Source organism: Callorhinus ursinus, unplaced genomic scaffold (genome assembly GCF_003265705.2).
Source record: "Callorhinus ursinus isolate GAN/ISIS: 27379988/994484 unplaced genomic scaffold, GSC_fseal_2.0 scaffold32, whole genome shotgun sequence".
NCBI classification, from domain to species: Eukaryota; Metazoa; Chordata; class Mammalia; order Carnivora; family Otariidae; genus Callorhinus; species Callorhinus ursinus.
This window is the reverse complement of record NW_027397094.1, coordinates 16,180,714-16,252,802: the sequence shown is the minus strand read 5'-3', so window position 1 is coordinate 16,252,802 and position 72,089 is coordinate 16,180,714. Positions and strand designations below refer to the sequence as shown.

Sequence of the window (72,089 nt, the reverse complement as noted above, 5' to 3'; positions counted from 1 at the left end):
TCAAGAATCATACGCTTAACCCACTGAGCCACACAGGTGCTCCAGGAAACACTTCTTAAAAGAGAAATAAAAAACGCTAGCAATAAAGGAATAGATTTTTAAATTTAACTGCAATAAAAATAAGGACTTCTATTCTTCAAAAGATACCACTGAAAGAATAAAAATGTAGCCCAAAAAGTTGAAGCAGATACTTTCAATACATATAAGGGGCAAAGAACTTGTGTACAGAATATGCAAAAAAAAAAAAATCTACAGAGCAATTTTTAAAAACATTGAAGAGGATTTAAAAATGGGCAGGAGACTTCAACAAGCCCTTCACACGAGAAAATAGCCAAATGACTACTGAACATATGAAAACATACTTCATCAACAATCAGAAAAATGCAGATTAAAGTCACAATGAAATGGAAGATGTATTAATTATAAAATAAATCTCAACAAATTTTAGAATTGGTTTCAGAAAGACCACCTTTCCTGATCAGAATTCAATTAAACTTATAAAATAATAATAAAATATAGATAAAACAAACAAAAAATAGCATACTTTTGGAAATTTAAAACCACATTTAAAATAATATGTCAAAGAAGAAATTGTATTGGAAATTTAAAAATACTTAAACAGAACGAAATGAAAAAAATACATGAAAACTTGGGGGAACACAGCTAAAATGATGCTTAGAAGGATATTTGTGTCACTGAATTCAATCATTGTAAGAGAAGCAAGGTTGAATTTTTGTGAGTTAAGCAGGTGGTTTCTTTAAAGAAAAATAGACCTCTGTGAAGAGGTTTGATCTTGTTTCAAAATCTTCAGGCCCTACACTGTGATCGTCCTGTTGGGACTTGCAACAAACTTCTTAGAGCATCCAAGTTAGCTCAGATTCTTTGAGAAGTATTAGATCTGCTGGGGCACAAGGACCAAGTACCAGAACTGTATGTACTGTAGTCTGAACCAGCTAGACACAAAACAAATCTGGCAGCTTTCTCAGTCACTTGGCAAATGTATTGGAGCAGGAAAATAGGAAATTAAAAATGCTGCCTCCAGAATTCAAAGACCCAGCAACTACTGTCCCATCTTCTCTGAGGTTGTGGGCAAAAGATGAAATAACTTTTCTGTGACACAGGTGAAAATATCATGACACAGTCTCTTCCACTAAAGGCATAACTTCTGGAATGTGGCAGGGTCTTGTATTTTCACAGATTTTTATTTTCGGATGCTGGAAATTTGTGTCATACATGGCATCTTGGGGGCCTGCTAGCTCTGGATCCCACTGGCCTGCCATTATGAATGTAGTAAGTTAGGGTGGTGCCCTGAAGAATAACGAGCCAGTCAATTACATGTAGCAAAGAACAAGAGCTAAATATCCTGAGCCAGGAGAGTAAATGTGTACTGCTGTCCCTATCGAATGCAAGCAAATGCATCGACAGTGCAATTCTACTATTTTCTTCAATTATTTTTATTAAAAACAACAATATTACCCTTCATAACTCACATTTTCTACATTTCCTTTAAAATGGCTTTTTGTTGGGATGCCTGGTTAGCTCAGTCCATTGAGTGTCTGCCTTTGGCTCAGGTCATGATCCCAGGGTCCTGGGATCAAGTCCCATGTCCGGCTCCCTGCTCAGCCAGGAGCCTGCTGCTCCCCCTGCTTGTGCTCTCTCTCCTTCTCTCTCTGTGTCAAATAAATATAAATCTTAAAAAAAACAAAATCTTAAAAAAAACAAAATAAAAAATAAACAGCAACGTCTTTAAAAAATAAAATCAAATAAAATGGCTTGTTGCATGGGCCTCTCTGGCTCAGTTGGTAGAGCATGTGACTCTTTTTTTTTTTTTTTTAAAGATTTTATTTATTTATTTGAGAGAGAGAATGAGAGAGAGAGAGCACATGAGAGGAGGGAGGGTCAGAGGGAGAAGCAGACTCCCCCCCGAGCAGGGAGCCCAATGCGGGACTCGATCCCGGGACTCCAGGATCATGACCTGAGCCGAAGGCAGTCGCTCAACCAACTGAGCCACCCAGGCGCCCGAGCATGTGACTCTTGATCTCACGGTCATGAGTTTGAGCCCCATGTTGGGTGTAAAGATGACTTAAAAATGAAAAAACAAAATTGCTTGTGGCACTATCTACTGTTTCCCCTAGAACAACTCTCAGAGTGCTCATGGGCCCAGATGGCCATAAGTAATAACATTTTGCCATGATGTCCTATGGGCTGCTACCTTCCCATCCTGGAATATAAAATGATCTCTTTTGCTTCTTACTCTTATTACCAATACTGTGTCCTCCACAAATCCTGCAATCCACTCTGTGGTTATGATTTCTAAATCCAAGTTGTTTATGTGGCAAGCAATAGAAACTAATTTAAGCAATATTAAAGAATCTATGCGAGATTCTGGAGAGCAGCCAGCATCAAAATAAAGTTGGACAATGGGCTGCCTGGCTGGCTCAGTTGGCAGAGCATGTTTGCCGGAAATTTTATTGTCTCAATCCGGCGGTTGAGAGTTCGAGCCCCACATTGGGCATAGGGTTACTTAAAAAAAAAAAAAAAAAAGGATGAACAATGAATCCCTGGGGAGGATAGGAACCAGTGAAGTTTCAGGGAAGTCACGGATCTGCAAATGACTCAAGCTAAAACTACCTTTCCTCTCAGGGCGTGTCTGTTTTAGAGTCCAGTTCTAGGACAGCAAATAGATTGATTTGGGATCATACACATAAGAACAAGTGCCTAGGGGTGCCTGGGTGGCTCAGTCGTTAAGCATCTGCCTTCGGCTCAGGTCATGATCCCAGGGTCCTGGGATCTAGCCCTGCATCGGGCTCCCTGCTCAGCGGGAAGCCTGCTTCTCCTTCTCCCACTCTCCCTGCTTGTGTTCCTGCTCTCGCTATCTCTCTCTCTGTGTCAAATAAATAAATAAAATCTTAAAAAAAAAAAGAACAAGTGCCTAAAGGAAGTAATATTAGGCAGGGCAAAACAACATATTATGTAACACAATAATAACATAATAATACAATAACATAGTAATACATTCAGGTACAAGTCCAGTTTTGGACATATGCAAAATTAAAAAAAATTATTTTGAGAGAGAGAATGTGTGTGTGCATGTGCCTGGGGGAGGGTCAGAGGGGGAAAGAGAGAGAGAGAGAGAGAGACTTTTAAGCAGACTCCACGCCCAGCATGGAGCCCCACATGGGGCTCCATCTCACAACCCTGAGATCATGACCTGAGCTGAAATCGAGAGTCAGATGCTTAACCCACTGAGACCCCCAGTCGCCCCTGAACATACGAAAAATTTAGAAAACGGAGGGATGGGAACATGCCATGTTCCACTACCCAAGATATTCACTGTTATTCTTTTTCTAAGTAATATTTTCCTCAGTAGATTCGGAAAAATATTGTAGATACTTTGAAACCATCCAAATGCATATAATAGATTAAAATTGCCAAATAAACATGCAAATAGACATATACAACCTCATGTTTTGGTGGTATTCATACTTCCATTAAAACTTTTAAAGTTAAAAGTTTTTTTCTCACTACAAACATATACATGTGGGTTACAGTACAGAAATACATGCAACATAAAGCAAATGTTTCCTATAATTCTGACTAGCATCTGATCATGGATACTCAGCTGAAGCTTCTATTTGCTAGGAAATTAGTGGGCAGTTTGGTCCTAGGGTCTATGTGATCCAGAACCATTCTGATTATTACTCCTATCCTACTGTCATAAGAATCATGCCCGGTTTGGTTTTTAGGTGTTTCCTCTGGCTACTGCCTAGGATCCTATTAATCTCATTAAAACTAAGGAGCCCATTTCAATGGCAAAATCACCTACCTGCATCCCCTGACTACTGAAAACAGTCACTATAGCACTTGGAAAATTCTGATCCATCTCTCACCATTGTAGTTTTCTTTTTTTTTTTTAAGATTTTATTTATTTATTTATTTAGAGAGCAAGTTGGGGGAGGGGCAGAGGGAGGGAGAGAATCTTAAGCAGGCTCCGTCCCTGAGATCATGACCAGAGCCGAAACCAAGTCGGATGTTTAACCGACTGAGCCACCCAGGCGCCCCCATTGTACTTTCCAATGCTGTAACGGGGAAAATGTATTTAGAGTTCTCCTACTGAATATTATTAAAGGATGAGTGAGTAGATGGATTTGATAAATCCAATCTAGCATTCCTATCTCCGTTTCTTTATTTTATAAAAAGGAATTATTGCAACTTCATTCCATTTAGTGTTGGTCACCACTGAGTCAGGTTTCAGGTAACTGAGTAAGCAAAATATTAAAATCACTCCCAACTGCTTGAGCACCTATTAGCAAATTTGGTTCTATCTAAAATTCTTCCCCCTTCCCTAGTCTAACACTCTCACAATGCATTACTTGGCTATTCTGTAGGGGTTTGGCATAGAAATGAACAGAAGTCTTGTTTTGTGAGCTTTCTCCTTTAGGGAGCCTTCTCCCATTAGGGTTGGACTTTGTAATTGACTCCAGGTGCCTGCTGGGATGTAACCATAATTGTAGACATAGAGGCAAAGGGAAGTGATGGGAAAGAGGCATGAGGCAATTTGGCCACCTCTTACGAGGTCACTGTCCAAGGCAAGGTCGTTATAAGATCTCCAAGCAAAGCAGGAACAACTTCATCAGATGTGTGGAGTGAGAAATTACACTTCTGCTCGCAAGGAATGCTCAGTGGAATGTGGAGCAGTCTAAATCATCCAAATTCTCCTCTATGTCAATTCTTGGGGTCTTCCATTCTATTCCAATTAGCGTCCTAATTTTGCATCAGGTCTGGTGATGCTTTTTTTTGTTTTAAAGATTTATTTATTCATTTTTTGGGGGGGAGAGAGAGCACATGTGTGTGCAGTGGGGAGGGGCAGATGGAGAGGGAGAGAGAGAATCTCAGGCAGACTCCCCACTGAGCATGGAGCCTGATGTGGGGCTCAGTCTCATGACCATGAGATCATGACTTGAGCCAAAACCAAGAGTTGGATGCTTAACCGATTGAGCCATCCAGGTGCCCCTGTAAAGAGCAACTTAACCTTGCAATTTTGCAATCCACAGGATCAAAATTTGAGTTTGGTCTTCTGCGACTTCAGTTCTGGGGTGAGTAACCTAAAAGTTCTTTTAGCACAGTTAAAGACAGCTCCTGATTCTTTATGCTGAGCCAAGAACTGTTATCTTAAGTCTGTTACTAGCTTTCTTTAAAGTTCTTCAGCACCAGAAGAAGGAATGAGACCCCTGTCACTCAGTCTTCCTTCAGCAGGCACCTCATTACAGTGGGCCTAGGCAACAAATTGAGCAACTCTTGACTCTGCACACCACCGTCTACCCAAGAAACACTCTCACTAATCCTCGTGCCTTCAGATCCCACTAAGCTCAATAATCACTTCCTTGAGGATCGGTGCCCTGCAACTGTCCCTCGTAGCAATTTCTGTACCAATCTTTGTACCTATACAATGCACTCTAACTAGTTTATCAGAAAAGGAATTGTTAAGGGGCTTTGGATTGGTCTCCTAATTTTATTTTATTTTATTTTTTTAAAGATTTTATTTATTTATTTGAGAGAGAGAATGAGATAGAGAGAGAGCATGAGAGGGGAGAGGGTCAGAGGGAGAAGGAGACTCCCCGCTGAGCAGGGAGCCCGATGCGGGACTCGATCCCTGGACTCCAGGATCATGACCTGAGCCGAAGGCAGTCGCCCAACCAACTGAGCCACCCAGGCGCCCTGGTCTCCTAATTTTAATAAGAGGAAGATGATTTTAACCCGAGCACAACCCTTGAAATCTAGTCATATGATCTCATACTTAGAGATTATCCTGAAAATGCAGCTGTTAGGTCTCCCCACTCCCTCAAACACTGGAAAACACATTTAAGAAATAAACTCTGGTCTTCACTGATAATTTCCTAAAAGGGTAGCATACTCCCAACTGCCTCTGATTACATTCACATTTATATATATATGACATATATATATTTGAGTATAGTTGACACACAATGTTACATTAGTTTCAGGTGTACAACATAGTGATTCAAGTTTATACATTATGCTGTGCTCACTGTTAAGTTTAGCTCCCATCTGTTACCATACAAGGCTATTACAATATCACTGACTATATTCCTTATGCTGTGCCTTTTATTACCATGACTTATTCATTCCATCACTGGAAGCCTGTATCACCCACTCCCATTCACCCATTTTGGTTTCATTAACATTTAAAAAATGTTTTCTGTGATAGCCATCAGTGAGATCAATCAATCCTTCCTTCCTTCCTTCCTTCCTTCCTTCCTTCCTTCCTTCCTTCCTTTCCTTCTTTTTAGAAAGGGAGAGGAAGTGGGGTGAGGGGCAGAGGGAGAGGGAGAGAGAGAATCTTGAGCCCCAATGTGGGGCTCCATCTCATTACCTGAGATCATGACCTGAGCCAAACAAGAGTCTGATGCTTAACTGACTGAGCCACCCAGGCACCCCCACCAGTGAGATTCTTAATTCTCTGAGTAAATTAGTTACATACAAGCAGATACCTTTTTTGGGGTCGTCTGTGCTACCCAAAGTTTGTGATTTCTACTCTTAGGCATTCAGAAAAGTTTGATTTCTCAAGAAATTCTTATTTTGAATTTAATCTCTGTGCCACTTGATAGACTTGGAAGAAAAAAATATTCCAAGTGATACCATGGGCCACTGTTCCCTGAATTCAAGATCCTCTTAGTTCTCTTCTAACCCTAATTTATGGCCAGTACCATCTCCATACATATGGACATATGAATGCAACAAATGTTATTATACCATAGGTTGATACAATGACATGTGTAAAGAAAAAGAAAGAAAAAATTTTTATGTGAGGTACAACAGCAAGAAAATAGGGGTAGAGCACATAGTTCTTGTTTCTGCAGCTGGTCTTGAGGCTATAACTGGCATTTCCCTCCCTTACTACATATTTCATGTTTTGTCTATCTTTGGCTAACACTGGCTAGTTGAAGTGTTTTGCTTAACAGGGCGACTTATATCTTTATTTCCATGGGGCTTAAATCCTTAAATCCTGGGGCGCCTGGGTGGCTCAGATGGTTAAGCATCTGCCTTCGGCTCAGGTCATGATCCCAGGGTCCTGGGATCGAGCCCCGCATCGGGCTCCTGGCTCAGCAAGGAGCCTGCTTCTCCCTCTCCCTCTGCCTCTCTCCCTGCTCATGCTTTCTCTTCTCTCTCTCTGTATCTCTGTGTCTCAAATGAATAAATAAAATCCTTAAAAAAAAAAAGTCCTTAAATCCTTAGTGGTCCTGTCTGCAAAGGGCTGCAATAGTCTGCTGATAATTTTGATCACTGCACACAGTCTACAACAAAGGAGCCCTGGGAATACTATTCTAGCTGTACTTCTCCCAGCACCTACTGTGAAACAACAATCCTATTTCCTTTTTTTTTTTAAGATTTTTTAAAAAATTGTTTTAGAAAGAGAGAGTGGGGGAGGGGAGGAGCAGAGGGAGAGGGAATTTTTTATTTTTGATCGAGGTGGGGCTCGATCTCACGACCCTGAGATCATGACCTGAGCCAAAAATCAAGAATTAGATGCTTAACCAACTGAGCCCCCCAGGTGCCCCAATCATATTTCCTTTTGATAGTCAAGTTTGGTTAGTAGATTTGCCCTTACCCCCTATTCCCTACCTGTTTACTGCTGGATTGCTCAGCCTCTGTGCTACTGACATTTTGGATAGTTCTGTGTTGTGGCGTTGTTCTCTGCATTATAAAATGTTTAGCAGTATCCTTAGCATCTATCCACTAGACGCTAGTAAGAACCCTGGCATCCCTAATTGTGACACCCAGAAAGGTCTCCAGCCATTGCCAAATGTTCCCTGAGAGGAAAATCACCTTTTCTTGGGTTTAGTCGTTTGAAGAGCTCCAAAGGCACAGGTGAGATTTTCTGTCCAGTTTTCCCAGTGAATGCTTCTTCTCTCGTTACTGTCACTTCTTGACCAGTGAAACCTATGCTTAGAATGCTGAAGATCCTCCAAATGTTGAAGGGCAATTTACCACTAGAGTGTGAAGGGCTAATTCATGCAAGGAAGGGATGCTGGGCAGAACAAAGGAATAAAAATTCACTGCATCTATTTTACAGTAATAGAAAATTTGAGTTATATGGAGAGGAGGGGGAAAAAAATCCCCATATCCAGACATTCAAAGACAAACAATATTTTTCTAAATAACATTTTCTCCCTTATCATAAATATAATGCATACTTATAAACAATTTGGGAAATGAAAATAAAACTTCCCATAACCGCATCATTTAGGAAAAAAACACATTTTAACACTGAGACATATTTACTTCCATCTTTACAACAAAATTTAAAGCCTGTATTTTCAATTATAAAAGTAATACTTGGTCATTATAATATTTGAGCCTTATAGGAATTTATATTTTAGGAAATAAAAATTCTTGCTATTTCTGACTCCAGATACAATTCTTGCCCACACTTCTTTCTATATTTATAATCCTACATTACATTTTTAAAAATTTATGAAATAAGATCTCATTCTAAATGCTGTTTTGCAAATTGTGTTTTTCTTCTGCTGATATATCTTGGGTATCTTTTAACATAAATGCATTAATCTAGCTTATTCTTCTAAAAGTCAATATAGTATTCCAGTGTATGAGTACATCCAAATTTAGTTAACGCAATATGGCAGACATTAAAATAACTGAAATAATTTCCAATTTTTAAATATGATAAACAGATGGCAGGAATATTGTGTGTGTGTACATACATTTGCACAAACCATGGTGTTTTTAAACTATTCTTTATAAATATACAAACATATTTTACATCAGTGGTCCATTTCTCAAGGTTGTATGTGCAGTGAGCAATCTTGAGAGGTAACATCTCTCTCTAGGAAGAAGCAAGCTTGCTTACTGATTATCTATAAAAGCAGTGGATTCTCCAATTCAGTGTTCTTCGGCTGTGATACAAATACACTATGTGCACAGAATCCATCTGGGGCTTCTCTGCATTGCTCTGTGGAACTTGGGGAGCAAGGGCAATAAATAGAACACGATATATTGCTTGTCGTAAATAACAAAGTTCTTTATCTCTGACCCAGGAGTCTCACATCCTCTGCCAGCATCCTTGAATTATGAATAGGCTAACTTATTAGCTTCTAGGTAGGGTAAACTTTCAGACCCTGACAAAAGTAATATATTGTAACTCTGTGAAATGAACACTAAAATACTTTTGTAAAACATGTTTATAATGGTTACACAATTATCCTTCAGATGGGCGCATTGTAATTTATATAACCTAACTTTACCTATTAATATACGTTAAATTGTTTCCAAAATTTTGCTAGTCTTACGTTGAATTTGTATTTAAGTCTTTGCCTACATTTCTAAAAGCTGCCTAGGATAAATTTCAAAAAGTGGGCGCCTGGGTGGCTCAGATGGTTAAGCGTCTGCCTTCGGCTCAGGTCATGATCCCAGGGTCCTGGGATCGAGTCCCGCATCGGGTTCCCTGCTCCTTGGGAGCCTGCTTCTCCCTCTGCCTCTCTCTCTCTCTCTCTGTCTCTCATGAATAAATAAATAAAATCTTTAAAAAAAAAAGTACAATTGCTACTAGGTCAACTAGTATAAACATTTTAAAAAGTCTTAATACAAGCTGCCAAACTGCTTTCTAGAAGAGTTGCTCTATTAACTTTATTGTCCCCAATTCACTGCACACATGTGAACAATATGTTAAAAATGTTTTTCTGTGTATTTTTCTATACCTAGTTGTGATCAAACTATATTCACCTTTTTTCACTTAGTCATATACTTCTGTGTGACAATATCTCATTTCCAAATACTTTAGTCATTCATTTATTGTTCAAATATTATTCACATTTTTCCTTCTTATAATGCAGCCCTAAACATCTTAAATATCTTAAAAGTGAATCTTTGTACATAACATTATCCTTGACCCAGACTTAGTATTCAGGCTTTTCTGGCTCAAAATAATATTATCTATCTACTAGTTAGATACCCAATTTGATACATAAAAAATAAAGATTCCACTCACACTATTTACAAAAAGTGTAAAGTTCATACTGTAAAGCTAACAAAAACTATAAGGAACCTAGGAATGAATCTAACCAAAGTTAAGTAAAATTCTATTCATGGAGAACATAAAAAAAGTAATAAATCAAGAGATACAGTATATCCGTAGTTTATAGAATGAATAGAAAACTCACTGCCATAAATTCTTCCCCAATTAATATATATATTCAGTGCTCTTTAATAGATGAAAAAAGTTTTTCATAGAACTTAATAAGCCAATTAAAAATGGAGAGGCTAACCCATCCCCCCACACCCCTCCCCTCTAGAACCCTCAGTTTGTTTCTCAGAGTCCATCATCTCTCATGGCTCGTCTCCCCCTCCGATTTACCCCCCTTCATTCTTCCCCTCCTGCTATCTTTTTTTTTTTTCTTAACATATATTGCATTATTTGTTTCAGAAGTACAGATCTGTGATTCAACAGTCTTGTACAATTCACAGCGCTCACCATAGCGCATACCCTACCCAATGTCTATCACCCAGCCACCCCATCCCTCCCACCCGCCCCCCCCACTCCACAACCCTCAGTTTGTTTCCTGAGATTAAGAATTCCTCATATCAGTGAGGTCATATGATACATGTCTTTCTCTGATTGACTTATTTCGCTGAGCATAACACCCTCCAGTTCCATCCACGTCGTTGCAAATGGCAAGATCTCATTCCTTTTGATGGCTGCATAATATTCCATTGTGTATATATACCACTTCTTCTTTATCTGTTCATCTGTCGATGGACATCTTGGCTCTTTCCACAGTTTGGCTATTGTGAACATTGCTGCTATAAACATCGGGGTGCACGTACCCCTTCGGATCCCTACATTTGTATCTTTGTGGTAAATACCCAGTAGTGCAATTGCTGGATCTTATGGTATCTCTATTTTCAACTTTTTGAGGACTCTCCATACTATTTTCCAGAGTGGTTGCACCAGCTTGCATTCCAACCAACAGTGTAGGAGGGTTCCCCTTTCTCCACATCCTCGCCAACATCTGTCATTTCTTGACTTGTTAATTTTAGCCATTCTGACTGGTGTGAGGTGGTATCTCATTGAGGTTTTGATTTGGATTTCCCTGATGCCGAGCGATGTTGAGCACTTTTTCATGTGGTTAGCCCAGTGACGGGTATTAAAGAGGGCATGTTCTGCATAGAGCACTGGATGTTATGCACAAACAATGAATCATGGAACACTACATCAAAAACTAATGATGTAATGTATGGTGATTAACATAACAATAAAAAATTTAAAGAAAAAAATAAAAAAATAAAATAAAAATAAAAATGGAGAGGAACCATATGACCTAGCCATTCTGCTCCTAGGTATATACACCCAAGAAAGCTGAAAGTATATATTCACACAGAGACTTGTGGGCAAAGGTTAATTATTCATAATAGCCCAAAGCAGAAACCCAAATGTCCATCAACTGATGAGTAAATCTACAAAACATAGTGTACCTTTATAATGGAATATTATTCAGCCATGTAAAGGAATGAAGTACTGATAGGTGCTCTGAGGTAGATGAACTGTGAAAACATTATGCTATGTGAAAGAAACTAGACACAAAAGACCACACACTGCATGATTCCATTTGTAAGAAATATCTAGAATAGGCAAATTCATAGAGGCATAAAATAGATTAGTGGTTGCCAGGATCTGAGGAGGGAGGATGGGAAGTGACTGCTAATGGGCATGGGTTTCTTTTGGGGGTGATGAAAATATTGTGGAATTAGGTAGTGATGATGGTGTACCATCTTGTGAATACACGAAAAATCACCGAGTGACACACTTTTATTATTTTTTTAAGAAGTCTTTTTTTTAAAGATTTTATTTATTTATTCATGAGAGATAGAGAGAGGCAGAGGCAGAGGGAGAAGTAGGCTCCGTGCGGAGCAGGGAGCCCGATGCGGGACTCGATCCCAGGATCCTGGGATCACAACCTGAGCTGAAGACAGACGCTCAACCGACTGAGTCACCCAGGTGCCCTGAGTTACACACTTTTAAATGATGAATTTTATAGTGTGTGAATTATATCTCAATTAAAAAAATTGTTAAAAATGATATGAGATATATATATAGATGTAAATGTATATAAAAGGGATAGAGGAAGGATATAGGGATATTGAAGGGATATAGGAAGTGCCAGGAAGGACATGGTTGCCATTTTAGATAGAATTGCTAAGAATTTATGTTTCTAGATAGATTCTATTGCTGCTATAACAAATAATCATAAACTCGTGGCTTAATGCAACACAGATTTATTACATTTCTAGAGGTCAAACGTCAGAAACATTTTATTGGTTAAAATCTAGTGTTTGCAGTGCTGCATTCCTTCTTGAAGCTCTAGGGAAGAATCGGCTTCCTGGCTGTTTTCCAGCTTCTTGAGACTTCTGCATTCATTGCATCATGGCCTCCAGCCAACAATGTCATCATTGTTACTTCTTCTATCATCATTATCTCCTTTTCTGACTCTCCTGCTTCCACCATTCACTTATAAGTATGTTTGTGATTACACTGGGCCCACTTGGATAATCCAGGATAATTTCCCTATCTCAAGATCCTTCATTTAATTACACTTACAAAGTCACTTTTGCCATTAAGGTAACATATTTATATGTCCTGGTGATCAGGATGTGGGCATCTTTGATTTTTTTTAATTTAAATTTTAGTTAACATACAGTTCAATACTGATTTCTGGAGTAGAATTCAGTGATTCATCACTTACATACAAGACCCAGTGCTCGGCCCCCTTAATATCCATCCTCCATCTAGCCCATCCCCCACCTCCCTCCCTCCACCAACCCTCCCTTCTAAGAGTTTCCTAGGCTTTGTTTCCCCCTCTCCTTTTTCTCTCCTTTCCCATATGTTCTTCTGTTTTCTTTCTTAACTTCCACATATGAGTGAGATCATATGGTATTTGTCTTTCCCTGACTGATTCCACTTAGCATAATACATTCTAGCTCCATGTCTTTGCAAATGGCAAGATTTCATTCATTTTGGTGGAGTAATATTCTGTTGTATGTATGTATATGTATATATGTATATGTATATATATATCTATATATCTATATATATATCTCACATCTTTTTTTTCCATTCATCAGTTGATGGACATTTGGGCTCCTTCCATAGTTTGGCTATTGTTGATAATGCTGCTATCAACACTGGGGTGCATGTAACCTTTTGGATCTGTATTTTTCTATCCTTTGGGTAAATACCTAGTAGTGCAATTGCTGGGTCATGGGGTAGTTCTACTTTTAACTTTTTGAGGAACCTCTATATTGTTCTCCAGAGTGGTTGCACCAGTTTGCATTCCTACCAACAGTACAAGAGGTTTCCCCTTTCTAGGATGTGGATGTCTTTGGAAGGCCATTATTTGGGTTACCACAGAAGGCCTCAATGAGAAGGTGCCATTTTCAGTGAGGATATGAAGGAAGAACAAGTCTTGAAGAAATCTTTGGAAAGAGCCATCCATGCTAAGAGAACAGTAGGTGCTAAGGCTTTGATGCAGGACCATGTCTAGCCTGTTTGAGAACAAAAGGTCAAAGAGGAAGGAGCAGAGGTAGCAAATAGTAGATGAGAACAACGTAATGAGGTGGTGGTTAGGGCCAACTATGTAGGCTCTTGTAAAAACTTTGACTTTTTCTCTGAGGGAGAGGGGATCCTTGCAGTTTTAAGCAGAGGAGTAACATCATCTATATTTTAATGGAATCATTGACTGCTGTGTGGAAAACTTACTGAAAGTTGGGCAAAATTGAAAACAGGACACCAGTGTGTATTGGTTATCTATTGCTGCATAACAAACTACCCTAAAACTTAAGGGCTTTAAAATGATTGGTTTTCATGATTTTGTAGGTTGGATGGATGGTTCTTTTGCTCCATGGTGGTGATTGCTGGCATCATCTTCCTGTTGCGTTCAGAAGGGAGTTCAGCTGGGACTGGAATGTCCAAGATAGCTTCACTCACATGGCTGGCCCCTCAGCTGGGTTGGTTGTAAGGAATGGGGTCTGATCAGGCCTCTCTCCCCAATAGAATAGTCAGACATCTTACATGGTGGCTTACGGATCCAAGAGAGCTAAAACAGAAGCTGTTGGGTCTTTTAAGGTCTAGGCTTGGAATTGATGCAGTACCACTTCCTCCATATTCTATTAGTCAAAACAAGTCAAAAGGCCAACTCAGTTTTAAGGGGAAAGAAAATTGACTCCACCTGTTGATGAGGAAGACTGACATCTATATTCAGTTAGGAGAGTACTACAGTATTTCAGGTGAGAGATGATGGTAATTTGGGTAATGGGAAAACAGAATTTGGGGAGATTGATTGTAATATGAATATATGTGGAAGGTAGAGCCAATAGGATATAGTAATGAATAGTGGCTTAATCTGCTTGGGCTGCCATTAAAAAATACCATAAACTGGGTTGCTTAAATAACAGAAATTTATTTTCTCACACTCTGGAGGCTGGAGGTCCAAGATGGTCAGGCGGTGATGAGACTTCTCTTCCTGGCTTGCAGATGGCCACCTTCTTGCTGTGTCCTCATATGGTCTTTCCTTGGTGTATGCACATGGAGAAAGAGAGCACTCCCTCCCATTTTTTTGTAAGGTTGCCAGTCCTTTCAGATTAGGACCCCCATCCCGTGAACTTACTTAACCTTAATTACCTCCTAAAAGCCCTATCTCCAAAGATAGTCATATTGAGGGTTAGGGCTCTCACAAAGCCATTTTGGGGGATGCAATTCAGTCCATAGCAAACAGGAGGTAGAATGTGAAAGAAAGAGGAGTCAAGGATGACTCTAGTTTTTCAGTCTGATCAATTGGAAAAAGAGATTTACATTAACTTAAATAGGGAATAATACCGAAGATAAGGAAGATAATAATGCTGTCTGGGGGGGGACTGGGATGTTCAATTTTGGACATGTTAATTTTGAGATAAATATTAGACACTCAAGAGATATGTGAATAAGGTAATGGGATATGGGTTTTGACTGGATATGAATTTTCTAGACCGGACACATAAAGCGGGGTTTTATTAGATTATTGATGGCATTTAAAACCATCAGAATGAGGGGCAACAGGGTGGCTCAGTCAGTTAAGCATCTGCCTTCGGCTGGGGTCATGATCCCAGTCTTGGGATAGAGCGCCACATCAGGGCTCTCTGCTCAGTGGGGAGTCTGCTTCTCCCTCTTCCTCTGCCACTCTCCCAGCTCATTCTTTCTCTCAAATAAAGAAAATCTTTTAAAAAAATCAGAATGAGGTCAACATGAGACTAAGTGTAATAGAGAAGAAGTCTTTTGAGAAATTGATTTTTGAGTTTGGGGAGATGAGGATGAACAACAAAGGATTGAGAATTGGCTAGCGAGGGAGAAGGAGGGCCAAGAGAATGTGGTGTCTGGAAGTGGCACTGAGAAGAACTGTGTTAAATGCTGCTTATAGGTCAAGTGAGATGAGGAGTAAGTATTGATCACCAGATTTGGCATTGTGGAAGTCATTACTGATATTGGCAGCAGGAATTTCTGAGCAGTGATAGCCTGATTAGAGATGAGCCAGGAGGAATGGGAATAGAGGTAGTATAAAGGTTTTATTGCAAAGAGGAGAGAGAAATGGTGGGTAGGTTGAGGTAGAAGTGGTCAGGAGACTCTTTTAAGATGATGTGATGACAGCAAGTTTGTATGGTGATGGGAATGATGCAGTAGAGAGCAGAAGAAAAAAAGAATAATATAGGAGAGAAAGGGGAGAATTACTAGCACACAGGGAAGAGAAAATACCCCAGCTATTTGCATGGCCCACTTGTTCACTTCCATTAGATCTATGCCCACATGTCCCCTTCTCAATGAGGTATTTTCCAGTTAGCCTATTTCAATTGCAACTCACCCTCACCCCTGGCAACTCTATCCTTCATCTTTTTCTTTCCTTCACTTTATTTTTCTCTATACCAGTGATCAATTTCTAATGCTACATACTTATTTTGTCCTTGTCTGTCTCTTGTGAACAGGGATCTACAATCCTTAGAACCATACCTGTGACATGGTAGGTGCTCAAAAAATATTTGTTGAATCGTTAAGAAAATGGTTGTATCCTCTATGGCACAAATCATATTGCCAGGCATAAATTAGGCATGGAAATATTTGTGAAGATTATTAGATCTGTAAGGTTAAAGTATTTCACATCTTTTTAATTATAGATTATTAAAAATAAATTTAAGCCACATTGTTTAATGCTCTTCCTTAATAACACTTAAGTATGTCTATATATCTACATGTATATACCTATAGGATTTTAAATGTTTCCATCACTCTTTCAAAAAAATTTTTTAACAACTTTGAGATACAATTCACTTATTTATAATTCATTCATCTAAAGTGACAAATTCAATAGTTTTAAATATATTCACAGATATGTGCAACCATCATCACAATTTTAGAACAATTTATCACCTAATGAAGAAACCCCATATACTTTAGCTATCCTTCTGTTTCCCCCCCTCCATCTCATGCCTCTCAACCCGAGGAACTGTAAATCTACTTTTTATAGATCTGTGTATTCTAAACATTTCAAATAAATGGAATCATATAATAGGTGATCTTTTGTGATGGACTTATTTCACTTAGTATGTTTTCAAGTTTCATTCATATTGTAGCATGGATAGTATCTCATTCCTTTCTATTGCTAAACAGTTTTCTATTAAAGAGATGTTTCACATTTTGTTTACCTATTCATTTGTTGCTGGACATTTGGCTGGTTTCCACCTTTTCATTATTGCGAATAGTGCTGCTGTGAACTTTCATGTACAAGGTATACACTTAGCAGTGGAATTATTGGGTCATATGATAAGTCCATGTTTAACTTTTTGAGACTGCCAACTGTTTTCTTACAGTGGCTTCACCGTTTTACATTCCTACCAGCAATGAGAGTTCCAATTTCTTCATATTTCCACTAACACTTGTTATTTATTAAAAAAATTTTTTTTTATTATAGCCATCCTCCTGATTGTGAAGTGGTCTCTCATTGTGATTTTGCCCATCCCTTTTTATTCCCCAAATACCAGCTTCCCCTCCAGTAAAGAACTGGAAGGAAAATAATTTTCTCCTACTACGTCCTAGAATTGCTTGAAAAATAAATCTGTGAATTGGTATGTGTACACTTTACAATACCACGTCAGACCCTATAGATAGCTTTTAAATATTATGGTTATTTTAAAAATGGTCACTCGAAATTCTGGCAATTTCCCATTACCCCCCCCCCCCAGAATTTATTTAACTGCTACGTAATAAGGTAAAAGCTAAAATAGAAAATATCTTGGGAACCTGTATTTCTTCTCTCAGTTGATTATATGCTTTTTAAAAACCTCTATCCAATTTTGATATCAGATTTTTTTTTCCTATAAAGGTAACAAATGTGAGGATTTATAAAAACAGGTGCGCTGGAAAGCTTACAGTTTTATTCAGAGTCAAATGTGGGCAATTAAAATGCAACAAGAGGAGGAGGAGGAGGAAGGAAAACCTTTCCAAAAAGTAAGGTCTTACCGAAAATGTTTACCTTTTGCTTCCCAACTTGGGGTGGTAGTTTTCCTTTAAAAACAAACAAAAATATGTTTTGCCAAATACCAAAACTATGTGTATGCATCTGAAGCAACAAAACAAGGAGACAAGGTGGAGATGCCTTCTGCAGGTTACCAGAGGTTGAAAGGTATTTCCTGACAAAGGAGCAGCTTCAGATGGGACACCTGGCAAAACCGCATATGCAAATAAGTGCTGGGAAAGTGTCCCTGAGATTCACCTCCTTTGGTTACTTTGAGAAGTCGTTACAGGTTATGAAACTTTGTTTTCTAATCCAAACAGGTATGGGAAGCAGTGAAAAGCAGTTCAAGTAACACAGCTGTAGTTAAAAACTTGAACAGTAGTGGTGGCTGGAGAACGAAATATGGCTGATCGAGGTTTTGGACAGTTGAGGTCTTCAGAGCTGCTATTCCAGTAGAATTAGGAAAAAAATACCCTTTTCTCAGACTGCGGTATAATAAATATTGACCCTAAAAATGTTCATAAGTTTCTGGCTTCCTTGGACGTAGAGGGAGTCACATGAAAATGATTGTATTTATATCAGATGACCCCCCCCACACCCCACCCCCGTGGTCAAGTTTTCTCTAATCAGAAAAGGGGGAGGGATACTGGTGGATGTCAGCAGGCTCAGACCTCCCACAAACTCGGAATTATTCTCCCCCAATCTACAAAGCAAGAGTCCTGAGTAGCCTATTTTACCCGCAAGGAAATTGTTTTATCAATTCATATATTTGAAGAGCTGCAAAGAAATGGATGGGTGGTGGCTACCTTCTTGCTTCAGAGTTGGGAGAGAGTCTAGAGATAAGCCAGAGCAGAAAACCTTCCTACTACACACTCTTGTCTTGGGTTTGAAAATACCACCAGAGTCTAGCCAAATTGTTTCATTTACTATTCCTTTATTCCTAAATTAACAAGGACTGTGTGTACAATACGTGCCCACAATATGGTGATTATTAAGAGACAGCGTAATAAAATATACTTGTGTGTGGGGACACTAGGCCTAAGCCACCCAATTTACCAAGTCTTACCCTGAGTTTATATCTAGAAGATGCTGGATTGCTACTTCGTTACCCACCCTGATGACGGGAAGCGCATTCTTCAACAAACACACTGGCTTACAAGCGATATGGGTTCCGGGGGTTCCGGGTGGGGGCTTATAAAATGCAGAAAGTCTAGTAAGATACGGCAGTACCTGCCCCAACTAAAAAGCTCACAACTTGGTGGTGCACACCTGTTATTACCAACCTCCCTCTCTTCTTTTTTGGAGCACGACGTTGGAAATGGGTATGAAGGCTCATATTTAACTGAGCATTTACTATGCGAAAGGACAATCTTCAGGAAGCCTTCGTATTAACTCCATTTGGTTCTCAAATAAGCCTACGACGCAGGGACTATTCTATCCCTATTGCACAGATAAACAGGACAGAGATTAATTACCCGCAAGTTCACACGCCCATGAAACGGAGTAAAGCGAGACCCCGCGGACGGGGGAGGCGCAGAAGGGAGGGGAGGGGGCAAGGGGAGGAGCATAGAGGGCGGGCTTTACCTTCGTCAGGACGCCGCTAACGCCGTCCGCTCACTGATTTGCATATCCCCATCTCTTTACCTGCTAGCGTCACCGGCAGGGATGGAAAGTTTAAACTCCCACCTCCGTAGGGTTCGGCCTCGATCCTGAGAAAACCTTCCCATAGGCGATCGAGGGTTCGCTTCTTCCTCACAGCCTGGTCGGGAGAGCCGGAGGGCCGGCTCCCGCAGGCGAACTACAACCCCCATTACTCCCCGCGCGGAAGGCTGGGTCCACGCGGAGGGAACGTGGGGGTGTTCCAAGGCTGCCTTGAGGGGGGGGATGAAAATCACGTACATCTTCCGCCGCTTTTCTACCTTCACACAGGCCTCTCCTCCATCATCTGTTTTATCAACAGAGCGTGCAATGAAGCGTGTAGAGTCGCTCTGTCTTCAGGCGCAGCAGAGGGCAGGCACGACGACGGCGCGGGCGCGAGGTCCCCGGGCCGCGCGCGGGGCGGAGTCAGTGGCGGTGGGGCCGGGGGGCAGGCCGGAAGTGTGCGAGGGCGGAGGAAGAGGCGTGAGTGGTTGCGGGCGCACGCTTCCGGCCAGTGCGTCGACGTCGGCCGGCTGCAAAGGGGTCCTCGGCAGGCTCTCCGGCCGGCACCTTACGCATTCTGCTGGTTCCAAGGCCCTCAGTCTCCGTTCATCTCGCAGTAGGCCGTGACGACATGAGCAGCAAAGAAGGTGGCGTCCTCAGCGGCCCTGGGCGTTATTTATTCAGAGGGGGCGGATCTCCATCCATTTTGTTGGATTTTACACTTCTCTTCACCCTTGAGGGATGCCCTCTTCCCATACAGGCTCCGGGGCGGCAGCCCCAGTGATTTCCCGGCCACATTGGTCGTCTTTACACCTCGCCTTTTTTTTTTTTTTTAAATCCTCGAGCTGTGTTTTTTTAATCTTAGTTCGGTAATTGCTCCACCTTGTGCCAGATCAGGGAAGCCATTGGTGGAGCCCCGGGTGAGGTGAGCTTAAGGTTTGGGGAAAAAAAAGGCAGGGCTGTTGTTCTGCCAGTCCGCTGAGAGAGCCTCTAAGGCGAGGGCCCCGTGGGCGCTGGTTTGAGAGAAAGGAAGGGGTTAGCGGACCTTAGGTTTTGTCAACTCTTGATGGTGGAAGTGTCCTATCCAACTTTTTTCTCCTTCTCTACGTAAGGATCAGGAGGGTTCAGGAAAAGGAAGCATGACAATTTCCCACATAACCAGAGAAGAGAAGGGAAGGATGTTAATTCATCTTCACCTGTGATGTTGGCCTTCAAATGTAAGTTCTCTGTAATGGAAGTTGGCGAAGGGAAGAGAACGAAAGAGGTTGTAGCAAGGATAATTTAGACATGTTGTGCACACAAAAAAAGTCCGTCAGAATGTGAGATGTGCCTGTGTGACTCTTTTTTACTTTTCTTGGAGGTTTTGCTCTGGTGCTGGGTCTGCCATTAAAGTCGAGATCACTCAAGTGTTGACTTTTTTTTATTACAGTTCTACAGGTAAACATTAGTTAACATCCGAAATGCCACATAACTAAAAATTACTGTGTACCCGGTATACAAATATGTATCAGCTGTGTATGTCAGGTATATATACACGCACATATATTTAATTAGTTAACTTTTAGGCATGTATTGGTTTTGTTTCCTGAACTAGACTTTTGAAGACCGGGATTACAATTTTTGTTTTGACTGTAACACTTTGCACAGAGTGGGAACTCATCTATTAGTAAATCATATACATGTTACATATGCACTATACATATATAATGTGTATGTGTGTGTATATGTGTTACTGACAGTCCTCCTTTTAACTTGGTCAAGTTGCTCCTTATTTCAAAACAAAACATAAAACAGAATTCTCCTTCCTGTCATCCTGGATCCACCTTCCTGTACCTTATGGTTTCTGTGGTTCAGGAACCTGAGAATGCCTGAGCTGTTGATTCTAACTCCCACTTATCTGAAGGCTGGATTGGGGCTGGAGCATCCACAGCAATTGACAAGTTAGGCCATCTGCCAACAACCAGCTCTCAGTCCTCACATGGAGCCCCCCCATCGTGCTACTTGAGTGTCCTAATGTCATGGCATCTAGCTTCTCCGGTCAGCAAGGGGGAAACCACAATCTCCTTATGTCCTGATCATAATACATGGTCGCTTTTGCTACATTCTCTTAGAAATGAGGCAATTTAAAAACTGCTTCATGTTTAAAGGGAAGGGAATTAGGTTCCACCCTTTGAAGGGAGTCTTAAATAATTCCTGGGCACGTTTTAAAACCACGGCACCTACAGTGATCTTCAGAGGTATAAGACAACTTGTAATTGAGAGTATTGATAAAATTGTATACGCAGTGGAGAAAATGCAGTGGGCCAAGTATTCCCTACCCTTATACTCTGACACACCTCATACAGAGCAGCTGTTTCCAAGCATATGTTGCTTTTGTATGTTTCTGTTTGCCTTTTCACACATAGTTCTTTAAGCTCGAAATTGCTTCTAAATTGCTGCCCCCATTGTCTGGTGAACTATGGTTTTCTTCATGACCTAGCTCAACTTCCTTGGAAGCTGTTTTGATTTTTCTCTCAAGCAAGTTTATTGACGGACGTTGCATTTATTCATTATCCATTCATCCATTTAGTTATGAAATTTATTGAGCATCTACTCTAGAATGTGTTAGTAGTAAACAAGAAAAAGGTGGTTCCTGCTTTCCTGAACCTTTACATATATTTATTATGTATTTTATTTATTTGTTTACATCTTTGTCTTTCACTGGACTATGCTCCTTGAGGATAGGAATTGTCTTATTTAACTTTGTATTTATAGTATCTAATTCACAATGGTCATTAATGCTTAAAATAATGAAAGCTTTTGATAGCCTTTAAGTATTAGGCAAAATCCCAGCTTAATTATCTCAGTAATAAAAGAGCAGATGTATTTGATTCTTGTCAACCTGTTAATTTGGTTAATAGTTTATTCAAGTTCTGGATTTTTTTAATTCATGCAAAATACATCTCTGTACTCCCTATAGGACAGGCAGTTTGCTAGGTCTTTGGCATGGCGATGCTTCTGAAAGAAAGTGGTGACTAATTAAGAGTTAAGTGGTTTATGGGTATTTCAGTCACTGGGGCTTAGAAATTCAGAAAATGTCCTTAAAAGTTATAAACTTTTAATTAAAAAAAATCCAGGTTTTTTTGGGGAGAGATAATATTGCATGTGGTCGGATGATTTTAAAAAAGTTATGTAACTTACATAGTTGGAAGTAATTTTTGTAAGTCTCCTGTGATAATTCTATGATAACGATCTCATGTTTACTAGATGAGGTTTTTTTGTTTGTTTGTTTGTTTTTAACAATATATACATCTTACTGTGAGGCTGTGAGTGGTAAAACCCAGTTAAAGCATACCTGTGTTTAAAGAGAATATTTTGGTTACTAGCAGTCTTTGATTTCCAGGTACTTTAAAAATAAATGAGATGATATGCTCTTCATTTTTATAGAGTAAGTAAGAGTTGCTTTATTGTGCATAACAGTGTTGTCTGATAGGCTTGAAGCATAGAATATGCATGCTTATAGTTGTAATAATGTGTTAGCATTTCAGCAGGAACTTGATGCAAGACATGACAAATATGAGAGACTTGTGAAACTTAGTCGGGATATAACTGTTGAAAGTAAAAGGACCATTTTTCTCCTCCACAGGATTACAAGGTGAGTAAATATCTTAAAAGTTTGTTACAGTTGCATACAGTTTGATATGTATTATATATGTATTTTGTAATGCTTTATACCTCAGTGGACAGTAACTTACTGTTAGAATATTCCATGATTTATTCTATGAACCCTGGGATCAGAAGAAGTTAGCAGCAAGTAGATTTTTTTTTTTTTTTAAGAGAGCCAGCCAGCATGAGCTGAGGGGGAGGGGAAAGAGGAGAGGGAGAGAGAGAATCTTAAGCAGGCTCCATGCGCACTGTAGAGCTAATGTGGGCTCAGTCCCACAATCCTGAGATCATGACCTGAGCCAAAAATCAAGAGTCCTAAGTGGACTAAGCCACTTAGCATCCCAGTGGCAAGTAGATTTTAAGAATAAATATTTTAATCAGTATAGGAAGGGAAAGTTCCTATTTTCAGAGCAGCTAGGGATTTTGTGTTAAGATCACTCAGTGATACAGGTGTTGTTTGTGAAAATATTAAATTTCTAATGGTTTATTAGAGCCTGTTAAAGCTTTACTAGTTGATAACATGCAGAATTTTATATTAGATCAGTGTTGAAATCTGCTTTATTTATCTTCCTATTCATTGTTCAACTCATTGCAATCTGCTTTTCTGCCTCACAACTTTTGAAATTGCCCAGTTACTCTCATATTGCTAAATCTAGCGCATACTCTTCTTATTTTACATTTTTTTAGCATCTGTACTATTGACTGCTTAATTCTTCTTTAGAACTTCCTTTTCCTTCCGCTCTGAAGCATCTTTTCTTTGAAATTTCTTTCTGTAAGATTATTTTATTTTATTTTTCTATGTAGGCTCTATATATATCCTGGATTCCTTGGTTGCAAATAAAAGAAACCAGCTTATGAGGCACCTAGTGGCTCAGTTGGTTAAGTGTCCAACTCTTGGTTTTGCCTCAGGTCGTGCTCTCGTGGTCAGGCGATCGAGCCCCATGTTGGGCTCTGCACTCAGGGTGGAGTCTGCTGGAGATCCTCTACCTCTGACCACCCCCCCTCCCCTGCTCATGTGCGTACATGTTCTCTCTCAGATAAATAAATTAAAAAAAAAAAAACAACCAGCTTAAACTACCCTAAGCAGAAGAGGGAAATGAATTATAGAGATTCAGGAATATCTTATGAATGCAGCTAGGTATCTTTATCTTCCATCTTTGCTTTGTGTTTGCTTCCTATTTCATTTAATTGGCTTTCTTTGCTTCTCTGTTTTACATGAGCTTAGAAGGTGCCCACCCGGTGAATAACTCCCAAAGAGAGACTCTTGTTAAAAATTACAAATGCCTCTAGAAGGATTTACAGTATATATCTTATAAAGTGTTTAAGGAAGTCCAGATATAATTTATCATCTTTTTATTATTAAAAATATCACTGGGGGCACGGTGGTGGCCCAGTCAGTGAAGCCTCTGCCTTTGGCTCAGGTCATGATCTCCGGGTTCTGGCATCGAGCCCCGCATCGGGCTCCCTGCTGAGCGGGGAGCCTGCTTCTCCCTTCCTCCTCTCCCTGCTTGTGCTCTCTCTCACTGTCTCTCTCTATCAAATGAATGAATAAAATCTTTAAAAAAAATATTACTGAAGTATTCTAGTCACTCATTTACAACTTTTAAGATAATGTGCTAATAGTTTAGTTTTTATTCTATTTTATTTATTTTATTCTATTAAGTAGAAGTGAATTTGCCATACATAGATTTACTGGAATGTGGCACTGTTAACTTTGTTTTATCTTACCTGACTCTAAAATTAGTTTTTGCTTGTTTTTTTAATGAATTCTCAGCTTATATTACAGAAAGATTTTAAGTTATTCTTGAACTTGAGCTTGTATTATGTAAAGAAGCAACACTGTTTCGACTAATTATGAACACTTTTTCAATACAAATTGCAATTTTGTTATTTTTTTTTACAATTTGATTCTTTTTTTTTTTTTAAAGATTTTATTTATTTATTTGACAGAGAGAGACACAGCAAGCGAGAGAGAACACACACAAGCGGGGGAGTGGGAGAGGGAGAAGCAGGCTTCCCGCTGAGCAGGGAGCCTGATGCGGGGCTCGATCCCAGGACCCTGGGATCATGACCTGAGCCGAAGGCAGACGCTTAATGACTGAGCCACCCAGGCGCCCCTACAAATTGCAATTTTAAAAGAATTGATATTAGTATTCAGCAGTTTAAAGAAATAATAGAACTGTGATGGGATCTTAATATTTTAGAAAAAGCCATGTTATTGTGTAAAGTCATCTTTTAAGTATTTCTCCATCAAAAACAATACATTGTTATTATAGTAAACTTAGGAAGTAATAGTCTTTAGGAAAATAATAAATTGTATAAAAGTAAAGATACTGAATGAAATAAGTCAGTCATAATACTCAGCTACTGTAAGTGGGCAGATTTCATATTTTATACACATATTTTATATATATACATATATATATATATATTTTTTTAAAGCTCTGTGCCCAATGTGGTGCTTGAACTCCTGCCCCTGAGATTAAGAGTCGCATGCGCTACCAACTGAGCCAGCCAGGCACCCCTGATTTTACATATTTTTAATAAAATATAATTGTGGTTTTGAGTTAGAAGTATCCAGATACAATATTTATTTAGCTCTGTGTTCATTGGTGTTTAGATCATTTCAGTTTTTCACTAAAGCATCTGGCTGATATTCTAAAAGTTCCCAATATCTTGATTATAGTGCTCCTGATACGGAAGAGATATTGACTGATTCAGAAATTAAATTGGATGGTGTTAGACAAAAGATATTGCAAGTAGCCCAAGAGCTCTCAGGAGAAGACATGCATCAATTTCATAGAGCCATTACTACAGGTAAGTGTAGGTTCATTTCAGTGGTAACGTTAAAAAAAAAAACAATAGCAACAGTGTGTTACATGATTAATGTGTGAGTTGCATGAATTTTAATTGACACTTGGTGAAATGTTATTGGCTTTAAAAATTGGGACTTTGGAATAATAATATAAAGATAATCCAAAAACGTTTAATTGGCTTTATTATTTCAATTATGTAGAATAGTCATTGATAGATTTTAATAAAGTCATTGAAAAAACAGACCTAACAGAATGAACTTTATTCTTGATTGTGTAGGGTGTATTCAGACAGGGCACATCTCATTTCCCACTGTGGGTATATCTCACTGGTGGTTCTGAGTTTCAATTTAAGTAGGCTTATAAAAGAGAATATATTGCCTAGCCAGGTGGACCCAGCATCTCATAGTGTGACTCCATACTGGAATTTTAGGATAGTACTGGGTTTTATATAAACACAAATCACTTTATATATATACACAAATCGGTCACATAAATATTTAAAGTGCTTGGTTCTTTTCATCCTTTTCTTAATGTGAATTCATTGACAGGAGAGATACTATATAATTCAAAAAGATAAAGTCAAAGGTGGATTCATATTTATAGAAGAATGTGAAAGTTCTGTTTCTATCATATAGCTGATTCCACTGAACTCAGGGCATTTCATCATGAGGGATGAGTTTATGTGGTACCTGCTCAGTGTGTCCGGTTTTAGTGTGAACATTTATAATTTCAACTTGTTTTTCAGAAATGTCAACCTGTAGTATGTTTAAATGTCTTTTGTTGTTGTTGCTCAGTAATTATATATATAGTTGACCCTTGAACAATGGGTCAGGACTACGGGTGCTGACTCCTCACACAGCCAAATATCTACATAAACTTTTGACTCCCCCAAAACTTAACTACCAATAGCCTCCTATTGACTGGAAGTGGTACTGATAATATGAACAGTCTGTTAACATGTTATTTTTTTTTTTTTAAGATTTTATTTATTTGACAGATAGACACAGCAAGAAAGGGAACACAAGCAGTGGGAGTGGGAGAGGGAGAAGCAGGCTTCCCGCGGAGCAGGGAGCCTGATGCAGGGCTCGATCCCAGGATCATGAGATCATGACCCAAGCTGAAGGCAGTCGCTTAACTGACTGAGCCACCTAGGTGCCCCTAAAACAAGCCTCTTGAAGGAAACATGAGAATATCTTCGTGATCTTGTAGTAGAAAACGTTTTTTTTGAAATGACACTAACATTAACTGATAAAGGAAAAATGGATCATTTGGATTTCATTAAAATTAAGACATCATTTATCAGAAGACATCATTAAAGTGAAAAGGCAAGCTGAAGTCTGAAGAGAAGACACACACATACCTTGGATAAAGGACTCACATAGAGAAAAATAAAGAATTCCTACAAATCAACAAGAAGACATGCAATTTTAAAAATTGGACAGGGGTGCCTGGCTGGCTCAGCAGGCAGAGCTTGTGATTCTTGATCTCTGGGTCATGAGTTCGAGCCCCATGTTGGGTGTAGAGATTACTTTAGAAAAAATGGACAAAAAACTTCAACGGGGCCTCAGAATAAATATTCATACAGCTAATAAGCGTATGAAAAGGTGCTGAGCATATTCACTAGAGTCATGCAAAGTAAAGCCAAATGAGATGCCATTTACTCACCTGCAAGATTAAATTATAAATATGAGTGACAATACCATTTTAAAAAGTTTTGGCAGTATTTAGCTAAAAATATGTGTCTACTGCATGATCCCTTTTGGGGATGTACCCAATAGTGAGGCTCATGTCACCAAAAGACATATGCAAGAAAGCTGGTAACAGCTGTAGTGATAATATCCTAAAACTGAAAAATGACCCAAGATGTCCATCAACAGGAGGATGGATAAATTATGGTGTATTTGTATGTGTAATAACTACGTAGCAATAAAAAATGATAAGCATGCATACCAGCAAATATGAGTATCACATACATTCTGTTGGGCAAAATAAGCGGACACAAAGGAGTGTCTGCTGTTAATTCCATTTAAGTGACGTTCAAAAAGAGGCAAAATTAATATAAGGAGTTAAAAGGCAGGATAGTGGTTACCTGGGAGTGGAGGTTGGGGGCAGGTGTTATTGATTAGAGGCATGAAGGAACCTTCTGGAGTGATAAAAATGTTTTGTACTTTTAGCTGGGTGATGTTAAATAGTGTACACATAGTAAAAATTCACTGAGTTACGTATTTAAGATTTATACAATTTAAATAAATTATGACTTTTTAAATTTTTTATTGTTATGTTAATCACCATACACTACATCATTAGTTTTGATGTAGTGTTCCATGATTCATTATTTGCGTATAACACCGAGTGCTCCACGCAGAACGTGCCCTCTTTAATACCCATTACCAGGCTAACCCATCCCCCCACCCCCACCCCTCTAGAACCTTCAGTTATTCAGAGTCCGCCCTCTCTCATGGTTCCTCTCCCCCTCCGATTTCTCCCCCTTCATCCTTCCCCTCCTGCTATCTTCTTTTTTTTTTCTTAACATATATTGCATTATTTGTTTCAGAGGTATAGGTCTGTGATTCAACAGTCTTGCACAATGCACAGCGCTCACCATAGCACATACCCTCCCCAGTGTCTGTCACCCAGCCACCCCATCCCTCCTAAACCACCCCCACTCCAGCAACCCTCAGTTTCTTTCCTGAGATTAAGAATTCCTCATATCAGTGAGTTCATATGATACATGTCTTTCTCTGATTTATTTCACTGAGCATAACACCCTCCAGTTCTATCCACGTCCTTGCAAATGGCAAGATCTCATTCCTTTTGATGGCTGCATAATATTCCATCGTGTATGTGTGTGTGTGTGTGTGTGTGTGTGTGTGTGTGTGTGTGTGTATATGTATATATATCTCACATCTTTATCCATTCACCTGTCGATGGACATCTTCACTCTTTCCACAGTTTGACTATTGTGGACATTGTTGCTATAAACATCAGGGTGCACATACCCTTTGGATCCCTACGTTTGTATCTTTGGGGTAAATACCCAGTAGTGCAATTGCTGGGTCATAGGGTAGCTCTATTTTCAACTGTTTGAGGAACCTCCATACTGTTTTCCAGAGTGGCTGCACCAGCTTGCATTCCCACCAACAGTGTAGGAGGGTTCCCCTTTCTCCACATCCCCGCCAACATCTGTCGTTTCCTGACTTGTTATTTTTAGCCATTCTGACGGGTGTGAGGTGGTATCTCATTGAGGTTTTGATTTGGATTTCCCTGATGCCGAGCGATGTTGAGCACTTTTTCACGTGTCTGTTGGCCATTTGGATGTCTTCTTTGGAAAAAAGTCTGTTCATGTCTTCTGCCCATTTCTTGATTGGATTATTTGTTTTTAGGGTATTGAGTTTGATAAGTTCTTTATAGATTTTGAATACTAGCCCTTTATGTGATATGTCATTTGGAAATATCTTCTCCCATTCTGTTGGTTGTGTTTTCGTTTTGTGGACTGTTTCCTTTGCTGTGCAAAAGCTTTTTATCTTGATGAAATCCCAATAGTTCATTTTTGCCCTTGCTTCCCTTGCCTTTGGCGATGTTTCTAGGAAGAAGTTGCTCCGGCTGAGGTCGAAGAGGTTGCTGCCTGTGTTCTCCTTTAGGATTTTGATGGACTCCTGTCTCACATTTAGGTCTTTCAACCATTTGGACTCTATTTTTGTGTGCGGTGTAAGGAAATCGTCCAGTTTCATTGTTCTGCATGTGGCTGTCCGATTTTCCCAACACCATTTGTTGAAGAGACTGTCTTTTTTCCATTGGACATTCTTTCCTGCTTTGTCAAAGATTAGTTGACCATAGCATTGAGGGTCCATTTCTGGGCTCCTGATTCTGTTCCATTGATCTATGTGTCTGTTTTTGTGCCAGTACCATACTGTCTTGATGATGACAGCTTTGTAATAGAGCTGGAAGTCCAGAATTGTGATGCCGCCAGCTTTGCTTTTCTTTCTCAACCTTCCTCTGGCTATTCAGGGTCTTTTCTGGTTCCATACCAATTTTAGGATTATTTGTTCCATTTCTTTGAAAAAAGTGGATGGTATTTTGATGGGGATTGCATTGAATGTGTAGATTGCTCTAGGTAGCATGGACATCTTCACAATATTTGTTCTTCCAATCCATGAGCATGGAACGTTTTTCCATTCCTTTGTGTCTTCCTCAATTTCTTTCATGAGTATTTTATAGTTTTCTGAGTACAGATCCTTTGCCTCTTTGGTTAGATTTATTCCTAGGTATCTTATGGTTTTGGGTGCAGTTGTAAATGGGATCGACTCCTTGATTTGTCTCTCTTCTGTCTTGTTGGTGTATAGGAATGCCACTGATTTCTGTGCATTGATTTTATATCCTGCCACTTGACTGAATTCCTGTATGAGTTCTAGCAGTTTTGGGGTGGAGTCTTTTGGGTTTTCCACATAAAGTATCACATCATCTGCAAACAGTGAGAGTTTGACTTCCTCTTTGCCGATTTGGATGCCTTTGATTTCTTTTTGTTGTCTAATTGCTGTGGCTAGGACTTCTAATACTATGTTGAATAGCAGTGGTGAGAGTGGACATCCCTGCCGCGTTCCTGACCTTAGGGGGAAAGCTCTCAGTTTTTCCCCATTGAGAATGATATTTGCTGTAGGTTTTTCATAGATGGCTTTTATGATACTGAGGTATGCACCCTCTATCCCTATACTCTGAAGAGTTTTGATCCAGAAAGGATGCTGTACTTTGTCAAATGCTTTTTCTGCATCTGTTGAGAGGATCATATGATTCTTGTTCTCTCTTTTGTTAATGTATTGTATCACGTTGATTGATTTGCAGATGGTTGAACCATCCTTGCAGCCCGGGGATAAATCCCACTTGGTCGTGGTGAATAATCCTTTTAATGTACTGTTGGATCCTATTGGCTAGTATTTTGGTGAGAATTTTTGCATCCATGTTCATCAAGGATATTGGTCTGTCATTCTCCTTTTTGATGGGGTCTTTGTCTGGTTTGGGGATCAAGGTAATGGTGGCCTCATAAAACAAGTTTGGAAGTTTTCCTTCCATTTTTATTTTTTGGAACAGTTTCAGGAAAATAGGTATTAATTCTTCCTTAAATGTTTGGTAGAATTCCCCTGGGAAGCCATCTGGCCCTGGGATCTTGTTTGTTGGGAGATTTTTGATGACTGCCTCAATTTCCTTAGTGGTTATAGGTCTGTCAGATTTTCTGTTTCTTCCTGGTTCAGTTTTGGTAGTTGATACATCTCTAGGAATGCATCCATTTCTTCCAGGTTATCTAATATGCTGGCATAGAGTTGCTCATAATATGTTCTTTATTTTATTTTATTTATTTATTTGACAGAGAGAGACACAGCAAGAGAGGGAACACAAGCAGGGGGAGTGGGAGAGGGAGAAGCAGGCTTCCCATGGAGCAGGGAGCCCAATGCGGGGCTCGATCCCACGGCCCTGGGATCATGACCTGAGCCAAAGGCAGATGCTTGATGACTAAGCCACCCCGGTGCCCGCTCATAATATGTTCTTATAATTGTTTGTATTTCTTTGCTGTTGGTTGTGATCTCTCCTCTTTCATTCATGATTTTGTTGATTTGGATCATTTCTCTGTTCTTTTTGATAAGTCTGGCCAGGGGTTTATCAATCTTGTTAACTCTTTCAAAGAACCAGCTCCTGGTTTCGTTGGTCTGTTCTAGTGTTCTTTTGGTTTCTAGTTCATTGATTTCTGCTCTCATCTTTATTATTTTTCTTCTCCTACTGGGGTTAGGCTTTATTTGCTGTTTTTTCTCTAGCTCCTTTAGGTGTAGGGTTAGGTTGTGTATTTGAGACCTTTCTTGTTTCTTGAGAAAGGCTTATATTACTATATACTTTCCTCTCAGGACTGCCTTTGCTGCATCCCAAAGATTTTGAACAGTTGTGTTTTCATTTTCATTGGTTTCCATGAATTTTTTTAATTCTTTAATTTCCTGGTTGACCCATTCATTCTTTAGTAGGATGCTCTTTAGCCTCCATGTATTTGAGTTCTTTCTGACTTTCCTCTTGTGATTGACTTCAGTTTCAAAGTATTGTGGTCTGAAAATATGCAGGAAATACTCCCAATCTTTTGGTACCGGTGGAGACCTGAATTGTGACCTAGGATGTGATCAGTTCTGGAGAATGTTCCATGGGCACTAGAGAAGAATGTGTATTCCGTTGCTTTGGGATGGAATGTTCTGAATATGTCTGTGAAGTCCATTTGGTCCAGTGTGTCATTTAAAGTCTTTATTTCCTTGTTGATGTTTTGCTTAGATGATCTGTCCATTTCAGTCAGGGGGGTGTTAAAGTCCCCCACTATTATTGTATTGTTGTCAATGTGTTTCTATGCTTTTGTTATTAATTGCCTTATATAATTGGCTGCTCCCATGCTAAGGGCATAGATATTTACAACTATTAGATCTTCATGTTGGATAGACCCTTTAAGTAGGATATAGTGGCCTTCCTCATCTCTTATTACAGTCTTTGTTTTAAAATCTAATTTGTCTGATATAAGGATTGGCACCCCAGCTTTCTTTTGGTGTCCATTAGCATGGTAAATGGTTTTCCACCCCCTCACTTTCAATGTGGGGGTGTCTTTTGGTCAAAATGAGTCTCTTGCAGACTGCATATGGATGGGTCTTGTTTTTTAATCCAATCTGATAGCCTGTGTCTTTTGATTGGGGCATTGAGCCCATTTACATTCAGGGTAACTATTGAAAGATATGAATTTAGTGCCATTGTATTGCCTGTAAGGTGACTGTTACTGTATATCGTCTGTGTTCCTTTCTGATCTATGCTGCTTTTAGGCTCTCTTTGCTTAGAGGACCCCTTTCAATATTTATTGGAGGGCTGGTTTCGTGTTTGCAAATTCCTTTAGTTCTTGTTTGTCCTGGAAGCTTTTTATCTCTCCTTCTATTTTCAGTGACAGCCTAGCTGGATATAGTATTCTTGACTGCATAGTTTTCTCATTTAGTGCTCTGAATATATCATGCCAGTCCTTTCTGGCCTGCCAGGTGTCTGTGGATAGGTCTGTTGCCAGTCTAATGTTTCTACCATTGTAGGTTACATATCTCTTCTCCTGAGCTGCTTTCAGGATTTTCTCTTTGTCTCTGAGACTCGTAAGTTTTACTATTAGATGTCGGGGTGTTGACCTATTTTTATTGTTTTTGAGAGGGGTTCTCTGTGCCTCCTGGATTTTGATGCCTGTTTCCTTACCCACATTAGGGAAGTTCTCTGCTATAATTTGCTCCAATATACCTTCTGCCCCTCTCTGTCTTTCTTCTCTTTCTGGGATCCCAATTATTCTAATGTTGTTTTGCCTTATAGTATCGCTTATCTCTCGAATTCTGCCCTCGTGTTCCAGTAGTTGTTTATCTCTCTTTTTCTCAGCTTCTTTATTTTCCATCATTTTATCTTCTATATCGCTGATTCTCTCTTCTGCCTTATTTATCCTAGCAGTTAGTGCCCCCATTTTTGATTGCAGCTCATCAATAGCCTTTTGATTTCGACTTGGTTAGATTTTAGTTCTTTTATTTCTCCAGAAAGGGTTTCTCTAATAACTTCCACGCTTTTTTCAAGCCCAGCTAGTATCTTTAAAGTCATGAATCTGAACTCTTGGTCCGACATTGTACTAATGTCCGTATTGAGTAGGTCCCTGGCAGACAGTACTACCTCTTGTTCTTTTTTTTTTTTTTTAAAGATTTTATTTATTTATTTGAGAGAGAGAGAATGAGAGACAGAGAGCACAAGAGGAAAGAGGGTCAGAGGGAGAAGCAGACTCCCCGCCGAGCAGGGAGCCCGATATGGGACTCGATCCCGGGACTCCGGGATCATGACCCGAGCCGAAGGCAGTCGCTTAACCAACTGAGCCACCCAGGCGCCCCTCTTGTTCTTTTTGTTGTGGTGATCTTTTTCGTCTTGTCATTTTCTCCAGAGGAGAAGAGATGAATGAGAGAACAAAATGCTAATGGGGTAACAACGTCCCCAGAAAATATACTCTAATCAAATCAGAAAAGACCTGAAACAAGGGGAAAAGAAAGGGAAAGAAAGAAAAAAGAAAGAGAAAAAAAGAAAAAAAAAAAAGATAAAAACAAAACAACAGAACAAAAAAAAAAAACAGAATATGATCAAATATGATCAGGCTGGTGCATAGATCAGTGCCACACACTAGATTTTGGGTGTATTTTCGTCTGTTAGAAGAAAGTGTCTCCCAAAATTTTAAAGAAAGAAAGACTTATATATGTACAAAATAAGGGTTGATACGATGAAAGGATGGAATATGAGTGTAAAGATGAAAATTATAAAAAATTTTATAAAAGGAATTGGTACGATAAGTTGTTTGAAAAAAGAAAAGAGGATTTAAAAAAAAAAGGAAAGAAAGAAAGAAAAAAGGGAGAGAATGTGATCAGGCAGGAGTCTAAAACAAAGCCATACACTAGAGATTTAGGGTATATTTTGATCTGTTAGAAGAAAGTATCTCAAAATTATATTTATTTATTTTTTAAAGATTTTATTTATTTTATTTGAGAAAGCGATAATGAGAGAGTATGAGAGGGAAGAGGGTCAGAGGGAGAAGCAGACCCCCTGCTGAGCAGGGAGCCCAATGTGGGACTCGATCCTGGGACTCCAGGATCATGACCTGAGCTGAAGGCAGTTGCTTAACCAACTGAGCCACCCAGGCGCCCTATCTCAAAATTTTAAAGAGGGAACAATATATATATATATATATATGCCAAAAATAAGGGTAACTACTATGAAGGGATAGATTATGAGTCTAAAAATGAAATTAAAAATGTTTTTTTTTAAAAAAGGGATTGATAAGATGTTGGTTGAAAAAGGGAAAAAGAAAAATAAAAAAAAAAAAGGACAGTTAAAAAAAATTAACATTGAAAGACTAAAGAATCATGGTAAAAAAGTCATGAGTTCTATGTGCAGTATTCCCCTTTCGCTGGAGTTCTGCCTTTCTCCTTGAGCAGTAAACTTGGTCTTGGCTGGCTGTTCTTGCTGATCTTTTGGGGGAGCGGCCTGTTGTCGTGGTTCCCAAATGTCTTTGCCGGAGGTGGAATTGCCCTGCCCTTTCCTGGTAAATTCCCCGCCCTTTCCTGGTCTGGTCTAAGCAATCTGCTCGGGTTTGCTTTCGGGAGCTTTTGTTCCCTGCAAGCTTTCCGTACAGCTTTGGGGGCTGAGAGTGAAAATGGCGGCCTCCTAATCTCTGCCCTGGAGAGCCGAGACCTTGGGGCCCCGCCCCTCAGTGTGCCCCCAGAGAAAAGCAGTCACTCCCGTCTCCCCGGTCTCCGGCAGCAGTCCTTGCTCACCCGGCTTGTGACCGAGCGTTTCTATCTCTGGCACCCGACCCCGTGTGGAGTCTCCAAACCCAGCAGAAACCTGCGGTGTGCTCTCATGCCGCTCCTCCTGGTGGAGGAAGGGGAGTCTCCCCGGATCTGCCACTTGTTGGGTCCCTGCTGAGGAGCAGTGGCCCGACTGGGCCATGGATCACGGTTTATGGCAACCCCGAGCTGAGAGCCCACCCCTCGGCTCCGTCTCTGCAGCCGGCTTCCCCGCTCCAATATCTGGGAGCTCTGCCGCACTCAGGCACCCCCGGTCTTTCTGTGACCCTGAGGGTCCTGAGACCACAGTGTCCCGCGAGGGTTCCGCCCCCCGCTTAGCCACTGGAGCGACGTCCCTCAGTGGAGCCAACTTCTAAAATTTCCGATTTTGTGTCCGCTGCTCTATCACTTGCCAGAAGTGGCCGACGGAGGCCCCCTCCCCTGCCGTCTATCCTCCCGAATATCGCCTTGGATTCACTTCCCCGAACGTCCTACCTTCCAGAAAGCGGTCGTTTTTCTGTTCAGAGAGTTGTTACTATTCTTTTCTTCGATCTCCTGTTGAGTTCTTAGGTGTTCAGAATGGTTTGATCCCTATCCAGCTGAATTTCTGAGACCGGACGAAATCCAGGTCCCCTACTCCTCTGCCATCTTGGTCTGCCAGTTATACCTCATTTTTTTTTTTCACAAAGTCACTATTGACAAATTCTTAGTTCCTTTTTCTAGAGCAGTTCTTTGTATCAGGAGATCATATCAATAATCTCTTTGTGGTTTAGGGGTGCCTGGCTGGCTTAGAAGAGCCTGTGACTCTTGATCTTGGGGTTGGGAGTTCGAGACCCACATTGTGTGTAGAGATTAGTTAAATAAATAAAACTTAAAAAAAAAATCTCTTCATGGCAGTCTTGTGGTGAAAATAAATGCCATGTTTAGTGAAAATAGCTATGCCATTTGTATTGATGACATTCTTTGTCAGAATCCTTTTGGTGAGGTTTCTCTTGGGTACCCTGACATTTGTAGTTGTTAGGCAGGGCAGATAATGTTTTTTGTTTTGTTTTGGTTAGATTTCATTTATTTATTTGACAGAGATAGAGAGTGAGTATGCGCACAAGCAAGGGGAGTGGCAGGCAGAGGGAGAGGGAGAAGCAGGTTCCCCGCTGAGCACAGAGGCTGAGGTTCTTGAGCAAAGGCAGATGCTTTACCCACTGAGCTACCCAGGCATCCCATGGGGCAGATAATGTTTGTGGCAATGTTTGCCTTGTTCTATTTGATCTCCTGAGATTTTTATCTGCCTCTTCTAGTGGAAGTGGATTGGGAAGGAGGTAAGCTTGAATATCCAGCACATTTCCCTTTGTCAGTTCTCAGGGTTGACTGGAATCCAGAAGTGGCATTTTTAGGCTGCAGGTATGTTATAGATCTTTTCAGGGATATAGATCAGGGGCAGTGGTATTGGGGTGCCTGGTTAGACTTGGTCGGAAAAGCATGTGGCTCTTGATCTCAGGCTCCTGAGTTCGAGCCCCATGTTGGGAGTAGAGATTACCTAAAAAAAAAAAATTCAATAAACAGGAGCAGTGGTGTTTATCATTTGTTGATATGTGAGTATTATACTGCCATGAGGAGTCCCAGTGATGTATTGCTATTATTCCACCCTGAGAGCTGGAGTAGTAGCTTAAACCATACTAGCGACAGATCCATGGCCGACTTAAATTTCAGTCAGAGTGGTCCTGCCATGTATAAATAGGTATGCGTGTATAATCCAAAGGGCTACTGGGTGGTGGAATAGGTGGTGGGGAGCAAGTTGGATCTCTCAGTTTCTAGAAAGTCCTTGATCTGAAGAAGCAGTATGGTCTGAATGTCTTACTGCCTCTACAGCTTCTAAGTGTCCTATTAACTTGGATAACTAAAGCCAAGAGTTTGAATAACTTCCATAAGCTTGATCATTTTTTTGTTACATCATGCAATAAGCTTATCTTGTAAAAGTTCATGGCAATGTAATACATATAATAAAAGCTGGCTACAGTAGTCTTCACTTTTGACTTCAGTCCATGCTTAAAACTTTTGTACTTCTGTAAGAACTGGTATATTTTCCTCACAATGTTGGTGCTTTGTCATATGATGATGTGTTTCGATTAAACTTCTCAATTCCATATTAGTTCAAGGTTAAGCCCTACTAATCCTGATAACTTAAAGTTCTGGTGGGATAGCATAGACTTGCTTTATTTCGCCCAGTAATCTATTTTGTATGTTCTTCATCAATGAGTAAAGTGTAAGGAAAGACTTGAAACAAGAGTGAGAACCATATAGATAGTGACATGAAAAGAAACCTAGAACGTTGCACTTGGCTTTTAGAACAAAACAGAGAAATGAAGAAAAAAGATAAAAGGGACATTTCATTGAGTCAATAGAATGTTTCTTAAGTCAGGAAGGAGACAATGGACTCTTGGAAAGAGTTTAGATAGGGCATTAATAAAATGGAAGCAGTCTTCAGATTTTCCCTCTTCAATGTATCATTGAGGATTATTTGAAGCATCAATTCCATTTTAGGCCTTCATCCATTTTTTGTAAGTTTTTTGGAGATTGCCTACTCAGGGGTTAAAAATTTAAGGATTCCTTGAATCTCACTTTTCTGTAGTTAAGTCCTTAAAATAAAATGAGATTCTTTAAGCCAAAGCAATAAAGTTGTTTTTTTCTTAAAGTTAAGGAATAAAGCAGTTAAATACAGAGGTAACTTGGACTTAAAATTTTGCTGACAGGTATTTTGTTTGATAAAATAAGATTACTTATAATTAGAGTAGCATTAACAATATGATGTTTATGAATAGCTTGCTGCTTGTAATTGTTAAATGCTTGTTTTGGTGTTACTCCAAATAGTTGTTCTTTTGACTTGAAGATAAAACAATTCTGGCATTGAACTAAAGGAGTTCTGTGCTTTTCCTCATTAAGAATAGTGCTAATGGCACGCAGAGCATTTCCCTAAGGGATACTTGTGTGAGCTCAAACGTTGAGTATCCTCCTAATAATTGAACAACAACAAAAAGTTAGGTCTGTTTTCTACACATTTCTTATCAGAGTAGATTACAGATTGTCCCAAGGGATGGTTAAACAAATGAACGAATAATTAGTTGCTTGAAATAAGTCACTTAAAAAAATGCTGGGTTCTTGTCATGTTTTTGTTTTGTGTTTTTCTCTTGTTGAAAAATTAACAGTTGGGGGAAAATGTTCTCCATCTCAAAAAAAATTTTTTTTGTTTAGTTTATATCACTCTGATAATGATAAAAATTGTCATTTAATTTTGAGACATTTTGGTGTACATAACTAAGTTCAGACCCTAACTAATATTTTAATTCTCCTATTCAGGACTGTGAATGATGGGTTAAGTGGATGTTTGGGGCCGTTTGGGGCCAGTTAAGGATTTTTTTTTTAAGCTGTTGTTCTTTATGACCTTTGTAATATCCCTAAGTTATAGATATTCTTACTGCTAAATAAGTGGGAAAATTGAGTTACACAGGAGTTAAGCAACTTGCCCAAGATAAGCTAGTAAAGTGGTACCATTGGTTTCTTACCATATGGATTTAATTTATGTATTGACTTTAGAACCTACCTAACTCCTAGTAAAGGCTTAATCTTGCTTTAAGTCCCCTTCCCCCAATATTAGGGTTTTCTTTACAAACCCAGCACACATTATAGCTCTTATGTTGCTCCTTTTGTCCATAGCACTTAAAACCTTCTGACACACTATGTAGTTTCTTTATATATTATATTGTCTCTCTTTCTTGTATTAGAATGTGGATTCTACAAGTCTCTACAGATTTTGTTGTTCACTGATGTGTCCCAGACACATAACAGATGTTTGATAAATGTCGAAAGAATGAAAAACAAAACTGTTTTAGAAGGGCTTTTATTTTTTTGTTCAACCAAATCCTTTATCTGATGATTTGCTTTTGCAAATTTTTATTTGACTTTTTTTGTTCCTTCCAAAAGAAAACGTGTTTCCAGTGGCTATTACTTATATATGATAGTAGAAACAGGATCGGTATTAATATTTAGGAAATTCTAAACTTAATTATGTCAGTACAGAGAGATTTGATACAGGTTCAGCCTATTAGCAAAATTTAGAAGGCTCACTGAGAAAATGAACTAGGATACGAAGAGTCATAAGCCTTTGGAATGATAGTGAGAAGAATTTAGTGAAGGGAAAGATATAGCTGAAAATTGAATTTATCTGATTATGTATGAGATTCAGTATGCCAGAGATGTTATGATAAAGCTAAAAACTGAAACAGATTAATAAACCATGACATTTTGGTGGCTTAACAAAACAGGAGTTGTTTCTCACTTTAAAGTCCAGGCTTTGTGATGGTAGTTTGCACGTGCTCTGCCAGCTTATTCAGGGACCCAGGATCATGGGGCTCTGGTATTATCAATACATGGTTTCCAAGTATTGGAATGCCCCATGGATTAGGGCATCAAAATCAAGCCGGTGGGTTGTGGGAAAGAAGAATGCAGGGTGATGCCTGAGGTTTTTGTGGGCCAGCCCTACAAAAGGTGGATCATGTCTGCCCACATTTTATTGGCCAGTCATGTGGCCACATCTAACTTCAAGGGAGAATGAGAAATATGGTCTCTTCCTGTGCCAAGGATAATGAAATATGTTTGGTGAATAGTCAGTTTTTCTCTGCCCAGTATGGCAATTTGATGTCCATTTGCTTTAGTGGAAATTCCAGGTGATGCGTGGAAATTCCATCATATGCGTGATGATGGATTTAAAATTTTTTTCTGAATGTATTTTAATTTTTTTTGAAAACATTCATTTTACCTAATTTGAGAATAATTTTATAACTGAAAGAATGGTTAGAGGATACCTAGTCCTGCTACCTCATTTTCTAAATGAGTTTAGTGATGGTATTGGAATTGAAATCTGATTTATTTCATCTGCTCTGATACATTTTCTGCTAGACCACCTCTTCTCTGATAGCTAGTATTTAGTGCTTTTTCCTGTAATTGTTTTTTCCAAAGCCAAAGGCTTTTACTTGACTATCTCAGATCCTGTATTTGGTTGAAGACACTTGTACTTCCATTAATTTTATCTATACATGTAAGTAAAATAGATAGTTTAAATTTGCATTTAAATGTGAGATGGTTCAGTAGACATTTTTCCTGACTATTTTAATCACAATTTAGGGGCGCCTGGGTGGTTCAGTCAGTAAAGCATCTGCCTTCGGCTCAGGTCATGATCCTGAGGTCCTGGGATTGAGCCCTATGTTGGGCTCTTTGCTTGGCGGGAAGCCTGCTTCTCCCTCTCCCTCTGCCTGCTGCTGCTCCGCCTGCTTGTTCTCTCTCTGTCAAATGGGTGAATAAAATCTTTTAAAACAAGATCACAATTTAATAAGTGTATATGTTGTGGGGCGCCTGGGTGGCTCAGTCGGTTAAGCGTCTGCCTTCAGCTCAGGTCATGATCCCAGAGTCCTGGGATCGAGCCCCGCATCGGGCTCCCTGCTCGGCGGGAAGCCTGCTTCTCCCTCTCCCACTCCCCCTGCTTGTGTTCGCTCTCTCGCTGTGTCTCTATCTGTCAAATAAATCTTTAAAAAAAAAAAAGTGTATAGGTTGTAGTGCAAACCCCTGTGGTGAATAGTATGACTATGAGATCTGGGTTACAAAAACTCTATTTGTAAACATTCTTTTAGATAAATGTCTGATTCGTACAACTTAGACTGTCCAAGTATGAGGTCTTCTAGTTTCTCTTTTCACCTTTGAACATTCCTATTTTCTGATATCCTGTTTGAGAAAGCTACTTTTTTGAGCTGAGGTCTGTCAGTTGATAAGGATGGAGCTAAGTAGGGAACATGGAAGAGACAGCTTCTTGCTTAATTTTGTACAAAGGCACCAAGTCAAAGAGCATCTTATTCCACGACAAACTATTTTAATTTAATATGCCTTAATAGGATAAACAGTAGTATTCTGTTAATATAATTTGCCATTACTTAGTTTTTAAAATTTTATTATTTATTTATTTTTTTAAAGATTTTATTTATTTGACAGAGAGACACAGCAAGAGAGGGAACACAAGCAGGGGGAGTGGGAGAGGGAGAAGCAGGCTTCCCGTGGAGCAGGGAGCCCGATGGGGGGCTCTGTCCCAGGACCCTGGGGTCATGACCTGAGCCAAAGGCAGATGCTTAACAACTGAGCCACCCAGGTGCCCCTGCCGTTACTTAGAATTATAGTGCATGTTGGGCTAGGGTAACATTTCAAAAGAACGGCCTCTTTTAATGTGAGTTAATACACTGCAAAGAAAACAGTAACAGAAAAATCACTGATTTATTTAAAGAAGTTAGAAAATGTTGTCTAACAAAAATTAATCACCTTCATTCTTTTTTTTTTAAGACAAATGATGGCAAATGCATTGTGAGCTTTATTTTTCCAAAGATAATGCCTTCATTCTTATTTTAATTATTCTCATTTCAGTTTAATTCAACAGTTTCAGAGGGCCCTTGTCCAGACACATTATTTCGTATAAATCCCGCAGTGTAGGTAGATGTCTGTTCTTCACAAATAGGAAATTGAAGTGTGGTAAAGTTAATAAATGACCTTAGTTCACACAGCTAATGAGACTGAGTTAGCTTTTGAACCTCATTTCAGGTCTGCCTTTCTTTTATGCCATTCTCGTATTTTATTTGGAGGAGGGCTAGAGGCAGGGAGGTAAGGAGGCGTGGTGGTCATTCTAGGTGTGACATGAATTAGAGCCTCCAGGTTGGTGTTAGCAATGTGGATGGAAAGGGAAGAACATACTTAGAGGATATGGTTTTTTAAAATGTGCAAGAGAAAGGAAATAGTCTCAGGACAACCTTTAGGTTTCTGGTTTGGCTAGCTGGTTGAATGGGCATGTTATTTAAGAGAAGAAAACTGGAAGATGGAATGGGTTTTGGGATGATTAATTGGAAATTATGGGGCATCCAAGTAGCTGCCTAATAGGCAATTGGATATATGGGTCTGGAGAACTGATAATACAATACAGGACTGATCTTCACTTACAGCCTTAGAGTCATCAGCTTATCAGCTGCTGTTGGGTTTATACACATGAATAAAATTGTCCAAGGAGAGCCTAGGGTGAGAAGAAAGAGACTGGGTCCTGTGGAACTTTAAAGGGAATAGAATATTTGATGGAATAAGATCCCAGAAGAACCAGGAGAGGGTGGGATCCAGAGCTTAGATGGATTGACAGGCCTTATAGGAGAGGAAAGCCACCTCTTCGGAGATGGGCAGTTAAGGGTGGATATAGAGGTAGGCAGTGGAGGAAATTTTTGCTTGATATCTCTCTTTTTCTGTTGTGTGCTAAAGGAAAAAGTATGGGAGGTGAGGCAGTGGTTTGGAATTGATGGGAGACTGGAGATAAGAGAAGGACTGTGAAGGGAGTGGGGGGTCAGAACTTAACTAGGGACATTTATTGTGATTGTTAATCATTTCTGAAAGTTTACCTGATGAGTAAATTTGATCTTTTCTGTATAACAGTAGGAGTGAATGAGATAGAAAGTTAGATGAATTTGTGGTTAGTGTTTTGCTAATTAGTTGCAGCAGGATGACAATGGGAGAAGTAGCTCAATAAACTAATACGGCCATTTTGGTGGTTAAAAGAATACCTCTGTGTCTGTTGGTAAGTAGTATATTATTAACTGTGATGAGTAGCAAGGTCAATAAATAATACGAATTTCAGCATATCCGGTTTAGCTTCTAAGCCAAACAGGCACTGTGATTCCAAGATACTGTAGTAGTTTGTAGTTTGCCATAGTAAAATACCACAGACTGGGTGGCTTAAACAATAGGAATTTATTTTTCCCCATTTCTGGAGCCTTAAAGTCCAATATCAAGGTGTTGACAGCGTTGGTTTTTTTCTGAGGCTTCTCTCCGGTATAAAGATGGCCCCTTTCTTTCTGTGTCCTCACATGGTCTTTCCTCTGTGCACAGGCATCCCTGGTGTTTGTCTCTGTATGCTAATCTCCTCTTCTTATAAGGACACCAGTCAGCTTGAATTAATCCTCTGAGTTACCAGAGTTAGGGCTTCAACATATAAATCTGGGGGAGGTACATAGTTAAGCCCATGACCTACTTTCTGGTTTTGTGCAGTGCAGCTAGGGGGCAAGCTGCAAAATTAATAATGTTATTTTGGGGTGGGGAGACTGGGAAGTTGCTTTGAGTTAAGTCCAGAGGTACAGTTGGGGGCATTTGTGTTGTGCAGCTGAGTTGTAGCCCCCTTCTGTAAACCTCTGAAGAAATGCCCTTTCTAAGGGGACAAGCAGATAGCATTTGGGAAGTCTGCCAGGAACCAGGGATATAAACAGGTGTTTCATGCAAAGCATATTTCCTCAGGTTGAAGTAATAGTCTTTGAGGTAGGTTCAGGAGAGCTTTACTTTAGTTGAGACATACCCCCTGATGGTGAGGGGAGAGGTCTGGGGGGAGGAATCTGCCCTGGGTCTTAAAGAATGACTGAAGGACAGCACACCTCTCCCACCCAATAAGTGGTATCCAAACCTTTCTTTTTTTCTTCTACTCCCTTTATTTATATCTCTTGGCTAGAGTGGCTAGAGTGAGGATGATGAGAGAGGAACAGAGATTTGATGAGTAGTGGAGAGAGTAGAAGTAGAGACAGGCCTGTGAATCCCCACATAGGCAGGATCCCCAGTCACTGAATGACTGTCATTTTAATGGAGGAAGTCAGGAGAAGAGTTTGTTGATGTTATCAGATCGTGCCTCAGTGGCTTCATTTAGGTAGAGAAAGACAGATTAAACAAAAGACTTTTCCACCAGCATCTAAAAATCAAGAAACAATTCGATAAGTAACTTATGTTTATATCTTACGGCACTTGGTAAGCAGTTTTATAATAAATATAGTTTAATATAGTAAGACAATAAAAGAATATATTTAGAATTTGGGGTTTATATTGATTTATATGATTATGTTTTTGTTAAATATTTTGAATATCACTGCAAGGGACAAGGGAGTTGAAAATGCTGACAGGAGATGTTTAAGGGATTACTGTAGTGATTGAGTGAGATAGGAAGAGAATGGGATCCTTTGGTATTCGCAGAGTCCTCTTGGAGGGATTTAGAAGATCCCCAGATTACCATTAACTTTTCTACTCATTGTTTGCTTTTTAAACAGATAAAATTTATTCACTGGGGTGAAGTAGAAAGAGAGCCTTTGCATCATACAGTCCTGGGTTTATGTGTTTGCTCTGATATTCCTTAGATCTGTAACCGTGGAGCACACGGTATACAACCTGTTTGAATTTCAGCTTTCTCACCTGTTACATGGGAACAGGAATAGCTGCCTCCTGGCTTGATTTGGAAAACTGAAGTATGTTTATGGAAGGCATATAACCGTTAACAAATGTTTATTCTCTTCTCTTCTAGAATTTAGCAGAATTAATCTGTAATAGTGTGCTAAATTTTTAAAATTTATTTTCATTTTGGGTTAAAAACTCAGTAGTACTTTCTCAGCATACACTCTTCATTGTTAACGTAAAAGCCACGTTCAAATAGACAACATCCAAATTGGACAAAATCCAAATTAATGAAATTGTGCTTAAGTTTTACTGTTGGTAGTATAATTGCATGTACTTTATAAGACTAAGGCTTATGGATGTATTTTCAGTGTATAATTTATGTATTTGTGGGAATATTTTTTTTTAGCAGAGTGGCATGTGACTCAAACATGGATCTGACTTGACTTTAACATTTCAGTGATCTAATAAAGCTAACTTCTGAAAAAAATTCAGGTGGTAGTCTTAAAAATAGTTATAAAAGCAATTTTAAAAATTGACATACAATTTATACACCATAAAATTAACCCACTTAAATTGTATAATTCCCTGGTGTTTATTATAACCACAAGTTGTACAGCTGTTACCACTAATTCCAGAATGTTTTCATCATCCCAAAAGGACACCCCTTACCCATTCGCAGTCACTCCTCATCTTCCTTCCCCCCACGCCAATATGCCTAAGCTTAGGCAACCACTAATTTACCTCCTGTCTCCATGGATTTGCCTCTTCTGGATATTTCATATAAATAGAATCATACAATATGTGGCCTTTTGTGTCTGGTTTTTGTCATTTAGCATAATGTTTTCAAGGCTCTCATGTATGTCGTAGCATGTATCAGAACTTTATTCTTGGGATGCCTGGGTGGCTCATTCAGTTAAGTGTCTGCCTTTGCCTCAGGTTATGATCCCAGGGTTCTGGGATCGAGTCCCACATCGGGCTCCTTGCTCAGCCGGGAACCTGCTTCTCCCTCTGCCTGCCGCTCCCCCTGTTTGTGTGTGCGTGCTCTCTCTCTTTGACAAATAAATAAATGAATGTTAAAAAAAAAAACAAAAAACTTTATTCTTTTTTAAGGCTAAATAATATTCCATTGTACATATATACCACATTTTGTTTATCCATTCATCAGTTGATGGACATTTGGGTGTTTCTCCTCTTCGGTTATTGTGAACAGTACTGCATTTGTCTACAAGTCTTTGTGTGAACCTTTGCTTTCAGTTTCTTGGGTATATACCTAGGAGTGGAATTGCTGGGTCATATGGCAGGCAATTTTTTAAAACACTGAAAGCCTGGAAAGAGAGTTGAGATGCAGAATTTGAATTTAGAATGAAACATCTGTTTTGTCTGTTTACTTTTATATATGGTTTTTGATGGAGATTTGGACTACATATATATTGCTTAAATATTATAAGAATAAGTAAAAATAATCAGAAGTCTTTAATTGGGTTTCCTTGTATATGTTCTAATAGGGGAACAAGGAGAAAAATAACAAATTACATAAAAGCAACCTACAGACTTCTCTCTTACTGGCAGCTGATTCTGTAAATAATTCTAATTGGATTTCGTCCAAGGTAAAAGCAGAAAGGGAAGACATTGTTTGATGGAATATGGCAGTAGGTTGAAAATTTTCACCTTGGGGATTATTCACTGAAAATAGCGGATGTCCTTTTCATCAAGTTGAAACATAACTTGTTTAAACATCCTTTTACCTAGATGTGACCAAAACTGCTTTTCAGTGTTTTGGGCCAGATGTCCTTGAACTTTCTGTGTGGTGTATGATGAAACCTAATTGCCATGGAGCAGAAATGGCCACCTCATCTCTGAAGTAACTTTAATCAAACACATTCCAAGGACAACTTAAATAATGACTTTAGGTACGCTTGAAAATGCAATGTTTGACAGCCATCCATATTAAAATAGATTGACACCACAGATGAATTTTGAGGGCTGTTGTTCTGTACCCTCTTTTTTCTCCTATAAAAAATAAATCAGATAACTTTAAGACCTCTAATTCTGAACTTCATCAGTTTGAACTTTAATCTTGTAAGAATATTTCTTTCTTGATGGACTTAAATCCAAAGTACTATAAATTAAGTATAATTAGATTATCCTGAACATTTGAATACCAGATTTTAAAATATTTTTGTCAAAGCACTTATAGTTTCATAAAACTAGTGAGGAAGAACAGGGAGAGATTATTTTAAAGAATACTAAACATTTGAGTCTCTTCTCAAGGTACTTTTGGGGGTGGTGAAAGAAAGTTGTAAAGGCGTCCTTTCCTTCAAAACTCTGTGGTGCAAAAAATAGGTGTTCATAACTCAAAGCTAGCTGAAACATTTAGCTGACGTGTAAGTTTTATGTAATGGGTGTGAAGAAATGAGTGATGCCTTGACTGGTCATATCAGAACATTTAAACTTTTTTTACAGGTAGAAAAAGATCTGAGAGAAGGCAGCCTATGCGCAGAATAGCATGGAGTCATGAAAGTATGGTATGAGGGACTAGAGACTAAAGTTGAACAAAGCATGGAGAATAGCTGAACTGGGGATTTAGTGGGAGAAAAAGTGATTAAAAGTGATTATGTTTTATACAGAATTGAATGTAAAGAAGCAGGTAAGGTGGGAAGGACATGAACTTTTGAAATAGATATGTTTTTCTACTTTGTTTTTTTTTTTTAAGATTTTATTTATTTATTTGACAGAGAGACAGAGAGAGGGAACACAAGCAGGGGGAGTGGGAGAGGGAGAAGCAGGCTTCCTGCTGAGCAGGGAGCCCGATGCGGGGCTCGATCCCAGGACCCTGGGATCATGACCTGAGCTGAAGGCAGATGCTTAACGACTGAGCCACCCAGGCGCCCCTGTTTTTCTACTTTGTGATATGGGTGAATTTCTTAATTTCTTAACGTCTGTGAGCCTCAGTTCATCTATAAAGGAAGGATAGTAATACAGTCATGCAAGGTTATAATGTACATGAAAAAGATGGATGTAAAGTACCAGATACATCATCTTACATGTAACTGACACTCGGGACTTAGTAAGCTACTACTCATATTTTATTTATATTTTTAAAAAGTCTTGTTGGAGGCTTCTGGTATACCTGCAAAAACAATTAAAAGCAGGGATTTGAGCAGATATTTGTATACTCGTGTTCATAGCAGCATTATTCGCAATATTCTACCAAAAGGTGGAAGTGACCTAAGTGTCCATTGATGGATGAATGGATAAACAAAATGTCATATGGCCATATCATGGAATACTATACAGCCTCAAAAAGGAAGAAAATTCTGACACAATCTACAACATGGATGAACCCTGAGGGTATTGTACTAATTGAAGCAAGCCGATCACAAAAGGATAAATACTGTATGATTCCCCTTCTGTGAGGTACATAGAGTAGTCAAATCCAGAGATCGAAAATAGAATGCTGGTTGTTAGGGGCTTGAGGGAAAGGGGCTTGAGAGGTTGTTTAATGGGTATAGAGTTTCAGTTTTGTAAAATAACAGTTCTGGAAATAGATGGTTGTGATGGTTGTACAATAGTGTGAATGAATGCCATGGAACTATGCACTTAAAAATATCCACTTAAAATGGTAAATTTTATGTTTTTACCTTGTTTGTTGAGTTAAATACTATTTCATATGCATTTATTTGTAGGAGTGCAAACACTTTAGCAAAAGCATACTATTAATTTCTATGTCATTAAGCAGTGCTTTGTTCCAGAAGCAAATGATGTTCCTATTTAGTTGCCATATTGTTTAGTTTCACTAAACGGATTTTTTTTTTTTTTTGACATTTCAGTAGGAAGAATAGTTCCTACCATTCTGAATTTGAAAATTACCATAGAGATCATTGTGTCTAGTACTTCTGTTTTACAACTGAGGGGCAGATGTGGAAGTTGGTTGTACTTAGTTGATTTTATTAACTACAAATCATTTTAAGAATGTATTCACTGGAACCGTTTTCCATGCTTTGAATTGGCTCAACTGGATAAAATAATTGGACAACTAATGAATTCAGCCAAATATTTTTTTCCATTCACAGAGGAATATTGTTTTACCATATGTTCTCCTGTAGATAGCTTCTTGGTTAAATAAAGTTCATTAAGATTCAGGAATGGTTTTTATAATACTGGTTTGCCGTATTCACTGTTTGTCCTCCTCTCCCTCCATAGTTGAACTCTGGAACTTAAAATTATTTTTCTTTGATTATGTAAGGCATTTCAACTGTATGGTCCCTGTTCTGAATTTAGGTCCATTTCTACCCTTGGATGTCCCAACAGTCCTTAAAGGACTCTTAAACAAAGGGACATCTACTCTGGGATGCTATCTTTATGCATCATGAAGTAGGTCCTGGAATTTCATTTTTTTTTTTTAAGATTTTTTTTATTAAAAAAAAGATTTTATTTATTTATTTGACAGAGAGACAGTGAGAGAGGGAATATGAGCAGGGGGAGTGTGAGAGGGAGAAGCAGGCTTCCTGCCAAGCAGGGAGTCCGATGCGGGGCTTGAACCCAGGACCCTGGGATCATGACCTGAGCTGAAGGCAGGCGCTTAACGACTGAGCCACCCAGGTGTCCCTGGAATTTCAGTCTTGAACAGGATCAAGTTCTTAGGATTTGCCCTTGCCAGCGTTTATAATACAACAATATTTGTTCCCACTAGAATGATTTAAGCCACTTTACTTAGAGAGCTGAGGTGGTTAGAATTGTTTTGATGTTGTTTTAAGTAGCAAATTTTCCCTATTTCCCATTGGCTTTTAAAAAAACTTATAAGTATATATATTATATTTTAATTATTTATATTTTGTGTTTTTTTCAAAATGGGCATTTTTCTCGATTGAATGTTCTCATAAAACATAATTTAAAATAAAATTACTAAATAGTTTCTAAAAAATGGGCCTACCTCATTTAATCATGTTTTTCTGCCGGTTTGCTCAAGACATATTAGCCACTAGGGATATAACTATGAGCAAGGTAGTCATGGTATTGCCTTCCTACCAAGGGATCAGTGCTAAGACATTAGATAAGGAATTTTACATTATTTAAACACACCTTTGATTAGTGCTGTAAAGGAAGGGCATATGGTACTAGGAGAACATATAATAAGGGTTTGGCTTAGAACGGGGTGGTGTCAGGCAGTGTCTTCAGAAGATGACATTTCATGGAACTTGAAAGGATTAGTAAGAGTTTATTAGGTGAAGGAGTGAGGAGAGCATGGAACGATGCTGAGGGAACAGCATATAAAATCCCTTGAAGCAAGAGAGAGGGCACAGTATAGATGAAACTGAAAATGATAGGGTACAGAAGGTGAAGGAGAGGTGACAGAAGTTTTGTATTATATGCACACTTACGTTACGTGCATTTGGCGAAAGCATTCTGCCTTACCAGGTATGCCATTCTACCATTTCACAGTTGAGATTCTTCAGAGAAGCAGGACAGAGAGCGAGTGAGGGACTGATTTATGTATTTTAAAGAATTGACTCTTGTGATTGTGGGAGCTAGCAAATATGAGATTTCCAGAATAGACTGGCAGACTGGAATTTCAGTAAGGAGTTGATGTTGCAGTCTTGAATCTGAAATCTGCAGGCTGGAAATACAGCCTGTTGCAGTTGTGGGGCAGAATTGCTGCTGCTTTGGGAAACATTATTCTTTGTTCTTAAGACCTTCAATCTCTCCTCACCCTCATTATGGAGGGTAACCTGCTTTATTCAGATTTATTGATTTAAATATTAATCACATCTAAAAAAATATTTTCACAGCCACATCTGGACTGATGTTTGACCAAACAAGTGATCACCATAAGCAAGCCAAATTGACAGATAAGATTAATCATTCCACACAGTATTGCCATAGGAGAATAGAGAGTAGGCTGGTTCAGTTTAAGAGATAACCTCATTTCTGATATCTTCTACCTTGAATTGCACATTGGAATTCATACCTTGACTATCAAATCAACTTGAGATTATAGGTGTATAGATGTGATTATCCTCCAATTTTTAAGCTTACATTGGCTTATACCCATTAATCCAAGATAATGATTGCTTGGCAATGTCAACCTTAGCTTGAAGGTTCAGGAAAATTTATGTTGCCACCTTCAATTGATACATGATACAGTCACAGTTCTTATGCTGTCTCCCATCCCTATCAATTAACACGTGTAGAACAGGAACCTTGCCACTTGTGTTTGATTCTAACATTTAAAGTACTGCTATTTTTGCTTAACATGGCCCTGAAAGGTAAGCCAACTGCAGGAATTTGGGGACAGGTTATACCTAAAACACTGAAGTAGTGATTTATACTAATGGAAAGTTCATATTGTAGACTACATACAAGTCTTGTACTTTTGTTTTTAAAGATTTTAAGAACAATTCTGACATTACGCAAATATGGGTTTGTGTACCCATCTTTGAAATTTAACCTTTTGTGAGTTATAACTTGCCTATAGCATGAGTTGAGGCTGATGTAGGTGGGGGATGAAATTGAGCATGTCTTATTAAGCCATGTTAATGATTTTGCTCTGTATTCTGAGAGCCATGGAAAGCATTTGGGCTTTAAGCAGGGGAATGATGGGATAGTTCTTTATTAAAAAGCATTCAGTGGTGTGAGAATGGATGAGAAGAGGTCAAAAAGTGGATGCAGGGAAGGCCTTAGAATTGACAAAACAAAGAGGGGGACTGCATTTGGAAGGAAGATTATGAATTCATTGTTGGACATGTTGATTTTGAGGTCCCTCTGATGGGATTGTCAAGTACGTATTTGAATATATGTGACTCTAAGCCAGAGATGTAAAGTTGAGGGATGGCAGGGGTAATTGAAGCAAAGTGTAGGTGAATTTGAGAGAGCTTGGGACTAATAGAGGCAGAGAGTAAGAAGATCTGGCCAGAGAGGTGGAAAAAAGGGAAATCAGGAGATGATGCTATCAAAGGGACCAAAGGGAAACTTGTTCAAAGAATTCCTCCTGGGGTGCCTGGGTGGCTCAGTTGGTTAAGTGTCTGCCTTTGGCTCAGGTCATGATCCTGGGGTCCTGGGATCAGGTCGCCTGTGGGGCTCCCTGCTCAGTGCGGAGTCTGCTTTTCCCCTCTTCCCCTCCCCCCTGCTCATCCATGTGTTCTCTCTGTCTCTCAAATAAATAAATAATAAATCTTAAAAAAAAAAAAAAAACCAAAGAATTCCTGCTTTAAAGTGGTCAAAATGCTGACTGGTGCTAAGATTGAGACCGAAAAAAATGTCCCTTAACCTTATTAAATAGTATAATCTTTGTGAGAGCTGTTGTGGTGTAGAGATAGGCTCAGGGTAGGATGAAGTAGGTTGAGAAGTACGAGGTGAGGTTATTGAGGAATGTTGTAGCCAGCTACTTTAAGGAATTTAGCTCTGAAGGGGAAAAGAGAGAGATGGGGCAATAGTTGGGAGGAAAGAAGACCAATAGATGGGAGAGATCTGAGCATGTTTGAATATTGACCATTAGCATCAGATAGAGAACACAAAGTGGAACATTGAAGGGAGAATCCATTTTAAAGCTTCCTGCTGGGATTGCATCTTAATTCTGATTGTGGGTATTGTGACTGGCCTCAAAAGATAGAATACCTCCTCTATAGTGATAGGGGTAAAGAAGAAATAATATAATTATTTATTTTCCTAATTCCCTATTGTATTCGTCAGGGTCCAACAGGAAACAAGCTGCACAGTAATTTGAATAGTGTAAGTTTAATGTAAAGAATGAACTGTGTAAGGGATTACCTGACAAGAGGAAAAGTATATTCTAAAAAGGATAGGAATCTCAGAGGGGGCAGCCACTACCCCAGAGCTAAGGCAGGGCATCTAAGAAAGGAGCAAATCCAGAAGGGTATACCCCTCACCCCCTTGAAGGCATGGCCCATTGAATGGCGGAGAAGTCTGCTCACTGGGAAGCCACACTCAAGGAAATGCCATGTGCTACTGGTTGCCTCCCATGGAGAAGGCTGCTAGGAGGGACACAGAGCAGGGAAGAGAGCTTTTTCCTCCTTTGCTTTGCTAACAGTGCTCTCTACCAACAAAGTTTAATATTGTGCCAGCTGAAGCGTTTTAAAGTCCACCTCCATTATCTGAAATAGAGCTGAGGGGCGCCTGGGTGGCTCAGTCTTTAAGTGTCTGCCTTCGGCTCAGGTCATGATCCCAGGGTCCTGGGATCGAGCCCCGCATCGGGCTCCCTGCTCCGCGGGAAGCCTGCTTCTCCCTCTCCCACTCCCCCTGCTTGTGTTCCTGCTCTCGCTATCTCTCTCTGTCAAATAAATAAATAAAATCTTAAAAAAAAATAAAAAAATGAAATAGTGGAGATGAGAGACAGTAAATTGACAAGTGACATCAATTATTGGTCTTTTAAACTTTTTCTACTTTTTTGCTGTAATGATGATAATGGTGAATATCCTTGTATGTAAATCTTTGTGCACATATCTTCTGTTTAGCCCTTTCATAAGAGCTGACCCTAGTAGAGCATATTCAGAGATGCAGTGAGTGGTCCTTAGGTTTTGTTCTTCCCTTTTGTGTGCACGAAGTTATTTCTGGAAGGAAATGAGAAGTACAGATTGTCTTTGGGAAAGAGAACTGGGTGGTCACCTATTCTTAAAACTAAAATTTTACACAAATATTTCTTATTGTAAATGTAAAAGATGTTATCTCTTCTCTTAAACTTAACTTTATTGTTTCATTTCTCAGCATGCTATGGTTTATGAAACAGTGTCCTATTCTATCATGTCCTGTTCTGTCAGCTGAAGGCACTGATTCCTGACCTTGCTTTAACATCACTTGTGGCTCAAAATGAGTCAGGATATTTTCATTTAGTAGTTTCCTCTTACTGCTATCAAAACCAGGTCATCCATTTCCCTTTGTTTCTTTGACCCTTACGTGGCATTTTGATGTAATGATACCACAATGGGGTGAGTCTGGCAACGTTGCTGCCAAGCCTGACTTTGAGTGTCAGCACCGGGAGGGCTCTTCACAAGAAGTGTTAGAGACAGCTTGAATGTGATGATTCTACTCAGTTCTGAGTTTTCTTTCTGTAGTCAGAATTCATTCTCCTCTTCTTGTTTTTAAAGCAAAGCGTTTACAAAGAATACTAAGTTTCTTAACAATAATAACAGTCATTTTAAGAAATATTTTTTCCTATAAATATCATCTTATAGATTATGTTACAGTAAAATAACATTGAAAATTGTGGCTAGAGACTTAAGTTGTTTTAAAACACCTGAAAAAGTATTTATAGCACTATTTTTGACCTTTACCAAAATTTGTTTTTATTTCACTGTTAATTTTGTAGAACTTAGATCTGGTACAAAATTGTATTGCTCATTAGGTTTTTTGTTTGTTTTTTTAAATTTAAATTACTAAAGCAGAAAAGAGTTACCTATTCTTAGATCCAGTAGGAGGAGAAAAACAATATTTTGACACTTAGTTCTGTATTATATAGTGCTTTCTGCCTATTAAAATTTCAAGAAAGATCTAAATGATGTTTAATTTTATGCCTTGTTTGATTAAATCATTCTGTTTTGCTGCTTCAGGGAGCAAAAAATAACCCATTGTATAGTTTCTGTTAAAGCCTAAAGACTTTTTATAATAGCATTTTCTTAAATTCTTTAAACAGTTTTTTTCTAAATATCTTTGACATTTCTCCGTAGAAAGAGAGTAGATTTTTAAGACTAATGACTCATGAAGTAGAAAGAGCTTGAATACATTTGTATTTGAGCTGTCTATAAAGTTCAGTCACAGAAATGTTTGTTGTGTTCAGTACTAATCCTTACCATCTATCCCCAAGTAATTCTTTGTAGTCTAAGTATTGAATCCAGTGTTACCATTATATTCAGCATCCATTAAGCTTTAAAAAAAATTATTTATTTATTAGAGAGAGAGAGCGAGTGGGAGGGAGAGGAAGAGAGTATCTGAGGCAGACTCCACACTGAGCGTGGAGCCTGATGTGGAGCTCGATCTCACAACCGTGAGATCAGAACCTGAGCCGAAACCAAGAGTCGGACACTTAACTGACTGAGCCACCCAGGTGCTGCTCCATTAAGCTCTTGTTGAGCTAGGTGATGAGCAATTTGACATTCTTTATTAATGACAGTCTGACTAATTCATTGGTTGTTCCTTAGTATCTTTCTTGGTTTTTTCAGGGCTGCAGGAATATGTGGAGGCTGTCTCTTTTCAACACTTCATCAAAACACGATCACTTATCAGTATGGATGAAATTAATAAACAATTGATATTTACAACAGAAGAATATGGAAAAGAAAATAAGACCGTAAGAATTTAAAATCATTTCACATTTATTACATAATTTATATAACAGTATAGTGATGGTGGGAGATTTGCTGGCCAACAATGCTAAGAATATTGAGATGGCAGCGTCCTTTCTAAAGTGTGGTTTCATGGATACCCAACTAAGGAAATGGCCTTTTAAAAATTTTTGCTAGTGGATGGAACAAGAATAACTGTGGCTATGTTGGGGGAAAATAATACTATTTATCTAAAACACTGCTAAGTGATTACTGATAAGTCAGCTTTTGGTTTTATTGTGCTATTTACAATGTGCCCTTTGTAAGCACTATCTCATTTAGTTTTTTTATTAACTGTATGAGGTTAAGAATTGTCACCCTCATTTTACAGAGTAGGAAACAGGCTTTAGAGAGTTGAAATAACTTATCAAAAGCCACACAACTAATTAAGGGTGACAGCTAAACTTTGAAACCAGGTGTTTTGAAATCTAAGCCAGTGCCCTTGTCCACTCTGCCAGTATTTCTCAAAGTAAGCTACAGAAACCCCTGCACCAAGTATCTACCTCAAAGGAGTGTTTTATAGGATTTGATTTCAGGGTTTTAAATTAGGCAGTGTATAGTATATGACACGTAAGTGCTCACTAGTTGTCTTTATAAAGTTGATATAAAATTGTTCCTATATAGGGAGAGCTGTTAATCACTAAAGTCATAAAGTTTGTATCTGAAAATTATGTAGCTGTTCTGAATTAAGAAAAGAGAAACTTTTGCAGTTTGACTTTTAAATAAATACTGTTTTTCCCCTGGGTTTCAGTATGTAGTATTCAGGCAACGAAAGGTGAGATTTTGACTATTTGATACTTCCTGAGATACCAGTACACTTAAGGACACAATTGGACAGTTTTTCCTATCTTAATTTTTCATAATTTTTTATTACTTTTTTAAACACTACTTAGCCAGGATGGCCAGGCAGAAGATGGAGGAAGCTGTAGAAATAATGTTTTCTTGAATATTAACTAAAATGTTAACTTTGAAATGTCAGACTTAATTTGGCATGACAAATATAACTTACTTTCTCAGTTTTTAAAATTATATGAAGTTTATTAAGGAGGACATTCATTTTTGAGAAGTAAAATTCCTTTAGGTTTTTTATTAGGGAAGATTGAATTATGGAAAGAAAGTAAGCCTATTTGTTCTTGCTTCTTAAATATATTAGAGAAGTTACTGCACCCTCTTTTAAGTTCTTTCTAATTCAAAATGGAAATATCAGGGCAAAAATGTAAAGAAAAACTGAGAGTAAATGCATTGTTCTCAGGATTTAGGTAGTAAATTATTCAAAGATTATGGTGTCATAAAAATTCATATATACTTTTCAAATTAAGACCACATTCATAAATAATTTTTCCTTTTAGTGCTAAAGATTCTTGGTGCTGAAAATTCTGGGAATTTGATAGGGGAAGGTATTGTGTCCTGACTTGCCTACTGAGAATATTGTTAAGACCATTTAAATTTTTAAAAATGTTTTACTAGAAAAAATTTCAAACATACAGAAAAGTAGAGAGAATAGTAACATACGGACATCCATGTACCCACTACCTGTATTCAATAATTGTTAATATTTTGCCATATTTGCTTTATCAAAATACTTTTCACTATACTACTTTAAAGTCAATTATAGATGCCATGATATTTCACCCCTAAATACTTCAGACACATCTTGAAAAATTGCATTTTAAGTAATTTTCTTTTCTCTAGTTTTTAATACACATTATCAGTAAAGCAGAATTTATTTCCTTAACAGTTAGTTGAAATTTGTTGAATTTTTAACATGCTTTTTTCTCTAAAATCAACTTCTTAGTCATAACCAGGGAACTCTGTCTAATGATAGAAACAAAGAATATTAATATTTGCTTAAGCCAAAGTTATTTTTGTAAACAACCTATAAAATGCAGTCCTCCCCATTCCCCCCGCCCACAGTCTACCCTTTCTAAAAAGATGCCAGTTTTCCTAACAGTTGATAGAAACAAAATAGGTAGTTTTATGTCATGTTGTTTCAAAGGCATATAGGAAGCTGACTTTGGGTACTTACCTGGTTCTGTCATTAACTAGCTCTATTACCTACTGCATTTCTTGGACCTCACTTTTTGTATCTACATTGAAAGGATTAGACCAGATGGTCTCTGAAGAGTCCAACGATATCGAGTGATGTTAATAAAACCTAACTTTGACTCTGTCATTTCCTTGCTTAATTCTCAGTGATGACTGTCTGTTACCCCTGGGTAAAGTTCACCTTCCTTAATGTACTTTCTTTCTAGAGTCATCCTATACTACTACTTATTTTAAACTTTACCCAAGGAAATAACTCATGAGTTCCTCAAATACACAACACCGTTCTCACCTGCACGCCTTTGCAGTTCTCTCTGCCTAAAATGTCTTCCAGTATGATTGCAACCTCACCCAGCTATGTCTCATACAGACTTTTAATAATAATGTAGGCCTCTCCTCTTCCAGAAAGGCTGCAATAGAGAGAGGGAAAAGTTGATGTGGAGAGAGGAGATGGATGTGTTGGTGACGGTGATAGCAGCTAACATTTATTGAGTATTTACTTTGTGTGGGCATTATGCCAAGAACTTGGTAAATGTTATCTCATCCTTAAAATAAACCTCTGAGGTAGGTACTGTTATCCCATTTTACAGATGAGGAAACTGAGGTTTTAGAGAGATGAAATAACTTGCCCAAGGGCATACACCTTATGAAGCAAGGTCCTGGAAGAGGTGGGAGGAGATGGGTCAAGGTCATTTGGAAGAGTTAACCTCAAACAAGAGGAGGGACAACTCATCATCTGAGACTGGAGGATAGAAGGTAAAGATGGATGTGGACATAAATAAGTTTTTTTTTATTTTGTTTTGTTTTGTAGGATAAGGTCATTCAGAGAGCTTGTGCCAGGTGATCTGGCAAATGGCCAGGTCAGTGAAAGTAGACAAGATTGTCTACTGAGAGTGGAGAGATTTGGGATTGTGTAGGGGGCTGAAGAGAGTGGTAAATGTTTGGAATAGTGTTTGAAGAGACAGGAGAGAGAACTATAGAAATAAGTAAAAAGGATTGGTGAGTATTTGTAGCAGTACCAACTCTGTGTAGTTGTGATTACTTTTTTTTTTTTTTTAAGTTTGGTGGTGGTACTCAGCCACTTGAATAAAGCACTAGCACGAGTAGATTTTAATAGCGATTCAGGGTTGTGTCTTTGTTGGGCAGTGCAGAAAAAAACAACTACAAAGGAGTCTAAAGGAACTGAGGAGGATGTAGCAAAAGAGTAATAAATCATGGTGGTCAGTGCTAAGTGGGGATAGAAGAGGCCAGAAAGGGACTAAGTGATTTAGGAAAACATAACTGGATCACAAACCTGGAGGGTTTTATGATTTGTCATTTAAATAAGTAAGTTACTGTCATGCAATAAAGTCATTAGGCTTTGTTTAAGAATGTGTTAATTTTACTTTGTATGTCAAGTGAAGTTGGGAATAATTAATTTTAAAATGATACAGTATATTAGATTACAAAATTATCTTGAAGTCATTTACTTCAACTTTCTACCCAGGGCATGAATTCTTCTTGTAACATCCCAAATGGTCATTAAACAAAAAAGATCTTTTTATTAGAGATTAAGTATGACTTGATTTTGTGCCTTATAATAAATGAAATACATACATATTCACTCTTTTTCACGTTGTATTTTCTTTGTGTGTGTGTGTTTTCTTTACCAGCCCTCCTCTGATGCACAGGATAAGCAGTTTGGTACTTGGAGACTGAAAATCACACCTGTTGATTACCTGCTGGGAGTGGCTGATTTAACTGGAGAGTTGATGCGGATGTGTATTAACAGTGTGGGGAATGGGGACATTGACACCCCCTTTGAAGTGAGCCAGTTTTTACGTCAGGTTTATGATGGGTTCTCATTCATTGGCAATACTGGACCTTATGAGGTTTCTAAGAAGTTGTATACCCTGAAACAAAGTCTGGCCAAAGTGGAGAATGCTTGTTATGCCTTGAAAGTCAGAGGTTCAGAAATTCCAAAACATATGCTGGCAGATGTCTTTTCAGTTAAAACAGAAATGATTGATCAAGAAGAGGGCATTTCCTAGAATACCATACTTGGTGGTTATTCTCTTGAGAGACCAGTTTGTAAGACTGTTATTTAGTATTTCGTTTGACTTTATTGTGGCTTTTACGTAGAAATGTTTTCAGTTGTACTTGTTTTAAATTGTAAACAAGCTGTACATAAATTATCGAGACGAATCATTTCTTATATCTTACTCATGAAAGTTTGCATATAAATGTTTGCATATTTGCCTATTTCAATTTTTGCTGGCTAAGTTTCATCATTTATCTTTGTAATGTGAACATGCTTCAGAGTGCACTTTCTACCATACCTATTTTAATTTACATTGTGTGAAGTTTGGAGTGGTAATATTTAGTGGAAGCCATTTATAATTTAAGTTGGTGATTTTGTTATATATAGAAAAGATGTCTTAGTTATACATCTGGACTTGAGCTTCCTGTTTAAATTTCTTGGTAATATTTTGCCAAGCCTCCAATATAGGCTTATTCTATAGAACAAGAATTAAAAATTATTAAGTTATCAATAGGCTTAATTTTATGAGGTGTAATAGTGAGAATTCATATTATATTCTGGCCAATTTTTAGGCCATTTTGAATCCATTTGAAAGAGCCTTCCAGAAAAATTGACAGACACCCAGACTTTAGTTTTTACATTTAATTTTTATCATTTATCACATAAAGTCTGATAGTGAATTGGAGCTAACGTTATAATATTTTCACTGGTGTTTGAGTTCAACTATATAATTGTACATAGATCTGAAAAGCTTTTAGTAATGATTATTTAGCAATTCTTTTGTTGTCATATTACATTAGGCATGTTTCTTATAGATGCATCTATAAGAAATTACATTTAGATAATTATAATGAAGTTTGAAATTTTTGAAATACTTAGTTAATTCAAACCTTAGTAGTTCTCCAGTTGTGTTACTTGATAGTATAAAAAGTTGCCAAAGAAAATTTATCATGTACAAATCAGCAATAAAACAATTGTCAACAGTTGGGAATAACAATGTAGTCTCTAGTAATATTTAGAATTGGAATTTGCCTACTGAAATTAGTTATAGATTATTCCCTGTGATATGAAACTGACTTGAGCATGACACTATTGGCTGACAACCAGACGTTTCCATTTGGTTTTGAGTTTTGAGAATCTAGGTACTGGATTTTATTTGTGGAAAGACTAGCTGCTCTGTTTGCAAGGGCTGATTCTTTGAAAGTGAAATTTTCCAAAAAAAAAAAAAATATATATATATATATATCATGTAAAGGAAAATGAAACGTAGACATGCCTAATAAATTAGGTTGGTTGGTTTGTTTTGGTGATAGTAAGTTGTTTGGTTTCCCTATTTGAGGGCATTGCTAAAATATAGTCTCATTACATATTTTTGTTTCTTTGCCACTTGAAGTTAAATTTATAATGTTAAAAGTAAAATAATAAATGGATTGATGAATGTCTTACAGATGTTTAAAACTGAAGTCTTTAAATAAAATATTAAAAGATAAAAGTTAAGCTTATGTTTTGATCATATTGAGAAATACTTAATCAAATGGTTATAGAATTTTTGGGCTAAATAGGAAACCTAATGTAGACTATCTTAATGTGGAGATTTATTATTTCTTAAAGTCCAGAGGTAGGGAGAATTTCAGGAAGGACATCTCTTCACATTAATCATTGACCCAAACTGGGTAACAGTCTCATCTTTCTAAAGCAGTTAGTGGAAAGGAGAAGGAGATCATTTTGATAGCTCAAGATACCTTTTTTCTGAGAGGATAAGGGCAAACACAAGAAACCAAGTTAGGGCACTGTCATCTCAGGAGGAGGGGAAAATGGCCTTTTGGGTAGGCAGTCAACAGTATTTACTACAGGTGGATTGGGGCCATTGCTGTTGATACATTTCCACATTGCATATCATACTAATATGGTGGGTGTTAGACCACACATAGTAGAAGATCTCTAAGTATATCTGAATGTCCCTCAGTTTTAAAATACTTGCTCTGATAGCATCATCTGTTGTAATGTTTTTCATCTTTACTGTAAAAAGAAGATGGTTTAGGTTACATGGCAAGTTACTGACAGAATTCTGAAATAAAATTGGGTTATTTCCTTCATTCATGCATAATTCCTGCATGTTTTAAATCAGTGGGTTTCAGAATGCACATTGCAGAGCCTTAAGTCTTTTTGAGGATACCGCAAAGAAAGACGCTATGTTAAATGAGTTACTTGGCAGAATGGATTTAAAAACTTGATTCAAACTGTTTGCTCTCTACAAAGACTCACCTTAGATTCAAATACAAAAATAGATTTAAAGTAAAAGAATAGAATAAGATATTTCATGCAAATAGTAACCAAAAGAGAGGTATACAACATAGACTTTAAGGCTAATTTTTTGTTTTTGCTGGAGACCTGAACAACATGTACTGGTTAAAAGCCCACTCCATTGAGAATATATGGCAATTATAAACACACACACACCTGCACACACACACATTAACCACAGAGCCCCAGGATACATGAAGCAAAATCTGAGAGAACTGAAAGGAGAAATAGACAATTCAAATAGTTGGAGACTTCCATACCTCACTTTCTTTTTTATTTATTTATTGTTATTTTTATTTTTTATTTACTTGACAGAGACAGCAAAAGAGGGAACACAAGCAGGGGGAGTGGGAGAGGGAGAAGTAGGCTTCCCGCCGAGCAGGGAGCCTGACGTGGGGCTTGATCCCAGGACCCTGGGACCATGACCTGAGCCGAAGGCAGACGCTTAACAACTGAGCCACCCAGGCGCCCCACCTCACTTTCAGTAATAGAAGAATAAGACTGATGAGTAAGGAAATCGAGGACTTAGACAACACAATAGACCAGTTGGACCTAGACCTACACAGAGCACTCCAACAACAGAAAACATTTTTCTCAAGTGCATGTGGAACATAATCCACAAAATGTCAGGTTACAAAACAAGTCTCAATACATTTGAAAAGATTGAAACCATACAAAGTATGTGACCACAAATGGAATGAAATTAGAAATTAATAACAGAATTATATTGGGAAAATTCACAAATAGGTAGAAATTAAGCAACATATTTCTGAATAACCAGTGGATCAAAGATGTAATCACAGGGAAATTAGAAAATATTTCAAGAGGAATGAAAAAACATACAACTTATGGGATGCAACAAAAGCGTTACTCAGAGGGAATTTCCATACAGCTTCAAATCCCTACATTTAAAAAGAATGACGTCAAATCAATATTCTAACATCTGCCTTTAAGAAACTAGAAAAAGAATAGCAAACTAAACTATAAGACAGAAGAAAGGAAATAAATATTTGAGTCAAAATAAATGAAATAGGAAATAAGAGACTATCAGACCAAAAACTGGTTCTTTGAAATGATCAGCCAAATTAGCACAATGGGGGGTAGGATTGGGGAGTGACTGCTAGCCAGTACGGGATTTATTGTTGAGGTGATAGAAATGTTCTAGAATTAGTGGGAATGGTTGCACAACCATGTGAATATACTAATACCTATTGAATTGTACACTTTAAGATGGTGAAATTTATGTTTTGTGAATTGTATCTTTGTATTAGTTTTTTAATGCTAAAAGTAGATTCTTTGTGGAAATTTTGCTACAAATTGCGTGTGAAACTGGGTATGATATTTTGCTTGTGGGAGGATGTTTTTCTTTTTTCTGTTTTTTTTGGGGGGGAGGATGTTTTTCTAAAACGATTTGTTCAGTTTCTTTAATTGTATAGGACTATTCAAGCTTTTATCATTTCTTAATGGTAAGTTTCAATAAGTTATATTTTTCTCAGGATTAGTCCATTTTATCTTTTCAAGATTTTTTATACAAAGTGTTGTTAGTATTGTTATATTTATATCCTGGCTACATCTGTATTCATAATATATATTTGTGGCTCTGTATATTTCTTAGTTGGTTTTGCCAGGTGTATCTCCATTATGTTAGTCTTTTCAAAGAGTTACCTTTTGCTTTTTAATTTTTATTTTTCTTCCTTTTTTTAAATTTTAATGTCAGTAGGGTTAACATACAGTTATATTGGTTTCAGGTGTACAGTATAGTGATTCAGCACCTCTATACATTACTCAGTGCTCATCGTGGTAGGTATACTCTTAATCCCCTTCACCCATTTCCCCCATACCCCTTCTACCTCTCCTCTGGTAACTATCTATTCTCTATAGGTAAGAGCTTTTTTTGGTTTGTCTCATTTTTCTTTGTTCATTTGTTTTGTTTCTTAAATTCTACATATGAGTGAAATCATGTGGTATTTGTCTTTCTCTGACTTACTTCACTTAGTATTATAGTCTCTAGATCCATCCATGTTGTGTCAAATGGCAAGATTTCATTCTTTTTAGTGACTGAATGATATTCTGTTGTATATATACACACATACACGCATGCACACACCACTTCTTTTTCCATTTATCTATCGATGGACACTTGGGCCACTTCCATACTTTGGCTCTTGTAAGTAATGCTGCAGTAAACATAGGGGTGCACATAACTGGAATTGCTGAGTCATATGGTAATTCTCTTTTTAATTTTTTGAGGAACCTCCATACTGTCTTCCCCAGTGGCTGCACCAGTTTGCATTCCCACCAACAAAGCACGAGGATTCCTTTTTCTGTGCATCCTCGTCAACACTTGTTGTTCTTGTGGTTTTGATTTTAGCCATTCTGACAGGAGTGAGATGGTATCTCATCGTGGTTTTTATTTGCATTTCCCTGATGATGAGTGATGTCGAGCATCTTTTCATGTGTCTGTTGGCCATCTGAATGTCTTTTGAGAAGTGTCTGTTATGTCTTCTGCCCATTTTTTAATTGAATTGTTTTTTGGTATTGAGTTGTATGAGTTCTTTATATATTTTGGATACTAACCCTTTATCAGATATGGCACTTGTAAATATCTTCTCCCATTCAGTAGGTTGTCTTTTAGTTTTGTTGATTGTTTCTTTTGCTGTGCAGAAGCTTTTTATTTTGATGTAGTCCCAGTAGTTTATTTTAGCTTTTATTTCCCCTGCCTCTCAGAGAAATTACTATCTGTACTCTCTTCTAGGACTTTTATGGTTTCAGCCTTCACATTTAGGTCCTTAATCTGTTTATTTTTGTGTATCCAGTTTCATTATTTTGTGTGTCGCTGTCCAGGTTTCCCAGCACCATTTGTTGAAGATTGGCTTTGTTTTTGATAGTCTGTTTTCTATTTCCTTGACTTATACTCTTATTATTTACTTTCTTCAGGTTTATGTTTTAATATCTTTAACGATTATAGTATTTTTTACATTCTTGTTTAGTTTTTTTAGATTTTTTTCTGAGTCTTGAACATTGGTTTTTTAAATTCATATCAGTAAATACTTCTGGAGTGCTTATTAGTAAGATATGGTGCTAAGATATATAGTCTACTTTCTTTATAGCCCTGGATTGATCCACCTTGATTTCCTAGTTTTAGAGGTCTAAATGTCCCTCCCCCCCCATTTGGGAATTAGTAGTTGCCTGATTAGCTATTATTGGCTGATGTTTATTGTTTTTCTCCCCAATTTTGATGTTAATTCTGGGACTTCTCTTAGTATTCATACAGTCTTTCCAAAAGCCTATTTAGAAGACTACAGCCACATCTCAGCCCTTCAGCCTCACAGCCACATCACCCATACCCAATCCAACGATGGTGGGGGGTGAGGGTGTGTGTGAAGGGAGAGAAAGGGCGACCGCGAAGACCACGGGGTGGTAGGCTGTGACTTCGTCTCCACAGGCCTGCACTCCCTTGGTCCTTGGCCTCTGCCCTGCCTCCGGGGCCCTCATCCCCAGAGCCCCTAGCCATTCATCTGGGGGGGGGGGGCGGTGTTGCAGGGCCCAGGCATCAGCCCCGCCTTATGCCTGGACCAGCCAAGACCTTCTCCCCACCAGCCTTGGGCTGCTTAGGAATTAGGAAATAGTGAGATTTCTTTTGGACATTTGTTTTTATTTTTATTCTTAAATTTTTTTTGAAGATATTTATTTGAGAGCAGAGCTAGAGAGAGAGCACGAGGTGGGGGAAGGAGCAGAGGGAGAGGGAGAAGCAGGCTCCCCACTGAGCAAGGAGCCTGATTAGATGAGGGGCTGGATCCCAGGACCCTGGGTCATGACCTGAGCTGAAGGCAGATGCTTAACTAACTAACCCAGGCGCCCCAGTCATTTGTTTTTAAACAATAAATGAAGTTTTGTTGAATGAATGTCCCAAAGTTGTCCTCTAATAAAAGTTCTTATTTGTAGAATAACATTGATATTTTAAGTCAGACATTACCTGTTACGACTGTTCCTTATGTTCATATAATTTATGTCTCAAGAGAAAGGCTTTTTGCTTTTGTGGAATAAAGTAAATATATATAGTTAATTTTCAGTCATACCATCTTCAAATTTTAGGGTAAAAATGTTCCCTTCTTTTGTTTTACCTTTATTATCATTTGATATTTTTTTTTCCAGCTTGAGATATAATTGACAGGCAACACTGTAAGTTTAAGGTGTACAAAGTTGATTTGATACATTTATAAATTGCAAAATTATTAGCACCATAGCAAGTTAGCTACCATTTCCATCCCATCACAGTTACCCTTCTTTTTTTTACATCCATTATCATAGTTACACACCATTTCTTTTCTGTGGTGACAGCATTTAAGATGGACTCTTCTAGCAACATTTAAGTATATGAAACAGTATTATTAGCTATAATCCATGATGTATAGTTAGTTGTTAGTCTTTGTGTACCTCTGAGCAAACTCCCTCTTTCTCCCACCCCCCAGTCACCACTTTATTCTCTCTGTCCTTTTAGACTATATAAAGGTGATATCATATAGTATTTGTATTTCTCTGTCTGACTTACTTCACTTAGCATAATGCCCCTCAAGGTCTTTCCAAGTTGTCACAAATGGCAGGATTTCCTTTTTTTCTCATGGCTGAATAATACTATATTGTGTGTGTGTGTGTGTGTGTGTCCGTACACCCACTGATGGACACTTAGGTTGCTTCCATATTTTGGCTATTGTGAATGCTGTAGTGAGCACAGGAGTGCAGACATTCTCAATAGCCAGTTTTCATTTCCTTTGTATATATACCTTGAAGTGGGATTGCTAGATCATATGGTAGTTCTTTGTTTAATATTTTTGAGGAATCTCCATGCTGTTTTCCATAGTGGCTGCACCCATTTACATTCCCACCAATAATGCACTAGGATTCCCTTTTCTCCACCCCCTCACTAACACTTATTATCTCTTGTCTTTTTGGTTATAGCCATTCTAACACATGAGGTGATAACTCACTGTGATTTTGATTTGCTTTTCTCTGATGATGAGTGATGTTGAGCATCTTTTCATGTGCCTGTTGGCTATCTGGATGTCTTCTTTAGAAAACTGTTCAGTTCTTCTGCCCATTTAAAAGAGTTGTTAGTGTTTTTGCTTTTGAGTTGTATGAGTTCTTTATATATTTTGGATAGTAACCCCTTATCAGATATGTGATTTACAAATATTTTCTTCCATTCAGTAGGTTGCTTTCTCATTTTGTTGGTTCTTTTTTTTTAGTTTGATGTAGTCCCATTTATTTATTTTTGCTTTTATTACTTGTGCTTCTGCTGTCAAAAGTGTTAATTTCTTACTGGTCTACTGTTTGTGGAAAAATCGTATTTGTAACCCATCTCGATGATCTTTTGACTAGTACATGCAGTTACATATGCCAAATCACAAGTGTTGCCTCAGGAACCATGACAGAACAGTATCTAGGCAGTACAGGAACACAGTACTCCAAGTCCAGAACTTTTTTCCATATTCATAATGCAAATAAAAGCCTCCCAAACTGCCTAATATAATGCACACATGCACACACATTCCCACAGTAGTTTCTAGAACACCTCTTAGTACTTGTGTGTGGAGGCAAAATGGATAGAAGTCTACAGCAACACCAAATAGAACCCTAATGCCATAGGTTCTTTGGGAATAAAGATTTGGGTCACCCACCAGGTAGATGTTTTGGCCAAAGACTCAGGGAACATAGGATGAGTAGTAGAAGAAAATTACAAATATCAATGGTCACTTCAAGAGCAGTTGAAGAAACAAGGACTTCAGTGACTGCATAGTTTCTCCTTGCTTTTTGTATTTTATGTATTAATCAGTTAGGTCCTTTTTTTCTTCCTTTCCTTTTACCTCATTACTTTATATAGGGTGTGTTGGTGGTGGTTTATCTTTTAGTTTTCAAGTTACAGGATGGTAAAGGCAGGTTGTATTAAACTAAAAGAGGAGTGAGCCTTGAAGATGGATGGTGAGTGATAGCATTTGATTGGAGAGATGAAGGAACATGGTGAAGACACCTTGACCGCATGGGGGTAGTTGCTTCACTTTAGGTGGAAGCATGCTATTGTCTGGAAGTTGAAATCTAGCAAGCAGGGTGTGCGTGAGTGCCAGGTAACCAACGGAGAGGACTGTGTTGGGCATTACCTGTTGGTACCAGACCTGCCTTCTAAACTCTCACTCTGCATTGTAGGGGATGAAGCCTGGAAACTACATTTCCTTGATTCTCTTGCCAAGAGGGTTTTATTTGCAGTCTACCAAGGAGAGGCCCATGTAACATCTGAAAAACAAAAGAGAAACAGAAGCCAGTATTGTTCCCTCAGCATCAGAGAGCAGGCCTACAGACGCGTTCAGATGGCATACGTGAGGTTTTGCAGGAGCTTCTGCATTCTGTTAATCATCTGCTTCTGTGCTGCAGGCAGCTGAGATCATCAGCCGTGGTTTCCTGCAATTCCTGTGACTTGTGGATTTCCTGAATTTGCTGGCAGCTTTCCCTGACCTTCCTTTCACCCAGCCCTTCCAAGGTTTTGGAAGCACCTGTATTAAATCCTTTCCTGAGTATAATACCTAGAGTGCTTTCTGTTCTCCTGGCCAGAGTGCTGACTAATAGAGACAGTTTTCAGATATGAAATGCAGATGGTTCTTAATCATAGGAAGAGATGCCTAAGTGCTCTCATAAGAGAAGTGCAAATTAAAACCACAATTTGTCACTTTTTACTTCTCAGATGGGCTCAGATTTGAGATGGCTAACACTGTGGGTGTGGGGAGAATAGGCACTCCTGCTGCTATGAAAAGGGAAATTGATATTGATCAATGAAATTGACACTCTTCTCTATGGGGGTATTGAGGCAATGTCTATCAAGTTTATTCATACATTTATAAAATTACATGTTAAAAAATACTCATTACAGCATTGTTTAACAGAAAAATGTTTGAAATATGAGTGTTCTTTTATGGAGGACAAGTTAAAGTAAATTATGGTATGACCATACAATTAAGTGCCATAAAGCCATTAAGGAGGAGACAGTTTGGCAGGTACTATTATGGAACTGATAATAGCAGAATGTAAATATGCCACTATTGTGGGAAAGAGTTAAAAGAATATGTGTGTATGTTTTCGTCAATGCACAGAATACCCCTAAAAAAAAAATACACACATGACAACAGTGCTTGTTGGGTGCTCACCTTTCAGATATGAATCAGTGAGCAAGGCTGAAAAAAAATAGGGGCACATTTACAGGCTTTCCAGCACGTAAAGAGCTCAAAAGCAAGGATGATGTTGGCATTATTATTTTTTATTAATTTTGTTTCAGTCTTCTCTAAGGAAGATTTGAGATGTAAAAAGACATGGGTTTGCGGAAGGTATACCAGAGAAGCCAGAAACTTTGTTTTAGGTAAACTGTGAGAATAGCTGCTAGAATCACTTTTTGATCCCGAGTTTGGTAGAATACACATGAAGCCTTTTCCACAGCTGGTTGATTTATACTTTTTATTTTTATTTTATTTATTTTTTTAGGTAGGCTCCCTGCCCAACATGGGCTTGAACTCATGACCCTGAGATTAAGGGTCACATGCTTACCCATAGCCAGCCAGGCATCCCTGATTTACACTCTTTAAAACCATGTTTGCTGGGGTGCCTGGGTGGCTCAGTTGATTAAAGGTCAACTCTTGATTTCGACTCAGGTCATGATCTCAGGCGTGTGGGATTGAGCCCCGCCTCGGGCTCCACGCTGGGCGTATAGTCGGCTTAAGATTCTCTCTCTCCCTTTCTCTCTGCCCCTCCCCCCCCGAAAACCCCAAAACAAAAACCATGTTTGCTTACTTAACTAACTGAGCCACCCAGGTGCCCCTGCTCCAGGCTATTTTTAAAGAATTAAAATGTAATAGAGATTTCCTCCACCTCTCCATCCCTGGAATAACTGCCAACCACAAGATTGAAATATATATTCTTCTGATATATATTTTTATGTTTTTACTATATATGTATTGATCCGTAAACAGTTTGGTTTACTTTTAAAATTTATGTTAACAGTGTCATAGTGTATGTATCTTTTTGCAGCTAGATTTTTTCATTTAATATTAGGGTTTTGAAATTTATGTACAGCAATACATGTAATTCTAGTTCATTCATTTTAGCTGCTACCTAGTATTATGCTTTTCAGGATAAACCTGTTATCCATTTCCCTTCTGCTGTAATCTGCTGTACCCCAGCCCACTCCTCGTTTTTTGAGTTTAGCTCCTGGTATACTCTCATTCTCTTTAATGTTAGGCCCATTTTTTTTTTTAATCCATTGGCAAGTTTAAGATACATAAAGATAACTTCTAATATACTAGCTTCTCACATATTTGAACTTCTTTCTTCGAGTTGTATTTCCTCCACTGTACATCTGCTGTCCACTCCCGTGGTTATGCCAGGACCTTCCCGCCACTGTGTCCTTGTTAACTCCTATTCTCAATTGTCTGCATCCCATTCTCTGCCTACCGCCTATCTTTTTTATTAGCTTATGTTTCTAGTATCCTAACTTCAACAATTTCTTAGACCCCCCCCTGGGGCCTTCAATCCATCAATCCATTTAACTTTCCACTGCTCACTAACCCCTCAGTAGCCTCCTTTCCTTTCTTTTCCACCTCAAATTTCACTGTTAATTGTTACTGCATCCCTGCATACAATGTCAGCTCTCTTGTTCCTCTCTTACTTCATCATACTCATTGGCAAAACTAAAACCCAGATTAAATCCATTTCTGACTACTTCACACTTACCTTTATGACATTGAAAATAATACAGGAAAAATAGACAACCACACTGACGGCTCATTTCAAGTTTATGACCAAGAATTTCATGTGGATCTTAATACTGCCTGGCAATCCTACTGTGTTTCTTATTCCATTCATTCTTCCTGTCTCATAGATGACTATTTCACATTGTCCCTTCCTTCCTTTAACTCCCATATCACCTCCTTATCCTCCCACTTGGCCAATGGCGACGAAAATGGAAGTAAACAGGAGAATTTCCACAAGCTTATCACATTTCTCAGCCAGCACACATGTTCACACACACTGCCTTCCTGTCTCCTACTGTCTGCGCTTCTCTCTAGGGTCAACTCTCCACTCAGGTACTAGGTTCCCTCTCACCTGTCCAAGGACTGCTCCAGCAATTCTTGCCTCTGTCCTGAAAGACTGATTTTTGCCTTCCTACTGGAGCTTCCCATCGGCATACACATGTGCTCTTATTGTGCTTATTAAAAAAAAAAAACAAAAACAACCCTCTTTCTCCCCACTTTATGAAAGAGATATATGTACTTTCTGAATCCACATCCTCTCCTCCCATCCTCTCTTGAGCATCCTTAGACTTTTGTCCCTGACATTTCACCAGAAGTGCTCTTCTCCAGGTGTTCTTTATATTGTCTAGTTCAGTATATAACCTTCTGTCCTCATCTTTCACCAGCTGTCAGCAGCATTTGACAGAGGTGATCATTCTCTGCTCCTTGATACACTTTTCCCACTTGCTTCCAGCCATCACATTCTTGGTCTTCCTCCTGTTTCACTAGCTGGACCTGGGTCCTTCTCATCCCCTTAACCTTCTAAGATTGGACTGCCTAAGGCTCAATCTTTGAACCTCTTCTCTAGCTACATCCACCCCCTCAGTGGTCTTATGCAATCTCCTGGACTTAAATATATTTATATGCTGACAATTCCAGCCCAGACCTCTCTTCTGAACTCCCAGTGCATATGTCCAATTCCTACTTCAGCATTTCCACTTGAATATCTTAATACACATGTCCAAGTTAACTTGTCCAGAATTTAGCTGGTCTCTGCTCAAACCTGCTCTACACGTTATCTGCTGATTCTCAGTTGATAATAACTTTATCCTTCTAGTTCACGGCGCATAATACTACTCATCCTTGACTCCTCTCTTTGACTCACATTCCACATCCAATCTGTCAGGAATTCTGTAGGCTCTATATTTAAAATATATCCAGAATCCAACATTTTTTATTATCTTGGCCCAAGCCATCACCATCTCATACTTGGATTATACAACAGCTTTTGTCTTCTGCCCTTGCTTCACTGCAGAGATGCCTGAGTGATTTTTTTTTTTTTTTTAACATGCAGTCAGATCACTTTGCTTCTCTGTTAAAATCCCAGCAGTGGCTGCTAATTCATTCAGACTAAAACATGCAAGTCCTTGCAGTGGCCCACAAGACTCTACACAATCTGTCCGCACCCACTCCCCCACCCTTCATTTTAATCGAATATTCTCCCTTTGACTCACTGACCTCCAGCTTATGGATCTTTACAAGGTCTGTTTCTTCTGCCTGGTTGCTCATTTTCCCCAGGTATCTGCTTGTTAATTCCCTCATCACTTTTAAGTTTATGCTAAAATGTCACCTTCGTAATGGGGCTCACCTTTATCTAATTTAGATTGCCATTTGCCACCTACTCCCAACTCAGTACTGCTGCCTTACACATTTTCAGAGGGTGGCATTTCATAGACTATAATATGAATGTTGTCTTGAAGTTGTGGAAAGTAGCATTCCCTTATTACCTAAGTAATATATAACTCACATATTATTAGTTTCCCTTAACTAGTAAGTAAGCTCCCCAATAAGAGGAATGTTTGTCTCTTTGACTCACTGGTAGATCCCAAACATCTTGAACAATCCATGGCACACAATGGGTACTTAGTGAATATTTGTAGAATAAATAGATTATTTTCAAGTTTGATATTACAAATAGTACTGTAGCGACTCTCTGTGATGCTTAATTTTATCTGTCAACTTGACTGGGTGGTGGAAAGCCTAGACAGTAGATCAAGCATTATAATGGGTATGTCTGTGAAGACCTTTTTGGATGAGATTAATATTTAAATTGGTAGACTGAGTAAAGCAGATCGCCCTCTCTAATGTGGGTGGGCTTCATCCAATCAATTGAGTACTTAAATGGAAAAAGGAGGGAATTCCTCCTCCCGACTGCGTGAGATGTTGGTCTTTTCTGGCCTTCAGACTCACGACTGAAATCCCAACCTTGGTTCTTGAGTTTGCTGGCTTTTGAACTAGAACTTGCACCAGGGGCTATTCCTG

General features: G+C 38.6%; 1 protein-coding gene across 1 annotated transcript; it reads left to right on the top strand.

Annotated features, from left to right (window-relative positions):
- Positions 1-19,670: 19,670 nt before the first annotated feature.
- On the top strand, positions 19,671-60,187 carry TSNAX (translin associated factor X). Its single transcript, XM_025850748.2, has 6 exons — positions 19,671-19,858; positions 20,324-20,428; positions 22,731-22,845; positions 25,543-25,673; positions 54,471-54,598; positions 58,328-60,187. The coding sequence occupies exons 1-6, from the start codon at positions 19,843-19,845 to the stop codon at positions 58,703-58,705; spliced, it is 873 nt and encodes a 290-aa protein (XP_025706533.1). The 5' UTR covers positions 19,671-19,842; the 3' UTR covers positions 58,706-60,187.
- The last annotated feature ends 11,902 nt before the right edge of the window (positions 60,188-72,089 follow it).

Bases quoted from the DNA above. Each gene is read 5' to 3' on its own strand.
- TSNAX (XM_025850748.2), top strand. The intron at 20,429-22,730 runs GTAAGTTCTCTG...ATAATGTGTTAG, and splicing joins TGTGATGTTGGCCTTCAAAT to CATTTCAGCAGGAACTTGAT. The intron at 22,846-25,542 runs GTGAGTAAATAT...TCTTGATTATAG, and splicing joins CTCCTCCACAGGATTACAAG to TGCTCCTGATACGGAAGAGA.